The sequence below is a fragment of the Leucoraja erinacea genome, chromosome 1, assembly GCF_028641065.1.
Source record: "Leucoraja erinacea ecotype New England chromosome 1, Leri_hhj_1, whole genome shotgun sequence".
NCBI lineage: Eukaryota > Metazoa > Chordata > Chondrichthyes > Rajiformes > Rajidae > Leucoraja > Leucoraja erinaceus.
The window spans coordinates 10,849,385-10,921,473 of NC_073377.1; the positions used below are offsets into that span (position 1 = coordinate 10,849,385).

The 72,089-nt window shown below is 43.4% G+C and overlaps 2 protein-coding genes across 2 annotated transcripts; both read right to left on the reverse strand.

Annotated features, from left to right (window-relative positions):
• Window positions 1-234: 234 nt before the first annotated feature.
• Window positions 235-28,587, reverse strand: LOC129706877 (transmembrane emp24 domain-containing protein 11-like). Its single transcript, XM_055651528.1, has 5 exons — window positions 28,302-28,587; window positions 23,465-23,565; window positions 17,938-18,063; window positions 13,112-13,258; window positions 235-1,067 (listed from the first exon to the last, which is right to left on the reverse strand). Exons 1-5 carry the CDS (start codon window positions 28,429-28,431, stop codon window positions 918-920), a joined length of 654 nt encoding a protein of 217 aa, XP_055507503.1. The 5' UTR covers window positions 28,432-28,587; the 3' UTR covers window positions 235-917.
• A 6,459-nt stretch (window positions 28,588-35,046) lies between these two features.
• spon2b (spondin 2b, extracellular matrix protein) lies at window positions 35,047-53,478 on the reverse strand. Its single transcript, XM_055651654.1, has 6 exons — window positions 53,301-53,478; window positions 52,705-52,928; window positions 49,497-49,720; window positions 48,531-48,722; window positions 45,541-45,718; window positions 35,047-38,950 (listed from the first exon to the last, which is right to left on the reverse strand). Exons 2-6 carry the CDS (start codon window positions 52,892-52,894, stop codon window positions 38,772-38,774), a joined length of 963 nt encoding a protein of 320 aa, XP_055507629.1. The 5' UTR covers window positions 52,895-52,928; window positions 53,301-53,478; the 3' UTR covers window positions 35,047-38,771.
• Between the last annotated feature and the right edge of the window lie 18,611 nt (window positions 53,479-72,089).

Consider the following 72,089-nt stretch of genomic DNA (forward strand, 5'->3'; position numbering starts at 1 on the left):
CCGAAATCCGAGAAGTGTCTGGTCCCAAGGCTTTCGGATAAAAGGTTGTGCACCTGTACAATTAAAAATGGTAATATTCATCTGTAATAAGCAATAAACTGTTACAAGGGAGTTGTGAAAAGAACAAGAAGTAATATAGAAAGAAATATTGAAGGAAGAGAATGGAAAATAAATCGAAGGCCATTCAAATATAATTAATACTAAAATTCAGTAACATAACCACAGTATTGTATATGTTCTCAGAAAAACCTCAGTGTTTTATTACCTTTTTCAATGCACATATGGAATAACAATTTAAATTTGAGTATGGATCATTTTGGAAATTACATTAACGCAAACTCATAATGCATTCTCTAAACACTCAATCACATAAGAAATTACCTATGACAGATAAAAGTCCTGAATCAAAATGGCAAATCATTATTCAGTAATACTGCAGTGTTGAGCTCAAAGAAAATACTGTGCAGATTGGTGATTTTCTAAGGTTTCGATACCACACTAATCCACTGACCCAGCCTCCCGAACCCAGTGAGATCCTCAAACTGTTTATCCTTGCTTGGTTGACCAGGAAGAAATAGCCTTTGTGCCTTAGGCATGACACATGAATTCAAATTGGTTGGCTTTTGGAGGACAAATATCCATCTTAGTTAATTATTAGGGAATTATGAAATGAATTTGTGATTAAAATGAATTTGTTTTAAATGTGTCATAATTTTAAAAACATACAACTGTTGATTTTCCATAGCAGCCACCCTCTCTGCACAACAACCATTTGTAGATCTAAAGAAATTCTGGTAAATTTTGATAAATTAGTTTTCATGTAATTATTCTGCCTTTTCAAAGCTCTTCTGCAGAAGCATGGAAGATAAATTGGGAAGCCTTCAGTGGAAATTCTACCCTGTAAGGCACAGTTACTTTTACACTAATTTCTTGGCTATAAATAAATTTTTCATGTGCTTCATTTGCCAGACTCCCATTGTGAGAAGGATTGAGGTCTGAATCAAAGCCCACCATAAGATGCTGTTGTTAGTCCATTCACTGACTTGCCGAAATTTTTCTTCACGTTCCTGTAGATCAAAGGAGACTCAAAGTATTAGTTAAATGAACGTACATAATAGGATTTTATTTGAATACCGCATCAAATCATCTTAATATAAGGACATTATTTATATGCACAATTTTGAATTAATGAAATGTAAAGTTTACTACAAAGATGTTGTTGGTAATATTTAAGTAGCTTTCCATGTAAAATGGTATCCTTGATAAATGATTTTTAAAAAAAGGAAAACTTTTTATCAGTTGGATTGATTAAATGTTATATCTTCACAGTCAGGTCGGGGGAGTTCCCCCCTCCATGGGTCCATGTGCTACCTGCTCCATGGTCGGATAGTCGGCGACTAAACTGTCTCCCCCACCTGCTTTGTCAGGTGAGGAGGGGGCTGTGGACCCCCAGCAGGACCAAAAACAAGACCTGTCAAAGGGTGGATGAGCTCCTAGCGAGCCAACGGCCATTCACACTTCAGTAGAAGTTGCGATCACTGTCATACATAGCATTGTAAGGCACCGTGCCCGTTGATGTTTTCAACAATGATGATGATTTAAAGCGGTCAATATAATTGAATAGTAGAAGTAGTATTTTCTTATATATCATCAAATTGCAAAATACAGTTTTGCTTAAGTCCATGGAAAATGTTTTAAAGTTCTATTTTTATTCAAAGTATTATCAAGGGAAACCAAGGTGTCCTGCTTAAATTACTACCGACCGATGATATGTCCATTGTGATGAAGTGCTTTGAAAGGTTTAGTATGAGACGTATAACTTCCTGCCTCATAAATGACCTAGACCAACTTCAATTCCTGTACAGGCATAATAGATCAACAACAGATGCAATTTCATGAACCCTCTACTCTGCACTGAACAACGTGAATAATAGGAACACACACATTAGGCTCTGTAGAAACAAGGAACTGTAGATGCTAGTTTATACCACTGATAGACACAAAATGTTGGAGTAACTCAGCTGGTCAGGGTGATATTTTGGGTCGGGACCCTTCTACAGACTAAGTAGGGGGTGGGAGGTTGGGTTGAAGAGCTGGAGGTGAGAGAAGATCAGCAATAATCAAGGCAAGCTACAATTGACCTCGGGCACAGTGGTGCCCGGTAAGCCCCTGGTTGGCTAGGGAAGGTATGATCTCAAGAGGAAAACAATGTGGAGAACTGTGGAACTGGTAAATAATTCAATGTTCATATTGCTGGATTGTAAGCTACCCAAGTGAAATATGAGGTGCAGTTCTTGCAATTTGCCTGTGGCCTCACTCTGGCATTGAAGGAGATCCAGGACAGAGAGGTGAGTATGGGAAGGGGAATATATCAGGTTGTTGTTTATCGACTACGTTTGGCGTTCAACACAATCATCCCTCCCAAACGCATCATGAAACTCAGAGAACTAGGTCTCTGCTCCTCTCAATCCTCTCTTGAGCTTGCCATCAGCATACCTCAATGAGTTGGAATGGGAGCAGCAGTGCCTCCTCACCAATCACCTCAGTGCTCAGGTCTTGAACTACTCTCCCTTTACCTATGACTGTGTAGTCAGAGCTCCAATGCCATGTTTAAATTAGCCAACCATGCCACTGTAATTGGAGAATAACTGGTAACGATAAGCAGGGCTTGAAATTAACGGTTGCCCGGGTGCCACTGACCACTCAAAGTGCCGCCGGGCAACCTAAACCGCGAGTCATTTTGCCCGGCACAAAAGACACAAAAAACGGGAGTAACTCCGCGGATCCGGCAGTCTGGAGAAAAGGAACATGACGTTTTGTGTCGGCGACGGTTGTGGGAAAGATGCTAAGTGTGGTGTGACGGAGGGTCGAAGCAAATGACGGGCCCCGCACAGCAGCAGCAACGGCGGCTCCATTTCCTCCTCCTCCTGCATCCCACCTGGCCTGATAACGCTATAGGACCTTTGCTGATAGCCGCCGCTGCTGCTACTCCGCCAACGGCGCTTTCAAAACAGACCTTGCAATCGCTGCCGAACTGCCACTGGACCATCCCCGTCCCCACCCCGAGAGCCCCCCCACGCCCGAGAGTGGCCAGAGGCGTTGGGAGTCAGAAGGGGACGGTGCCCCCAGCCAGCGCAGAGAAGCAGCGCTGCTCAACTCTGCCTGTCCCTGTCTGGATTGAGACAGTGCTGTAGGCGAGACAGGCACAGTTGAACTGCATTTAGCGCTGGATTAAGCTGAAATTACCATTCACAGAAGCCTCCGAAAGCCTCGCGTGTGTGTGTGAGTGTGCGCATGTGTGCGCGGCCACCAAGATATTCTGTCTGCGGTCCCCTCCATATTTTGATTGCGATTTCCGTGCCTGACAGGTGTTGTCCGAGGAGTGCTGGTCTTCCTTCCCACATCCTCTGCCCCTTCCTCTCTCTCTCTCTCTCTCTCGTATGCCCCGCCCCACTCCCATTCTCCCCTCCCCCCCTCACCTACCCCCCTACCCATCTATTCATCCTGCACCGATCTCCCTATCCATCTCGCATTGATTCTCCTGCCACTCCCCATCAATCCTACACTGGTCCCCCAAATTCATCCTATACTGACCCCCCTTCCCATCCATCCTGCACTGCTCCCTCCCTTCATCCTGCACTGCTCCCCCCCATCCATCCTTCACAGATCCCCCCATTCAACCCCACTGACATCCCCTGTGCTCTCCCCTTACAATGTTTCCTACTCCAACCAACACGCACTAATTCCCCTGCCTCAATCCATCCAATCCACACCAATTGCCTTCTCAAGCCCCCCACCCACCACCATCTATCCATCTTGCACTGATTCATACAATCCCCCCCCCCCCCCCTCCCAACCCTATTGTGCTGGAAATGTCTTCAGAGCTAACATTGACTATGTTTGATAACGGAATGCAATCAAATATGTTTAAATTCCCAATGTTATTTGTTTTAATCCAAAAAGATGAATTAAATTGTGAACACGTGAAACATTAAAACCGCAGTGTTCGATTGTCACTGACACGTTATTACAGAATTCATTTTAATGGCAAATCAATGCTCTATATATGGAGTATCAGTACTGTAGTTATTTAATGAGCAACATTCACAACTATACGTTGGATATATCCAGGTTTTACTTCTACAGTCAGTCATATACATCACAAATTTGGTCAGCAGATACTTCAGTTGAAATTTTAATGTTAATTCTGAAGAGGGAATGATGGAAAAAGTGTTTTATCACCAATTTTTTTTTTTAATTGTTGCTTACAAACTGGGTATCTTCATTGCCACATACATCTAATCTGAATGTCCGGTAATGTGGCGTCTTGACACCTTTAAATATATTACCAAAACAACATATGCTGCATTTATGTCCTTTGTCATCTCTTGTCAGTTAGTGTAATGTTTAACTTGTCAGATGGGTATAGTCAGTTTTAACAGCTATTATCATAAAATGCCTTTAGAAAATTCCTTTCACCTGTATATTTTGTTGTGGATAAATTATGTGGGAAGCGAGAGTGTTTCTGTACCAATAGCAATAACGACCCATGCTATGGCCATGCCATGATAATTTTCGGTCCTTCACAGAAAACATGCTTGCATCAATCTGTAGTGTGCATGGTTAAGCATATATGTTATCATGGTCCAGGATTTATTGAGACAGGTTGATCATATGCTGAATAAACCAACCACATTTTTGTTTGGAAGTGGAAAGAAATAATAAAAATTGCATTAAGTGCAATGTGTAAAAAGAGTTGAGATACCGTATTATAATTTTGCTGCATGTCATTGTGGTATCAAGAGTCAAGAGTATATTTAATTGTCATTTGAACCCCTGGAGGTCCAAATGAAATGCCGTTTCTGCAGCCATACATTACACACAAATAGACCCCAGACACAACATAATTACATTTTACATAAACATCCATCACATAGCTGTGATGGAAGGCCAAATAAACTTATCTCTCCACTGCACTCTCTCCCCCCCGATGTCAGAGTCAAAGTCAAAGCCCCCGGCACGATTGTCCCGCGGCCAGCAGCCACGCCGGGTGGTGCGAGGTGCACACCGGGTCTTAATGTTGGACCCCTAAACTCCAAAGTCCCATTCAAGGGCGCGGGGCAGTGGTGCTAGCCCCGTCCAGGAGCTCTTCGACCAACCGGGCGGGTACGCCATTGGTGGAGCAGCGGTTCCCCCCAGGGATCCGCGGGCTCCCGGTGCCGCCGTCCACAGACCCGCAGCAGCAGCCTCCGACTCAGCAGCAGCAGCGGTGGCAGCAGCAGCAGCAGCAGCGGCAGCGGCAACGCTCCTCCACCGCTCCACCCGCTCCGGTCTCGGCCAGCTCCGCGACGGTGAGGTGAGTCGGCACCTGAGTCCCCGGCTTCGTCCTGTTGGAGGCCGCTCCTCGTTGCGGCCCCAACGACAGCTGAGACCCGACGAGAAAAGGTCGGGTCTCCAGTGCAGGGAGAGATTCAAAAGTTTCCCCCAACTGTGGCCTGTTGGGGAGAAGGCGCCCGCATAGCGGACAAAAACAGACTGGACAAGCTGATCAGGAAGGCCGGCTCAGTGGTTGGGGCTGAGCAACTAACGGTCCAGCAGGTGGCAGAGGCCAGAACTCTGAACAAACTAGGTTCAATAATGACCAACCCCACTCACCCACTCCACGCCCTGAAGGTGATCAAGTGCAGCATCTTCAGTCAGAGACTGATTGCACCAATGTGCAAAACGGAGAGATATAGGAAGTCTTGTATACCTGCTGCTATAAGGTTTTATAATGCACAAAAATAATTTTGGATTTTTTTTAGTATTCATTCATTGTATTTTAACTTATTAAGTATTGAAGCTATCTGTGGAAATGTGTGGTGTTATGTCTGTCTTGAAGCTGTTGTGGCACTGTAATTTCCTGTAAAGGATTATTAAAGGTTATTCAATTCAATTCAACAAAACCAAGGAACTGATTGCTGACTACAGGAAGGGAAAGCCAATGATCCATGCACTACCTTCATTCACTAAACTGTGCTGGAGAGAGTCATAAGCTTCACGTTTCCGGGCGTATACATCTCTGATCTGTCCTGGCCCAGCGCATTGATGCAATCACAAATCTCCACTTCCTCAGAAGTTTGAGATGATTTGGCATGTAACCGAATACTCTATTGAATTTCTACAAATACATACGGTGAGATTATATTGATTTGTTGCATCACAGCCTAGTTTGGTAACTCCAAGCGTTCAAAAACAAAGGAGGCTGCAGACAGTGGTGGATGTTGCCCAGTCCTTCATGGATGCTGCACATACTACCATCAAAGGGATCTAAAAGAATCACTGCCTCAGGCAATAAAAAATCATCAAACACTTACATCTTGCTGGGGATGCTCTCTACCCGTTGCTACCTTGAGGAAGTAAGTACAGGAGCCCGAAAACCGCGACCTCCAGTTTCAAAAACAGCTTCTTCCCATCAACCATTGGATTTCTTGAACCATCCTGGACAACCCTGACCTCAACCCTACTTCAGCAACTAACCCCTACAGACATGTACTACAACAGTTGCTCTATGTACTATAGATTTGCACTTTGTTGTGGTTTACTCCGATAATTTATCGTATATTTATTGTTGTTGTGTCTAATGTTTGTCAAGCTGCAGCAATTACGAATTTCACTGTCATGGATCATATCTGGTGCAATGACAAATTACCAATCATTAAATAATATTTAGGCCACAGTCTAAGAATAAAGGGAAGACCATTTAAAACTGAGATGAAAACAAAAACTCTTATTCATCCAGAGAGTTGTGAATTTGTGGAATTTTCTGCCACAGAATGCAGTAGGGGCTTCTTCTTCTTGCGTATGGCGTGCACAGCCTAAAGTTGTGGGACCATATAACCATATAACAATTACAGCACGGAAACAGGCCATCTCGGCCCTTCTAGTCCGTGCCAAACACGTATTCTCCCCTAGTCCCATCTACCTGCACTCAGACCATAACCCTCCATTCCTTTCCCGTCCATATACCTATCCAATTTATTTTTAAATTATAAAATCGAACCTGCCTCCACCACTTCCACTGGAAGCTCATTCCACACAGCTACCCTGTACTACAATCTGAGTAAAGAAGTTCCCCCTCATGTTACCCCTAAACTTCTGTCCCTTAATTCTCAAGTCATGTCCTCTTGTTTGAATCTTCCCTACTCGCCGTGGGAAAAGCTTATCCACGTCAACTCTGTCTATCCCTCTCATCATTTTAAAGACCTCTATCAAGTCCCCCCTTAACCTTCTGCGCTCCAAAGAAAAAACACCTAACTTGTTCAACCTTTCTCAGTAACTTAGTTGCTGAAACCCAGGCAACATTCTAGTAAATCTCCTCTGTACTATCTCTATTTTGTTAACATCCTTCCTATAATTAGGCGACCAAAATTGTACACCATACTCCAGAATTGGCCTCACCAATGCCTTGTACAATTTTAACATTACATCCCAACTTCTATACTCATAACTTGTCCTATTTGATCTTATTGGATTGTGTGTGCCAGGTTGATTGCATTCGTTGAAACAGGACAGACCACGTGAAGGTTGCAATCTCCCACCCCAGTCGAGGCCAATTTACTGAATTAATTAAAAAAAGTTAGATGGAGCTCTAGGGCTAGCGGAATCAAGGGATATGAGGAGAAGGCAGGCATGGGTTACTGATTTTGGATGATCAGCCATGATCACAATGAATGGCGGCTGGCTCGAAGGGATAAATGGCCTCCTCCTGCACCTATTTTCTATGTTTCTATGAAGTCTTGGTGAGATAGATATTGCAAACCAAATCATAAATGCTGGATATTGTAAATAAAAATGGTATATATTAACAATCTGCAAATCAATGAACATTTCTGAATAGAGAAACAGAATTAACATTTCAGCTTGAGGACCCTTAATCAGACAGTTGATATACTGGTTTTAATTTTCCAAAATTCCTGAGGTTCATCTGACCCAAGCTGCGTTGCCTTTGGTTTTGAAAGTGCTAAAGCAAGCTGCCTTGCCTTTGGTTTTGAAAGTGCTAAAGCAAGCTGTGTTACCTTTGGTTTTTTAAACAAGCCTACTTGCCTTTGGTTTTGAAAGTGCTAAAATGAGCTGCCTTGCCTTTGGTTTTGAAAGTGCTAAAGCGAGCTGCCTTGTCTTTGGTTTTGAAAGTGCTCAAGCAAGCTGCCTTGCCTAATTAGAGCTGCCTTGCCTAATTAGAGCTGCCTTGCCTTCTATATAATTAAAAGTCTAATCTTGACCACTTCCTGTTTACGCTTTATATTGATTTTAGAAAAAATGCTACCACATAAGGCTGTGATATTTGGCCATCTTACTCGGAGTCCCCCTCCGCTCATCAGGTGCCGAGGATTTTTCCCATTGATGAAAAATAAAAGAGTTATTAGTGTTTAAAAAATGTTGAGATTCTCTCTCCTGTCAATCACGGGAGGGGGCGGCACTATAAAACCCGGAAGTGTGGGCGTGGCTCAGTCTCTGCAAGATGGGGGAGGGAGAGGTTATGACCCGCTGTCTTTAGTGGCCTTGCACCCTGCTTGAAATGGTATGAAACCACTTGAATTTGGTGCCCTTGCACCCTGCTTGAAATGGAATTTCAAGGAATAGCTGTGTCAACTGTGAGCCCACCAGCCATGAGTGAGTGAGCTGCCAGCACAACAGGCTTGAATGACAGAGCCGCCAGCCCAAGAATTCATTCGGCCCACAATGTGCATCCTAGCCCTCTGGAAACCAGTCCCTTCAGCGCACAACACCCATACTAGCAATCCAGAAAGCCCCCCCCCCCCACTGGCCACCAATATTGGAATTGGTGGAGAGGTGGAATATTGCATTGGGGGAACCAGCCCTCCCGTGTGACGCTGGGACCCAACTAGTGATTTTATATGTTTCTATAAGATCCCCACTTATTTCTCTAAATTCTAGTAAATACAAGCCCAGTCTTTCCAATCTTTCTTCATATGACAGTCCCACCATCACGGGGATTAACCTTGTGAATCTATGCTGCATTGCCCCAATAGCAAGGATGAGCTTCCTCAAATTAGGAGACCAAAATTGCAAACGATATTCCACATGTGGTCTCACCTGGGCACTGTACAACTGCAACAAGACCTCTTTACTCCTATACTGAAATCATTATGAAGGCCAACATACCATTAGCTTTCTTCACTGCCCGCTGTACCTGCATGTTTACTTTCAGTGTTTAAGGAGGAACTGCAGGTGCTGGAAAATCGAAGGTAGACAAAAGTGCTGGAGAAACTCAACGGGTGCAGCAGCATCTATGGAGTGAAAGAAATACACAACGTTTTGGGCCGAAGCCCTTCTTCAGACTGACTGGTGTACTTGCTTTCAGTGGCTGGTGTGCAAGGACACCCAGATCTCGTTGCACTTCCCTTTTTTCCTAATCTGACACCATGGTGATAATAATCTGCATACTTGTTCTTGCCGTCACATTTGTTTACATTATACTGCATCTGCCCACTCACTCAACCAGTCCAAGTCACCCTGCAACCTCCTAGCATCCTCTTCACAGTTCACACTGCCACCCAGCTTTGTGTCCTCTGCAAATTTGCCAGTCTTACTTTTAATCCCATCATCTATATCATTAATATATATTGTAAATTGTTGCGGCCCCAGCACTGAGCCTTGCGGCACTCCACTCACCAATGCCTGCCATTCTGACAGGGACCCATTTAATCCTACTTTTGGGTTCTTGTCTGCTAACCAATTCTCTTACATGTCAATATCCTACCCCCATTACCATGTTCTCTAATTTTGCTCACTAATCTCCTGTGGAACCTTATCAAAGGCTTTCTGAAAGTCCAGATAAACTACATCCACTGGCTCTCCCATGTCCATTTTCCTTGTCACATCCTCAAAAATTCCAGAAGATTAGTCAAGCAGGATTTCCCCTTCATAAATCCCTGACTTGGACCAATCCTTTTACTGCTATCCAAATGTGGCAAATCCAATTATCTTTAATAATTGACTCCAGAATCTTCCCAGCCACTGACTTCAGGCTAACTGGTCTATAATTTCCCGTTTTCTCTCTCGCTACTTTCTTGAAAAGTGGGATAACATTAGCTACCCTCCAATCCACAGAACAGATTCTGAATCTATAGAACATTGGAAAAATGATCACCAATGCGTCCATGATTTCGAGAGCCACCTCCTTGAGTACCCTGGGATGGAGATCATCAGGCCCTGGGGATTTATCAGCCTTCAGTCCCATCAGTCTACCCAATACTATTTCTTGCTTAATGCACATTTCTTTCAGTTCCTCTGCCTACCTAGATCATCTGTCCTATCGTACATCTTGGAGATTGTTTGTGTTTTCCTTAGTGAAGACAGAACCAAAGTTCCTGTTCAACTATTCTGCCATTTCCTTGTTCCCCATAATAATTTCACCTGTTTCTCTTTTTCTCTTAATACTTATCATATTATGGCCACTGCCTCCTAGCGGTTCCTTTACCTTGAGTTCCCTCATTAAATCTGGTTCATTATACTAAATACAGAATTGCCGTTTCTGGTAGGCTCCAGTACAAGCTGCTCTAAGAATCCATCTCGGAGGCACTCTACAAACTCCCTTTCTTGGGGTCCAGAACCAACCTGATTTTCCCAGTCTACCTGCATATTGAAATCTCCCATAACCACAGTGGCATAACCTTTGTTGCATGTCAATTTTAACTCGTGCTACAACATGCACCCTATATCCAGGCTACTGTTTGGAGGCCTGTAGGTAACTCCTATTCATGTCTTCTTACATTTACAATTCCTCAGTTCTGTCCACAGCGATTCTACATTGTCAGTCCCTATGTCTTCCCTCGCTAGGGACTGAATTTCAACCCTCACTAACAGAGCTACCCCACCTCCTCTGCCCACCTGCCTGTCCTCTCTATAGGATATATAACCCTGGATATTCAGTTCCCAGTCCCGATACTCCTGCAATTTTAACTCATGCTGCAACTTGCACCCTATATCCAGGCTACCGTCTGGGGGCCTGTAGATAACTTCCATTCGTGTCTTCTTACCTTTACAATTCCTAAATTCTATCCATAGCAACTATACATTGTCAGTCCCTATGTCACCCCTCGCTAGGGCCTACAATTTCATCTCTATCTGTAATCCCCACAATGTCATTTATACCAATCTCTAACTGAGCCTCAAGCTCATCCACTTTACTTCTTATACTTCGTGCATTCATATATACTTTTAATCCCTTACTCACCTCACCTTTCACATCAATTCCTATTTCACTTTGCCATACTCTGCTATCCCTTTGTGAGCTTTTTGTCCTGTTAATTCTGGTGTCTTTCTTAACTTTTCCTATACTTTCTTTCCCTTTAGCTCCATCCTTATATTTACAATTTGTCTCCTTCAACGATTTCTTGCACATGGTTCTTAATGCTATCTACACAACACCCAGCAAGGGAAGTGTTAGGTATAGTTATAGACATATCCACACTAGAAGTTTATACAACACTCAAAACTGAAGGAAGGTTCATAAATGTGATCAGTGTGTTGTGAGTAGTGAGGCTGCAGAGTGCTGTGGAGCTGCCACGTAAAGCTTGCAGTCAGTCTGAAGAAAGAACCCGACCCGAAGCACTGCCTATCCATTCCTTCAACAGATGCTGTTGAACATGTTGAGTTACTTCAGCACTTTGTTTTATTATGCAAGATTCCAGCATCTGCAGTTTCTTGAGTCTCCAGCCTGGTAAAGAATGTAGTTTGAGTATTGGCCTTTTATAAAGCACTATACCAAGTGGGTCCTGTCCCCTCAACGCGCGTTGGGGGGGGGGGGGGGGGGGGGCGGCTGCGGCATCACACACACACACTAACCACCCCCCCCCCCCCACACGCACTAACCCCTCCTGATATATTATTATTAATTTGCTCCTTCCCCCATCCCCCTCCCTGTCCACTCAAGCATATTCCCCAACTGTGCAGGCACGGCTAGAGGGAGGGGGAGTGGGTAAAAAGGGAGAGGGTGAGGGGGGTAGAGGGAGGACGTGGGGGGTAGAGATTGACGGGGGGGGGGGGTGCACAGCATCACAGGGGAGGGCTGGTCCCCGAATGCAATACTCCACCACTCAACCATAGGTCCCAATACTCACCACTCCCTAGAGAGGGAAGGGTGGTAGAGAGAGGGGGGTGGCAGAGATGGGGGGGGGGGGAGGAGCAGAGAAGAGCGTGACATCACGGGGAAGGGCTGGTTCTGTAAGTCAATATGAATTGTTGACACCATTGAGGTTGAAAATCATGCTGGAGGATTTTTTGGGTATCACCTTATTGTTCATGTCATTTTAGGGAACTTTACACCAAACTTTTATGGTATTTAGAAAAGTCCTGCCAGAAAGTCAGGAATCATATTTCCTGCTGGGCTCCAAGAGGTCAGTAAATAAACACAACAGTGGCCAACTCCAGTTTTTCAGTCACACACTTTTTAGACATTGTGAAGGAAACCTCAATTTAAACTTCATGTAAGGGGTCTAACTGGTCTATAAACTTCAGCCGCCAGCCCAAGAGGGCAGAATCAAAATAGGATCTTTGGGCAGAATAGCCTCTGAAAATTCCACGGCTTGAGTACAGTATGGTGTCAAAGAGTCATAGAGTCATACAGCATGCAATCAGGTCCTTCGGCCCAACTTACCCACATAAACCACCATGTCCCAGCTACACTAGCCCAACCTGCTTGCGCTGGGTCCATATCCCTCCAAACCTGTCCTGTCCATGTACCTGTCTAATTGTTTCTTAAATGATGGGATAGTCCCAGCCTCAACTACCTCATTTGAGAGCTTGTTCCATACACCCAGCATCCTTTGTGTGAAAATGTTACCCCTCAGATTCCTATTAAATCTTTTCCCCTTCACCTTGAACCTATGTCCACTGGTCCTCTTTTATGCAACGGTTACCTGCGGAGACCATACAGTCCCATCTCCATTTTAAGAAGTTCAAAGCTAAAATGTCCATTGCATCAGAGGAGCTGTCACCATAATGATTGAAGACCTACACCTTTTGACTTGCAGGCCTATCAGACAAGGAACGGTAACAAGAAAAAACTTGCCAAAACTCCTTTGCATTTAAAAACCTGTTGACATACCCTCTGGTAGTCCTGTTGTTTGTTGATATATTGCATCTGCCCAATCAAATGATGAATTAATTTCTGCACATCATTCATTGTGTCCTTGGCTCCATCAAGAGATGCTTCATTTGTATGTTCACCAACCTGAATGTCCAAATTGATGCGCTGTAAAATAAAAACACTATAACCTGACAGGGAATTACATTTAGATACAATGGCCACGATGAAGAAATTACCTTTTGTTCGTTCAGTATTGAAAATTTTGAATTAAGTTCATGGAACCACAAAATTAGATGGAAAGACAAGTTGTGAAGAGAATATAACCAGTGTTATAAACAGAGATCGGTTAAGTAAAGTCGGCAAGTGGAGTATTATGTGCGGAAAAAAACATGAAGATCATTTAGGAAGGAAGAAATGAGCAAATGTTATTTCAATTGAGATAAACTACAGAAAGCTGCTGCACAATGGGATTTGTGGGTTCTCGCACACTGAACACAGAAAACTAGTACACAATTGTGGCAGTAATAAGGAGGACTAATGGTACGCAGACTGTTATTTCACGGGTGTTGGAGGTTAAAGTATGGAAGTGTTACTGCAGATGCAGAAGTCACTAATGAGACAACATCAAGAGTACTGCAAATAATTTTGGTTCTCCCATTTTAGTAAAAATAGTGTCACATCGAAGGCAGTTCAGAGAGGATTCAATAGGATGATCCTGGAAGGGGGGGGGGGGGGGGGGGGGGGGGGGTTACCTTATGAGGAGAGGCTAAACAAGTTATTGAGAAGTAATCTTATTGAAATCTCACTGAGAGGCAATCTTATTCAAAATTGAAGAGAATGAGAATGAGATGGTAGATTGCTGAGGGACTACTTAATCTCAAAGGAAATACCAGAACCAGAAAACACTCTCCTTATAGAGAGGCACCCATTTAATTTTGACAATAGACAATAGGTGCAGGAGTAGGCCATTTGGCCCTTCGAGCCAGCACCGCCACTCAATGTGATCATGGCTGATCATCCCCAATCAGTACCCCATTCCTGCCTTCTCCCCATATCCCCTGACTCCGCTATTTTTAAGAGCCCTATCTAACTCTCTCTTGAAAGCATCCAGAGAACCGGCCTCCACCGCCCAAGGCAGAGAATTCCACAGACTCACCACTCTCTGTGAGAAAAAGCGTTTCCTCGTCTCCGTTCTAAATGGCTTACTCCTTATTCTTAAACAGTGGCCCCTGGTTCTGGACTCCCCCAACATCGGGAACATGTTTCCTGCCTCGAGCGTGTCTAAGCCCTTAACAATCTTATATGTTTCAATGAGATACCCTCTCATCCTAAACTCCAGAGTGTACAAGCCCAGCTGCTTCATTCTCTCAGCATATGACAGTCCCACAATCCTGGGAATTAACCTTGTAAACCCACGCTGCACTGCCTCAATAGCAAGAATGTCCTTCCTCAAATTAGGGGACCAAAACTGCACACAATACTCCAGGTGTGGTCTCACTAGGGCTCTGTACAACTGCAGAAGGACCTCGTTGCTCCTATATTCGATTCCTCTTGTTAGAAAGACCAACATGCCATTTGTTTTCTTCACTGGCTGCTGTATCTGCATGCTTACTTTCATAGACTGATGCACAAGGACCCGCAGATCCCGTTGTACTCCCCCTTTCCCCAACTTGGCGCCATTTAGTAATCTGCCTTCCTGTTTTTGCTACCAAAGTGGATAACCTCACACTTATCCGCATTAAACTTCATCTGCCATGCATCTGCCCACTCCCCCAACCTGTCCAAGTCACCCTGCATTCTCATAGCATCCTCCTCACAGTTCACACTGCCACCCAGCTTCGTGTCATCTGCAAATTTGCTAATGATACTTTGAATCCCTTCATCCAAATCATTGATGTATATTGTAAATAGCTGCAGTCCCAGCACCGAGCCTTGCAGTACCCCACTAGTCACTGCCTGCCATTCTGAAAGGGACCCGTTAATCCCTACTCTTTGATTCCTATCTGCCAACCACTTCTCTATCCATGTCAGCACTCTACCCCCAATACAGGGTTGTACAGGGTCTTGGTGAGACCACACCTGGAGTATTGCGTACAGTTTTGGTCTCCAAATCTGAGGAAGGACATTATTGCCATAGAGGGAATGCAGAGACGGTTCACCAGACTGATTCCTGGGATGTCAGGACTGTCTTATGAAGAAAGACTGGATAGACTTGGTTTATACTCTCTAGAATTTAGGAGATTGAGAGGGGATCTTATAGAAACTTACAAAATTCTTAAGGGGTTGGACAGGCTAGATGCAGGAAGATTGTTCCCGATGTTAGGGAAGTCCAGGACAAGGGTCACAGCTTAAGGATAAGGGGGAAATCCTTTAAAACCGAGATGAGGTGAACTTTTTTCACACAGAGAGTGGTGAATCTCTGGAACTCTCTGCCACAGAGGATAGTTGAGGCCAGTTCATTGGCTATATTTAAGAGGGAGTTAGATGTGGCCGTTGTGGCTAAGGGGATCAGGGGGTATGGAGAGAAGGCAGGTACGGGATACTGAGTTGGATGATCAGCCATGATCATATTGAATGGCGGTGCAGGCTCGAAGGGCCGAATGGCCTACTCCTGCACTTAATTTCTATGTTTCTATGTTTCTATACCATGTGACCTAAATTTGCCCACTAATCTCTTATGTGGGACCTTATCAAATGCTTTCTGAAAGTCCAGGTACACTACATCCACTGGCTCTCCCATGTCCATTTTCCTAGTTACATCTTCAAAATATTCCAGAAGATTAGTCAAGCATGATTTCCCCTTCATAAATCCATGCTGACTCGGACCGATCCTGTTACTGCTATCCAAATGTCCGGCTATCTCATCTTTTATAATTGACTCCAGCATCATCCCCACCACTGATGTCAGGCTAACTGGTCTATAATTCCCCATTTCTCTCCCTCCTTTCTTAAAAAGAGGAATAACATTAGCCACCCTCCAATCAACAGGAACTGATCCTGAGTCTATAGAAGATTGGAAAATTATCACCAATGCATCCACGATTTCTAGAGCCACCTCCTTAAGTACCCTGAGATGCAGACCATCAGGCCCTGGGGATTTATCAGCCTTCAGTCCCATCTGTCCACTCAACACCATTTCCTGCCTAATGTGGATTTCCTTCAGTTCCTCTGTCACCCCAGATCATCTGGCCACTACTATATCAGGAAGATTGTTTGTGTCCTCCGTAGTGAAGACAGATCCAAAGTACCTGTTCAACTCATCTGCCATTCCTTGTTCCCCATAATAAATTCACCTTTTTCGGTCTTCAAGGGTCCAACTTTGGTCTTAACTATTTTTTTCCTCTTCACATACATAAAGAAGCTTTTACTGTCCTGCTTTATATTCTTGGCTAGCTTACCTTCGTACCTCATCTTTTCTCCCCGTATTGTCCTTTTGGTTATCTTCTGTTGTTATTTAAACATTACCCAATCCTCTTGCTTCCCGCTGATCTTTGCTACGTTGTACTTCTTTGCTTTAATTTTTATACTGTCCCTGACATTCCTTGTCAGCCATGGTCGCCCCTTTCTCCTCTTGGAATCTTTTTTCCTCCTAGGAATGAACTGATCCTGCACCTTCTGTATTATTCCTAGAAACACCTGCCATTTTCTTTCCACTGTCATCCCTGTTAGTGTATCTTTCCAGTCAACTTTAGCTAGCTCCTCCCTCATGGCCCCATAGTCCCCTTTATTCAACTGCAACATTGACACCTCCAATCTACTCTTCTCCCTCTCCAATTGTAGATTAAACCTGACCATGTTATGGTCACTGCCTACTAATGGCTCATTAACCTCGAGGTCCTTTATCAAATCCGGTTCATTACATAACACTAAATCCAGAATTGCCTTCTCCCTGGTAGGCTCCAATACAAGCTGCTCAAAGAATCCATCACAAAGGCACTCTACAAAGTCCCTTTCTTGGGGTCCAGTACCAAACTGATTTTCCCAGTCTACCTGCATGTTGAAATCTCCCATAACAACCACAGCATTACTTTTGCTACATGCCAATTTTAACTCCTGATTCAACTTGCGCCCTATGTCCAGGCTACTGTTTGGGGGGCCTGTCGATTAGTCCCATTAGGGTCTTTTTACCCTTACAATTTCTTAGTTCTATCCATACTGACTCCACATCTCCTGTTTCAATGTCACCCCTTGCAAAGGACAGAATTTCATTCCTCACCAAAAGACGTGAGGAATAATTTCTTCCTTGAGAGGGTTCTGAATCTTTGGAACTCCTTTCCACAGAGTTATTGTGTGCATTTAAAGCTATTTAGATTTCTAATCAGTGAGGGAACAAGGCTTATACAAGAAAGAACAGGAAAAAAGGACGAGGAATGCCGAATCAGCCACAATCCTATTGAAAGGTTAGAAACAGCAAGATATTTTACTTTTGTTATCACATCTTATGGTCTTAAATTGAATTCCCTTCCTAAAGCAAAGAGCAAAACACTTTAGATGTGTTTGCAGGGAAATTGCTGGGAACTATAGGCCAGTGAGCTACAAACTCCATACGCACAGCATTCGTCATCTGGATCGAACCGAGGTCTCTGGAGGTACAAGGCAGCAACTCTACCGCTGCCCCGCTGTGCCGTCCTGGATTAGATCTCAACATTACCACTAATGTCCACATTTCATTAGAAAACAAGGTAAGCAGAAGATTTTATGAATGTAGTTGCTTTTTCTATAGCATTGTGAAGCTTTGTGCTGCATTTATTAAGTATAATTGGCATTAGAGTAATTGTTCTGATAATTTATCATTCGTTCACAGTTTACTAAAATAAAATATGTTGCCAATATGATGCACATACCAATTTCTCTCCAACAAACACTGCTACTTTGGTGGAGTTGGAAGACAGGCAGATGTAGTGCTCCCCTGGAGAGTGCGAATGAAATGTAAAATGACTTTCTGGACCATATAATTTATGTAGCAAAATCTGTTTTAAGAGAGAAACATTCATTATTTAGTCAATGATGAAATCATTTATACTTTTTTCTTGTTCTTCTTGCAGCTTTACAGAGAGCTGATATGACCACACCTGGAACACTGCAAAATTTTGTACTCCATATTTAAGAAATAACTAGACAAAGTGGGACCCGTTGGGTGTCGGTTGCGGGGGATGGCGGGTGGGAAAGGAGGGGGGAGAAGGAGGAGGGGGGGGGGGGGAGGAGAGGAGGGGATAGGACGGAGAGGTGGGGGGGTGAGCGGGCTGCATCTTTTGAATAACGGGGGAGGAGTGGGCATCACTCGCAGCGCACAGATCCAAGACAGCAGCACGCAGAGCCATTGGGACGTCATCAGCCATAGCCAGACTTTTGTTTTTTAATTTTTTTCAGATTTTTGAACATTTTAATTAATAACTCGAGAAATAATGCAATAATTTTTCATGTAAGATGATTTTGGAGTCCACGGGATAAATCTTTACCGGAATATGAAAAAAAATTAGCGTTAGCACGTTGTTTTGTCGAGAAGATGTGATTATATACACACACACACACAAACACAAACACACACACACACACAAATCCACATACAAGATCAGATTTTTAGTAGTTACTAGACCAAGTGCAGACCCGTTGGGTCTGTTATCCCAGGTAACGGGGGGGGGGCGGCATGCGGCATTAACCACATTAGCAATACAATACAAATTTATTATCATTTGAGCCCCAGTGAGACTCAAACGAAATGTTGTTAATACATTAATATTATTAAAGACACTTCTTTTACCCCATACATACGCATATTAAATTCACACATAGCCATCAAGTGAAGGCACTGTGATGGAGGCAGGGTTTTTAGTGAGGGCCCTGTTCTCCGTGTCTCTCCCGATGTCCAAGCCCCAGGGAGCGGGTGATGATAAGGGGGGGGAGAGGGAGGGGGGGTAGGGAGAAGCGGGGAGATTTAGGGAGAAGCTCCCGGGAGAGGGAAAGTCCAAGGTTGGAACCCCCAGGGCGATGGGAGTCCCACGGACATGAAGGGCCGGGGAACGGCCTTGTGGGGGGTCGTTCCAACCCCGATCGGACATGGAGTTGTATGGGGCTGGTCCCGACATCGCGCGGGAGCTCCGGGAATCTTGCACTGTCCCCCCGGACCCCGCGCGTTGTCAACAGCCTGTCCGGACCTGCGGCTGCGTTGAGGGAGCCTCCAGCCCCAGGAGTCGCGTCGCAGCAGCGAGTTGAAGTCGTACGCACGCTCTTGAGGCCGTACACCTAACACGTGGTGAGTAGTCCGGTGACGTCCGCCCGTGTCCCGAGCCCCCGATGACGTTCAGGCTGGAGGCCGCTCCAAATTGCTAGTCGGCGACAGCCGAGACCCGACAGGGAAAAAGTCGGGTCTCCCGGACAGGGAAGAGATTTAAAACACAGCGCAACAATAACTGCCCCCGCCACATTTCAAGGCGATTTAAAAATACGGTGAAAAAACTATGACCTACGGTGACCTCTAGACAAAAAATATTTTGAGACAGGAGGCTGTAGGGGGGGCTGGGATTTGGAGTCGGCGGTGTCAGAGTCCACCCCCTTACTGACACAGGGGACGGGAGGGGAGCGCCCCCCCCCGCACACACGCCAGCTGTGAGTTCATTGTTAACTATATGGAGAAATTAGCGCGCGTGCTTCGCTTTACCCCATAATCTGCCCTATCTATTGACACATATGGGCATTGTGACGTCAGGCGCTGATAAGAGGGAGTTCAGATCATAGAAATTATGAGGGTTTGAGTTTTGTGGGGGGGGGGGGGAGAGGGAGGGGAAGAGGGAGGGGAGTGGATTGAGAGTGGGGGAGGAGAATGAGGGAGGGGAGCGAAATCGTCAAGGGTCGGGAAGGGAGGGGGGGAATGTCGGCCTTTTTACCGATCGTTTATGGGAGTATGAATCAAATGCAAAACGGGCTGGTCACCACACAACGCACAGAGCTCCAAAAAATATACTAGACCAAGTGCGAAAATCGGGTCTGTTCCACCAAAGCGCATTTAAAGGGCGGGGGGGGGGGGACGGGGCATACGCAGCGTCTTGAAGTCGTACGCAGCTTCTTGACTCCGTACACCTAACACGTGGTGTTGCACGGTGACGTCACCACCCGGTGTGCCGTAGCGTGATGACTTTGCCGTGCAACGTCCAAATTCAGTCGGCCCGCCTCCTGCCAGCTGATTGGTGAGTATGATGCTGGTGGGACAGGCCCTTTATGCCCCGCGCAACAATAACTGCCACCGCCATGTTCAAGGCGATGACCTCCGGTGACTGGCTATGACCTCCGGTGACCTCCCGATCTGCTGAGCATTTTGAGAAGGAGGGAGGGGGGGGTGGGATTTGGAGTGGGCTGGTGTCAGAGTCCAGCTGTGGGCTTCTGACTCTGGGGACGGGAGGGGAGCGCAGGCGGGCGGGGCTGAGACCAGCTGTGGTTCAGCGGAACTTATAGAGGAAATTCACACAGAGGGGCGTGACGGAGAGGGTCACTGCCTCACGACACGGAGAGGGGCCTGGATTGGGGGCATATGGGGGACACAGAGACGTCAGAGAGGAGAAGAGCACACAGATCATAAAAATTAGGTTTTGTTTGAGGGGCACACATCAACACACAGAGGGGCTCAAACAGAGGGGGAAACAGAGGGGCACACCATGGAGGGGTCACACAATGGGCAAAATTAAAATCGCTAGCGAAATGGTCAAACGGAGAGAGGCCTTTTTAGAGGCACACGGATGCGGAGAGGCACACGGAGAGAGGCAAATGCAAAGAGGCCGTACACAGAGAGAGGCACACAGTTTTTTAAACCCTGGAGTTCGACCAAGTGCAGATCGTTGGGTCTGTTCACACACAAAGCGCCCCCAGGGGGGATGAGAGGGTCTGCTTGAATGGAGAGCGCGTGGCCCCACACACACACTACAACTACCACCACACTAACTACCCCCTTGATATATTAATATGAATTAGATCGTTTGCCCTATAAAAACTGCGGCGGCGGTTGTGTCAACAACTGGCGTTCTGCTCTGTCTGGGGGGAGAGGGCGAGTGGGGGTGAAGGGAAGAGGAAGGGGAGGATGGGGGAGAGAGGTGAAGTGGGATGAGGGGGTTGGAGCGGGCATGCATGAGTTGAGCTGCGGGAGGCATCGCGAGCATACTTGACATGGTGCAGGCAGCGGGGAGTGTGGGGGGTAGCAGAGCCCTGCTGCCAAATGAAGAGAGAGAGAGAAGCGGATTTTGACTCTGTAAAGCCACAGCCAAAGATAATAGAGCAGAGCTGTTTGGCCACAGCTGGAATGAGCGCGCAAGGCTTCACGAGCTACTGCAACAGTGATGATAAGGTGATGTGTCGAGATACATAGATACGTAGAAAATAGGTGCAGGAGTAGGCCATTCGGCCCTTCGAGCCTGCAGCGCTATTCAATATGATCATGGCTGACCATCCAACTCAGTATCCTGTACCTGCCTTCTCTCCATACCCCTTGATCCCTTTAGCCACAAGGTCCACATCTAACTCCCTCTTAAATATAACCACAAACCTCACAAACACCCTCTGTGGCGGGAGAGTTCCAGAGATTCTCCACTCTCTGTGTGAAAAAAGTTCTTCTCATCTCGGTTTTAAAGGATTTCCCCCTTATCCTTAAGCTGTCACCCCTTGTTCTGGACTTCCCCAACATCGGGAACAATCTTCCTGCATCTAGCCTGTCCAACCCCTTAGAATTTTGTAAGTTTCTATAGGATGATTTCACTGGCACATAGAAAACGGCGAGGTTGTGAGCTGCAATTTACTGTGCCAGTCGGGGTGACCGTGAGGCACAGCTACCTAGATTTACAGGGGGAAAAAAAGATAGGGGGGGGGGGGTAAATTCAGAGCCCTGCTGGTGGAAAAACAGAGAGGAAGAGAAGCAGATTTTTGACTCTGGAAATTTACAGATCAAAGATGATAGAGCAGAGCTGTTTGGCCACAAAAGTAAATGAAATTCGCGAGTAAAGGCGATAATCACGAGCTGCTGGACCTGTGATGATAACGGCAAATGTCGAGATACATTTCCGACGGTTAGAACCTTCAGTTCCAGGAATAGGCCCTTACTTGCTATCTTTTTTCCCCCTGCAAATCCAGGTAGCTGTGCCTCACGATCATCCCGACTCAGCACCCGTAAATTGCCTTCTCACCATACCCCCTGATCCCTTTAGCCACAGGGGGGAAATGCTTTTTCCCATCACTAAATGTAGCCAAAACTGGCCCTCAACTACCCTCTGTGGTCACGTGGGTTCCAGAGATCTCACTCCAGTGACCTTTAGTGAAATCACCCTATTTTCCCACCTCAATCTCCTAAATTCTAGCGAGTATAAGCCCCCTTTATCCTTTTTGCTATGAAAGCTAACATCCCATTTGCTTTTAAACTTCACTGCCTCTGCACCTGCATGTACTTTCAATGACTGGTGTACCATGACACCCAGGTCTCGCAATATCTCCCCTTTTGCTAATTTGGCCACCATGTAGATAATACTCCAGTGTGGTCTCACCAAGACCAGGTACCAAAGTGGTATAACCTCCCTGCTCCTATACTCCAATCCTTTTGCTATGAAAGCTAAAATATTTTCGCTTTCATTCCTATCCAAGCACCTGCTTGCAGTCTCAATGACTGGTGTACCATGACACCAGGTAACGTTGCATCCCAGCTTTTGCAGATCGGCTGCCAACTTAGATAATATTGCCTTCAATTCCCTCATCCAAAGTGGATAACCTCACATTGATCCACATTATACTGCATCTGCCAAACATTTGCCCACTCACCAAGCCTATCCAAGTCACCTTGCAGTCTCCTATCATCCTCCTCACAGCTAACTCTGCCCCCCAGCTTAGTGTCATCCGCAAACTTGGGGGGGGCAGGGCCTCGAGGCAGGTGGGCCTGGATAGGTCGGCATGTTGGCATTGTGACGTCAAGCAGCTCGTGATTATATTATTTTTTTCCAATTTGTGGCTGTGATCTGAAACTACTCCAGAAATGGAGAAACCAATTTATCGATATGTTTTCGATAATCGATATCGATTGAATTTTGACAGCCTGAGAATATAGAGGCTGGTCAAAAGGAAAACAGTCTCACAGTATCATGATGCTGATTACTCAGCAACAGTATTGCAGTAGAGAAGCAAAACCAATCATAAATGCTATTATTTTGCATTAAAAACATAAAGGAGGGCAGGTACTATTAGCATCCGAGTCAGAAGGATATATTCACATTTCAAATTTATCCTTCCAGTTCTAATAAACAATTACATCTGACCCATTATTCATTCAATTGCTTGTTTGCATATTTCAGCAGATACTGCATTGTAATAGTTTATTAAAATCCATAATCTAAAGTGTTATTTTACCTGTTCACCTGGACCCTTGATGTTCACAACCAAACCCAAACCTGGGGCAGAAGGAAGGAAATCATGTGTAGCAAAATTCCAAGATTGCATTTTATATCGTCCTGAAAAGATAAAGGAGATTTATGGTTGGAATATACTAGATTAAATTACTGTTTTTCTTAATTACCATTAACAACTATGGAGAAATAGGTCTGACTATGATACGAACGGCTATAATATGACATGACATCATGGAACTTCGTGCTTCTCCTATCCCTCTTCCCATCCCATGCAACATCTTCTTAGAAGGCAAAACAGCAACTTTAAGCCCCGATTGAGTCTTATCTTACCAATTCATCAATAATGTGTCCATTTTAATAAACAAAATCCATAAGATCACCAATAAATTTGCTATAGGAACTGAGTAAGTATAGTTTTAGAGGAAATGAACAGATAATGTTTCTGGTCTTGTTTTGGGCCCCATATCTGAGGAAGGATGTCATGGCATTGGAGAGGGTCCAGAGGAGGTTTACGAGAATGATCCCAGCAATGATTGGGCAAACATATGATGAGCGTTTGAAGGCATTGGGCCTGTACTCGCTGGAGTTTAGAAGGATGAGGTGGGACCTCATTGAAACTTACCGAATAGTGAAAGGCTTAGATAGAGTGATTGTTGAGAGGATGTTTCCACTAGTGAGAGAGTCTAGGACTAGAAGTCATAGCCTCAGAATAAAAAGATGTACCTTTGGAGATGAGAAGGAATGTATTTAGTCAGAGGGTAGTGAATCTGAAATTCATTGCCACAGACGGCTGTGGAGGCCAAGTCAATGGATATTTGTAAGGCGGAGATTGACAGATTCTTGATAAGTAACGGTGTCGGGAGTTATGGGGCGAAGGCAGGAGAATGGAGTTGAGAGGGAAAGATAGATCAGCCATGATTGAATGACGGAGTAGACTTGATGGACCGAATGACCTAATTCTGCTCCTAGAATTCTATCCCATACTCCCAATTCCTCCGTCTACGCCGCATCTACGCCCAGGATGAGGTGTTCCATACTAGGGCATCGGTGACGTTCTCATTCTTTAGGTGACGGGGGTTCCCCTCTTCCATTATAGATGACGGTCTCACTCGGGTCTCCTCTAGATCCCCCAGCTCCGCTTTTACTTCCCCTCCCTCTATTCATAACAAGGATAGAGTTGCCCATATCCTCATGGTCCACCCCATCTGCCGTCGCTTACAACATATAATCCTCCAACATTTTAGCCACCTCCAATGGGATCCCACTACTGGCCATATCTTCCCATCTCCACCCATTTCTGCTTTCCGCAGAGACCATTCCCTCTGTAACTCCCTCTCCAGGGATGCTGCCTGACCCGCTGAGTTACTCCAGCACTTTGTGTGCTTAATAACATAAATAGATTCCTAAGAGAGTGGAAGGATAAGCAATGTGAATCTCCCCAAGAGACATATAACACAAAATCTGACGCACTTACCCTCAACCAACCTCTAACTATGTACTTTAGAAATGAGACCATCTGTCTACAATAATTTACAGTGCTTATCCCTTGATAAAAGATTTTCAAGACATTGTTGGAACAACATAAGCCAAGAAATTTGATTGCAAAGCTTTGGGTATTTCATCATGATGTAGTACACTAACAATGTAAACCAGAATAAATGACATTAGCATTCACTTATGGATCATATTGTGCTAATCACTAAATTGGATTGGGCATTTTTGGTCAAGTGCCGTATTTATTCAACAATGGGCTTGCCATTAACAACATACTACAAAGCAAAGAAGCTCAATGTGAATTTAATTGCTACTTAACTACCACATGATGTCTCATTCAATTAGGGATGCTCCCTTTGTTCCAAGCACCCCTGCTAATTAAAATGAATAATTAAATTGGAAAGTATACAGAGAAGATTTACGAGGACATCGCCAGGACTCGATGGTCTGAGTTGTAGGGAGAGGTTGGGCAGGCTGGGACTTTATTTATTGGAGTGCAGGAAACTGAGGGTTATCTCGGGTATGTAAAATCATGAGGGGAATAGAGAAAGTAAATACACTGTATCTTACCCAGGGTCAGGGAAATCAAGAACCAGAGGACAGAGGTTTAAAGAGGGGCAACATTTAATAGGAACCTGAGAGGCAACCTTTTCACACAGAGGTGGTGGGTATTTGGAACAAGCTGCCAGAAGAGGTAGTTGAGGCAGGTACTATAGCAGCATTTAAAATAATCTTGGACAGGTACATTGATAGGTAAGGTTTGGAGGGATTTGGGCATAACATGCAAATGGGACGAGCTTAGATGGGGCATCATGGTTGGCATGTACGAGATGGACTGAAGAGCCTGTATCTCTGCTCTATGACTCTAATGTACTTTCTCTCCTTCCCAGTTCTGACGTAGAGTCCCAGACCTGAAACGTTAACAGTTTCTCTTTCCATAGATGCCACCAAACCTGCAGATTTCTTTCTCAGTATTTACTTTTTTCATTACATAATTATTAAATGCTCTCATGTTGCATTCATTTTTTCTTAAAGGTCCCTCTGTAATGATATTAATTAAGCCTTTTCCTGATTGTTTCCCCAATGTACTGATCTAGAAAAGACATTTCATACACATTTTATGAACTTGTCTACTTTATTACTGCTTATTTGACTTGGACAATAGGTGCAGGAGTAGGCCATTTCGCCCTTCAAGCCAGCACCGCCATTCAATTCAATTCAATTCAATTTATTTGTCATTTGGACCCCTTGAGGTCCAAACGAAATGATGTTTCTGCAGCCATACATTACAAACAAATAGACCCAAGACACAAACATAATTTACATAAACATCCATCACATTGCTGTGATGGAAGGCCAAAATTTTTTATCTCTCCACTGCACTCCCCCCTGCCCCTGCCCCCCCCCCCCCCCCCCCCCCCCCCCCCCCCCGATGTCAGAGTCAAAGTCAAAGCCCCCCGGCTGGCGATATGATCATGGCTGATCATCCACAATCAGTACCCCGTTCCTGCCTTCTGACTCCGCTATCATTAAGAACTCTATCCAACTCTCTCTTGAAAGCATCCAGAGAATTGGCCTCCACTGCCTTCTGAGGCAGAGAATATCACAGATTCACAACTCTGGGTGAAAACGTTTTTCCTCGTCTCCATTCTCCAAATAATGTGCAGATTAGACTTTCCCAAGATTATTGAATTACTCTAGTTATTTACATCTCTAATTTTCTGATGTCTGTCATGACCAATGTTACAGTTAATATTTGTGGGGGTGTCTATATAAATGTCAGAAGTGTTTCCTGCCTCTTGCATTTTCCTAGCTCAACTCAAACTGAAGAAGGGTCTCGACCCGAAAAATCACCCATTCCTTCTCTCCAGAGATGCTGCCTGTCCCGCTGAGATACTCCAGCATTTTGTGTCTATCTTCAAACTGATTTTAATTCTATATAAGAATATATTGAGCCAAAATTATTTCTTGTTACTGCACAGATCACAACTGTTTTTAATAGCACTACCCCACCTCCTTTTCCTTTGTGCCTTTCTTCCCAAATGTCGTTACCTTGAACATTCAGTTCCCAACTTTGGAACTCCTGCATCCACCTTTCTCTATTGGAAATGAGATCATTTACTTCTATTTAAGTCAATAGTTTGTCTATCTGGTTATTAATGGTGCGTGCATTTTGATGCAGTACATTTAATTTTCCACTTTTAACATTTCCCGTACTTTGACTCAAAAGTTTTGCATCATTGCAATCTCAAATTCTAGAACAATTAGAATGGACAGTTTAGATTACGTCAAATGTGATTATATGGAACGTATCACATCATGTGTGAAAGGTTATTGTTTTAATTGAAGAGAAGTCTGGAACTTATTATATACATTCCCATTATGAACACATAACCTGCTTTTTTCAAAACAAATGATTGTGTCAGGCAGCCTTTTAGCTCAATCCAGAAATAAGCTCATGCAATCATATTTAGTGTTATTTTCAATTCAAATGATCAAAGAAAATTCAACAACGATTTTCTTGTTAATGTAAAATGTTACCAGACATTTTATGATACTCAATTACATTGTCATGCCCAACCCAGCTCTTTTTATAGGTTGTTTTTTTCCCCCCATATATTCCCATCATGGTGCTGCAATTTTGGAAGGAAAGGTCCTTCCATTGATTTGAAAATGAAGTAAATTAAATGTAATTAATTGGATGGAGTATATAGAGGTCTTCAGTCTTCCTGGTCTCCTTCGTTTGATAACTGGTGAATACTGTGCAATAATCATTGATGGCTTATGTATTTTGGCACAATAACAAAGAAGTATTTGCACAAGAAGCTAATAGTCACAATTCCAAGGACGCTAAATGAATAAACAAGGTGACCTTTGGTGAGAATGTTGCAGGTGACAAACAGCGTTTTTTTTTAACATCTTGTTAAAGTCTATATTAGTTTCATTTTAATAGAGATAGTTTTATATAATATATTATCACTTGTGAATATCAAGGGGTCATGATTATGCAATTAACGATGCCAAACATTTGTATTTAAAATATGTTCAATTGAAAAAAGGAAAAGTGCCCTTGAATCATAAGAAAAATAGCTTAAAAGTAAAATCATAAATAAGTAGTGGTGAATCAATATAAAACAGGGATTTGACAAGATAAATTGAAATATTGCACTGTACTTCACGCCTATAACCCACAATCCCATTGATATTTTATGAATCACATTGTGATATGTAGAAGTTGTTAGAAATGAAAATCTCTTTGTATGGTTGCAAACATTGGTCATTTTGTTTTATTTAAAGAAAAACAAATCCACGCTCACCTGAACAACACATGAACACATGCTCACCTGTAACTAGAGTATCACCTGGGATGTCCTCTATGATGCATTTTTCCTCTTTTTCCCCCTGATGAAAAAAGAAGGCAAAGGAGAGACTGCAGCTCAAAGTGAACAGAATTCCCTTGACTAGAGCCTTCATTTCAATTTCTGATTCAGTAACATAAGCAGAACACAGTTGAAAGACACGTCACACAAAGCCTGTCTACTGATTTAACTGGGGCACTTCAGACCAGCTTTGGGAAGGTTAGGTGAAAATACTCTCACATTGTATAAGAACACCACCCAGTGGCAGTTAGTTATGGTGATCCCTCAATAAAATTCTTACAGGAATTGCTGGAAATTTAGTTTTAGTTAAAGTTAAACATGTTTGCATGCCTGACATTATTTTGCCAGTTTTGCCTAATATCCTAGGTAGACAAAAATGCTGGAGAAACTCAGCGGGTGAGGCAGCATCTATGGAGCGAAGGAAATAGGCAACGTTTCGGGCCGAAACCCTTCTTAGAAACATAGAAACATAGAAAATAGGTGCAGGAGTAGGCCATTCGCCCCTTCGAGCCTGCACCGCCATTCAATATGATCATGGCTGATCATCCAACTCGGTATCCTGTACCTGCCTTCTCTCCATACCCTCTGATCCCTTTAGCCCCAACGGCTTCAGACTGATATGAGGGTGGGGGGTTGGGAAGAAGAAAGGAAGAGGTGGAGCCAGTGGGCTGAGGGAGAGCTGAGAAGGGGAGGAGAAAGTAAGGACTACCTGAAATTAGAGAAGCCAATGTTCATACTGCTGGGGTGCAAACTGCCCAAGCGAAATATGAATGCTGCTCCTCCAATTTACGGTGGTCCTCACTCTGGCGGTGGAGGAGGCCGAGGACAGAGAGTTGGAGGGAAGGGGGAATCACAGAGGGGTGGCAGTGAGGGAGGAGGTTGTTAAACTGTCTTCGGAGGGAGGAGGAGAACTTCAAAGTAGGCACACCTTGAGGTTTTCCTAATATCCTACTCGTTTGTATGTGTGCCATGACAATGATTATTATTATCTATTTAAATGTTTAGTTTAGTTTTGAGATATAGCGCGGAAACAGGCCCTTCGGCCCTCCGGGTCTGCGTCGGCCCGCGATCCCCGCATAATAACACTATCCTGCATACACTAGGGACAATTTACATTTACACCAAGCCAATTTACCCACATACCTGTACGTCTTTGGAGCGTGGGAGGAAACCGAACATTTAGGAGAAAACACATGCGGTCACGGGGAAAGCATACAAACTCCATACAGACAAAACCCGTAGTCGAGATCAAACCCGGATCTTCGGTGCTACAAGCTCTGTAAGGCAGCAACTCTACCACTGCGCCACTGTGCTGCCCTGAGACACCCCATTCCACCATCTGACATCCGTGGTTCCACTGTGTTGCTGGACAGTGATGGGTGGGATTGTCTCTTCGTTTAGTCTCTAGAAATTTCTAGACTCATTTCTATTCCTACTGCCACTCAAATTGAATGAAGTTAACTGAAGATAGACACAAAATGCTGGAGTAACTCAGCAGGACAGGCAGCACCTGTGGGTAGAAGGAATGGGTGACGTTTCGGGTCGAGACCCTTCTTGAGACTCAATGTTTGGACTTGGCACCTCCCTTTTAGGCTGACACAATATCACACCAACTTGATTAGACTGCCAGCAAAAAACAAAAAACATAGCTCCACACTTCAACTAAGCAGAATAACCGACGAGCTTATTGACTAGATAATTTAGAATGCAATGACCTTGTAACAGAGAAAAATCTATAAAAAGGACGGTTTTCAAACTTATTAGCAATATTTTGGATGAACTGTGCAGTCTGAAGATGGATTCTGACCCTAAACATCGCCTGCCTATTTCCTTCGCTGATGCTGCTTGACCTGCTGAGTTCCTTCAGCCTTTTCGCTTAAGATGCTAGTATCTGCAGTTTCTTATGTCTTGTTATGTGATATTGTTGAGTTATATAATTAACCACATAAATAAGACTAATCCAAGGCATGTAACTAATTGGATTTTCAAAAAACAGTCTTTTATTAAGTTGCCATGTGAGTTTATTACACTCAAATTATGAGTTGTATGATGTGAACTAATATAAGTGCATTGTTTTGATCAGCTAATGTACAGAAAGCATAGAGCAATATCTATCTAGTGAGTAATTCAAAGATCAGTACTTCAGTCTTAGTTATTTACAAACCAATAATGTGGATACATTAATCTTAGCGTCTTCTAAGTTTAATGATGGTACAGAGTTAGAAAGATAGAAAATCAAGGTAAGTGCCAAACAGGTTACCATTTCTTAAATAAATACTTCTTATTTATATTCACAGAAGAGGAGGATTAAAAGGAGTAGGACAAATGCCATCAATGGTAGGATAAGTTACAGATATGAGCAGAGAGATCAAATATAGAATTTAATTTGTGCAAATGTGAGGTGTTGCACTTTGGAAGGTCAAATGTAAGGTGAAATTTAATAGTAAGTCCTTAAACAGCATTGATGTGTAGAGGGATATTCGGGTCCAAGTCGATAACTTTCTGAAAGTGGCAACACTTAATGGCAAAGGAGGTGTATGGTATGCTTGTTATTATTGGTTGGGCATTGAGTATAAGTGTCAGGAAGTCATGAATCAGACTTTGGTTTATAGGCAAGGTACAGAATATAGGAACAACAACTTATAAATGTTGGTTTGGCCACAGCTGAAGTACTGCATGTTGTTCTGATCACGACACTAGAGGTAAGACCTGATTGTATTGAAGAGTGTAGAGAGAATTCACCAGAATGTTGCCTGGAATGAAGCATTTCACTTAAAGGCTGGGTTTGTTTCCTCAAGGCAGAGGTGCCTGACGATGACTTGGTAAAGGTGTACAAAATTATGGGGAGCAAGGTAGAAAGTAGGATTTGTTTCTTATAACAAAGGTGTAAAAAAAACAGAAGACCAAGGTATTGAGTAATGTGGAAAAGGTTTAGAGGTGATCTAAGGAATATCTCCAGAGAACCTGGTTCGATCCTGACTCCAGAGTTTGTACATTCTTCCCATGGCCGTGTGGTTTTCTGTGAGATCTTCGGTTTCCTCCCATACTCCAAACTAGGTAAATTGGCTTGGTGTTTATGTGAATTGCCCTTGGTGTGTGTAGGATAGTGTCAATGTGCGGGGATCGCTGGTCGGTGGGACGAAGGGCCTGTTTTTGCACTGTATCTCTAAACAAGGTGAGCATATTCTTTGGTGAGCATGTTGCAGATGACAAGCAGCAGTTTTTCAATATCTTGGTAAAGGAAATATTTGTGTCACTTTTAGAACAGATAAGTTTATATAACATTGGTGCTTAAGTACAAAGGATCACGACCATGCAGTTAAGGATGCCAAACATTTGTGTTAAAATATGTTCAATTGAGAAAAGAAAATGTATGCTTGAATTTTAAGAAATACAAATAACTCAACAGTAATACTAGAGTGCAGAATCAATTTAAACCAGGCATTTGATGAGATAAATAGGTGAAAATATTCACATTGTACAAGAGCACCACCCAGTGGCAATATATTGTGGTAATCCCTCAATAAAAATCTTAAATGAGTCATACAGCACAGGAACAGGCCCTTCAGCCCAAATTGCCTATGCAGCCCAAGCTGCCCCATCTTCATTGGTCCCACTTGCCCGTGTTTAACCTATATCCCTCTAAACCCTTCCTGTCTATGTACCTGTTCAAACGTCTTTTAAATGTTGTTATAGTATCGAATTGATGGGAAAAAAAAAAATTATTGTAACGATTCCTTTGTGTTTGTGTGCCTGAAATTATTTTCCCAGCTTTGCCTGATATCCTACTCTTTCTTGTGTGTGTCACAACAATGATTATTAGTATCTATTTAAAGGCGAGGACATCCCATTCTACCATCCACCATCTGACATCCATGGTTCCACCAGGTGTTGCGGGGGGACAACGATGGGTGGGATTGCCTCTTCTTTCAGCCTCTCAGGATACTCGGGATTAATTTCTATCCCTACTGTCACACAAATTGAAGTAAGGTAACGCTGAAGATAGACACAAAATGCTGGAGTGAGATCAATGCAAGATCAATGGTTGGAACCTTCTGTTTTTTGCAGATGCAACATCCCACCAACTCCTGATTAAACTGCTAGCAACATTTATTTTCACAGGTTTCAGTGGTGGGCACTTATATGAATGTAATGACCTTGATACAGGACACTTAGAAAACCAACATGAATTTAGAACAGAGAGGCAATTGTACATTAGATTAATGATTTTCTATAAACTCAGAGCTATGGGGTCTGCAAGAAGATACAACGGAGACAGATCAGCCATAAACACCTTGAATAGCAGAATAGATCTCAGACTGCTGATTATAGACTACAGATCAGCGTTCAACACAATCATCCCCTCTGAACCAGGGAACTGGGTCTTTGTGCATCCCTTTGTAGATGGATCCTCAACTTTCGCATCAACAGAACATAATTGGTACAAAGTGGCAACAACACTTCCTCCTCGACAATCAACAGGGGCCCTCAAGGCTCAGCCCCCTGCTCTTCTCCCTTTATACCTATGACTGTGTAGGCCGACAAGGTTGCAACTCCATTTTTAATTTGCCGAAGATACCATAATTGTTGGACAAAGTACAGATAATGATAAGTCAGTATAGGAGGGAGATCAATCTTCTGATAGAATGGTGCCAGAACAACAACCTTGATCTCAACAGCAGTAAAACAAACTGATTGTTGACTTTAGAAGAGGAAGGCTGAGAATCCACAAACCTGGAGGTGGAGGAGAAGGTCAACAACTTCAACTTGCTGGGAATGCATATCTCTGAAGATCTGTCCTGGACCCAGCGCATCAATGCAATCATAAGGTAAGCCCATCAATGCCTGTACTTCCTTAGAAGATTGAGGAGATTTGGTATGGTGAATACTCGCTTGATGATCCACGGAAGTACAGTAGAGAGCATACTGACCGCTTGCAACAGTCTGGTCTAGGAAAGAAGGAGAATGCAAGAAGTGGTGAACACTGCCCAGTTCAGCACGGGAACTGAACTCTCCAAAATTGAAGGGATCTACAGGCGGCGGCGTCGCAAAAAGGCAACCGCCATCATGAACGGAGCAGCAAATAATACACCAGTAACACCACTCTGGCCATGCTCTCATTTTACTCCTGCCATTGGGAAGAAGGTAACGGAGTCTGAAAACCGTGACCTCCAGGTTCAGGAACTGCATTTTCCCATCAGGCTATTAAATGCTATGAACTCCAACCAAATACAGAACTACAAACTTTATTGCACTACACACAATTTTGCACTATATTGAGTTTTTTACTTATTGAACTTTTATTTATATATTATGCTATCTATTGTGTTCCGTGTTTACCTGTTGTGCCACTGTAAGTAAGAATTTCATTTTTCCATTCCAGTACATATGACCATGAAACACACTTGATAAAACAGACTCTTAAAAACGTCTACAGATGCACTATAGAAAGTATACTGTCGGGATGCATCACAGCTTGATTTGCGAACAGTTCTGTCCAAGACAGCAAGAAATTGCAGAGTTGTGGGTGTAGCTCAGTCCATTACATAGACTAGTCTTCCCACTATTGACTCCATCTACACTTCACGCTGCCTTGCGATTGAATTCATCTACACTTCACACTGCCATAGAAAAAGCCAACATATTCAAAGACTTGTCCACCCCAATCATTCCTTCTCCCTGCTCCTATCTGGCAGAAGATACAGGAGCTTGAAAGCACGCACCACCAAACTCATGAACAGCTTCTTCGGAAGATAGACACAAAGAGCTGGAGTAATTCAGCGGGACAAGCAGCATCTCTGGAGAGAGGGAATGGGTGACGTTTCGGGTCGAGACACTTCTTCAGACAGCTTTTCCCCTCTGTTAGCAGGCTCTTCCAGAAGCTAGGGTATTGTCTGAATTTCCTCTACCTCATTGAGGATATTGCAATATGATGCACTACAATGTTAAGAACTGTATTCTGCACTATCTTTTCCTTTGTTCCATCTATTGTATTTGAGTTTGACCCGATTGTATTTATATATTGTAGATCTGATCGGTTTGGATAGCATGCAAAACAAAGCTTTTCACTGTACCTTAGTACATGTGACAACAATCTAACAGCAGAACGGAAATAAGGATCTTCTGCTTCTGTTTCTTGTTTTAATGAAATGAAGAAGTCATCCAGCACCATTTTTACAAAGGATCACCAGGAAACACAGCTCCAGACCTAATTTACTTGCATGATTTGCTTGACAATCTATCGTATACCATACGTTACCTTTGGAATTTGGTTCCATTCATGTTAATAGAAGCAAAATGTGGACCTTTCGTTTAGTTTAAAGATATGGTGCGAAAACAGGCTCGTTGGCCCACTGGGTCCACACCAACTAGCGATCCCCGCACACTTACACTATCTTACGCACACTAGGGACAATTTTTACAATTACACCTATAAACCTGTACATCTGTAAACCTGCAGATTGGAGTGTGGGAGGAAGCCTGAGACCCCTGAGAAAACCCACACAGGTCGCGGGGAGAAAGTACAAACTATACAGACAAACACCCGTAGTCGGATCGAACCCTAGTCTCTGGCGCTGTTAGGGACCAACTCTAGCGCTGCGCCACGGTGCTGCACTAGTTAGTTTCACCACTAGGCCTGAAAGTTTCTCAAAGACTGATGGTGCAGGGCTGTAACGCATATGTAAAAGTAATCAAAGAATGATGCAAGTTTAGTTCTGGCTTTTAATTTTTTTTATTATTCAGAACATGTGTTTCTTGCCCCCAACATTTAGAACAAGCAGTCAGAACATTTATTAAACAAGTATAAAAGATGCAGTTTAGGCAACGATAGAATTAAATACAACAATGTACAAGCAATCAAGTATATACAAATACATGTTCATTGGAAATAAAGTGGGAAATTAGATAACAATAAACTTAGCAACTTTTGAAAGCATAGATTGTGGCACAAAAGCAGAGGATATTAGAATTTGTAGCTATGCATGTTCCAGTAGTCCTTTCAGTATAATAATACTGCACATTGCTAGAATTCAAAATTAAGAACCCTCAAGTGCAAGTGCAAATTGATTTTGTGCATCCCATTTCACAAAATACAAATCAGAGCACAATACAGCTCCTTAATGCATTTTAAGAGGAAATCAGCTGAATATGGTCATACAGCACGGAATCAAGCCCTTCAGCCCAACTTGTCCATGCTGCCCAAGATAGCCATCAAATCCAGTCTGTGTGAATCATATCACTATGAACATTCCCTATCCAATGTACCGGTTCAAATGTCCCTTAAACGTTGTTTAGTTTTAGTTTAGTTTAGAGATACAGCGCGGAAACAGGCCTTTCGGCCCACCGAGTCCGCGCCGACCTGCAATCCTTGCAAACTAACGCTATCCTACACACACTTAGGAAAATTTACACTTGTACCAAGCCAATTAACCTACGAACCTGTACGTCTTTGGAGCGTGGGATGAAACTGGAGCTTCCCGGAGGAAACCCACGCAGTCAGACGGAGAACGTACAAACTCTATACACAAAAGCATTCATAGTCAGGATCAAACAATACCATACCATACATTTATAACAGATTGGAGATTATAAAACAATATTTACATATTGTTGAGGTACAATTGTTATTGTACCTCAACCACTTCCTCTGGCAGATCGTTCCATATAGCCACCGGACTATGTAAATATTTGTCCTTTTGGTTCCTATTAAATGTTTCCCCTCCCAGCTTAAACTTATATCCTCTATTTCATGAATACCCTACCCTAGGAAAAACTGCATTTACCTTATCTATGTCTCTCATGATTTTATACACCTTTATAAATTCACCCTTCACTCCAAGAAAGAATGTCACAGCCTGCCCAATCTCTGCCTATAGCTCAAGTTCTCATGTCCTGGCAACATCCTCATTCATTTTATCTGCCCCCATCCAACTTAATGGTATCTCTGCTATAACAGAGCAACCAAAACTGAACACCAATACTCCAAGTGTGTCCTCACTAATGTCTTGTACAACTGTAACACAACATCCCATTTTCTATACTCACCGATGAAAGGCAATGTTAAATGTTTTTCCTTCCACAGATGCTGCCTCATCTGCCGAGTGTTTCTAGCATTCTTTTTGTTTCAGATTTCCAGTATCTGCAGGTTTTTATTTTTTTTCTCTCTGCATGTAATTCACATGTATGCCACTTTAAAAGACCAATGATCTATCCTACCAGTAGTTGCTAGTAAGCAACACGTTCTCTTCTCAACAAATGAAATAAAATTCCCTTATACCTCATTATTTCACAATGCCTAATTTCCTTGGTATACTTTTTTCGAAGTGGGACTTTAATGAATATACCAATTTTCCGTCATGTTCCTGGTAGCAGGAATCACAAGGAATGTGGTAAAAAATTTCAAAAACCTAACTAGTTTACTAATGTCATTTAGAAACAGAAATATGCTGTCCTGTCCCAGATTGCCCAACATTGGGCTCCAGTCACACAATCATGTGGACATCTGATAATCTCCAGAAGTGTCTTCACAAGTCAGCAACATAGGTAATAATTGGGGACCTATCAATTTACTGACAAGAAAAAACAACCTGGGGAAGCCTAGCGATGGTATCCGAACTAATTCTATTCGATGGAGACACAAGAGACTGCAGATGCTGGAATCCTGAGCTAAATGTAAAGTGCTGGATTAACTCTGGTTCAGACATCATCTATGGAAGGATTGGATAGGTGGAGTTTCAGGTCTGGACGTTTGAGTTACTCCAGCACTTTGTTTTCCTTAATTTTATTCTATGATTGTTCAATAAGACTGCATATATTCAGGGTGACTCTTCGACAGATTTTCTTTCCCTTTTAGTGAAAAGCCATCACTGCTACTTTTGATACCAGCCCACAAACAATGCATTATAAACCAATGATTTTAATTCAAGTTTCTTAAGAAATAACCTCAAATCCTATCATTTTGTTGCACTCCACAGTGTCCATTCAACATATCACCCAAATCTATACATTTTAATCATTAGTTAATTGGTAAATTCCAGAGAGCATTTTTGGTTTGAGCGACCGAGTCATTGATTAGGGAAATACTTAAATTGTTCATGTGTCAAGAATAAATGTATATATATCTTGTTATATAGATATTGTTTTTTCTGGCTTCGGATTTTAATTCATTCTCTGAAATGTTCAAAGCGGAAGCAATTGTATTGCCAATGCAATCAATTTCAATTCCATGTTCCAACTTTTGGTTGAAATTTGTAACTTTGGTTAATCTAATGCAAGGTTTGAAATGAATACTAGTACAACGATTCAGGAGGTAAAGTCTCCACAAGCCAAAGAATGAAAAACCAAAAACGTCACATATTCCTTTTCTCCAGGGATGCTGTCTGACCCGCTGAGTGACTCCAGCTTTTTATGTCTATCTTCTAATGAAAAACAGGATTTGTTAAACATTGCATTAAGATACATGAATCTCCTTAACTTGCAACACAGATATTTACAAGAGAAAAGCTGGGTTGAAACAGCCCTTTAATTCAAGCACCATATTGATTTTTGTAACATTTTGGTTGGACATCTAGGCAAAAGATAGAACTGGGTAAAGGGAAACTGCAATTTGTTGAAAATTGCTTGTAGGCAATGCATTCTCAGGGGGAAGTTGTGAATAATGTAATCACTCTTCATGACTAATCAGGGAACTGTTATTTGTTAATGCTCAAGGTCTCCACATAGTATGTTGTTTGCCTAAGAAAAGTGATTGCAATCTCTTTAAGACCCACTCACTCATCCGGTAAATTTATGGAGCAGTGTGACTTAAATAAGAACACATGGGCATAAGGCAAATTAACATTCCTATTTTCAAATCAATTCCTTTGGTTATTATCTTAGAACCGCTAACTAGCTACTGCACACAGTACTGCCAGGTAATTAAATTCAGATTGTAAAATGAGCGTTATTAAACAGTCAGTCTTCAATCACCTTGTATAAATACCATCACAGAGGAAGGCATTTATATATTGCCATCAACACCATAAAGCAGCATAGAACCCAGAAGTTCCTGTAAATTAAAATGGTGCACAGTATAAATAATGCAAGATCTGGTAGTGACTTCCAAGCTGCAGTCTAATCTATGAGTTTGCTCATGAGATGTGTTTACCGCTGTGTATCCATGACTACGGTTTTGAATCACGGCTTACACTAATTACTGATGATAAACAAGGTGGAGAGAAACTTAATTTTTCATTTTGTAGATGACAAAACCTGGCAGAATAAAAATAGGGTTAGTGTGGAAAAACTGTCAATGCAGACGGCATTTAAAACCTGGAATTACTAACAATTATCTGAAATCACTGGTATTGTATGGTGATCCAATCTTTGACAAGATTCAGCCCTTAAAATCCAATAAAGGTTGACGATATACACTATCACCACTTGGTGGTGCTGTTACACACAGTTGTGCAGAACACATTGCTCCTCTTCCTCCAGCACAGGGCATGGGTTACCACTGTTGGCAGGTTTCAACCTGATGTAACGGGTACGGTGCTTAATACCCATCTCTGTGCATTTCCCCATGCACAAGCCCCAGGAGGACCAATTGGAAACTTCACAATCCAGTGGGGTCTCTGTAATGAACACAGAAATCAGTTACAATTATTTTTTCTATGGTTCAATAATCTAAAAGCATGAACAATTAATGCAAGCTTTCTTTGAATCCTAACCATTACACCCTTATATAGTTTAGAGATACAGCATGGAAACAGGCCCTTCGGCCCACCAAAACACACTGACCATCGATCGCCCATAATCTAGTTCTATGTTATCCCACTTTTGCATTCTACACACTAATGGGGCTGTCCCACTGTACGAACTAATTCAAGAGTTCTCCCGAGTTTCCCCTGATTCGTACTCGGAGAATTACGGTAATAACCCCTCGTAGGTACTCTGGGCTCTCGTGGACATTTTTCAACATGTTGAAAAATCTTCACGAGTCTTCACGAGCTTACTGCGTTTCCCAAGTACCTGCCGTTAGTAGGTATGTTACAAAACCTACCTGAATCGTGGCTGAGCATCTGCCCCACCCCTTGTGTGTGATTTTGGAGCTGTTTGGAGGGGGCGGATTTAAAACCCGATTTTTACTAGGCTGTTCCAATCGCAGATGTTCAGCCTAGTAAATCATTAACGGAGGATCGCTGCAAGACCCGGTCCCAAAAGCTATTATTAGTTTTATAGGCCTCGAATAGTAGATATAATAAATTTAAAAGCTCTCGTTCAGTTCGCAAGCTCTGGCAGCCCCAGGGTTTTATAAAGCAAACAATTAAAGGTATGTACCTTATTTTTACATTAAATGGGGCATGTATATAACCCTATAATTATAATTTTCTATAGCGAGTAGCTCATTTTGGGCTTTTTATATCCCGCAGTATTTTTCTCGGCATTTGAGGGCACAAATCCAGCGCGCTGTCAACATTCTAAACCTGCGCGTTCCACATGAACCCACTAGAAAACCGATTTAAATGGGCATTTATTTACAGCAATTGAACACTAAATCCCTTCCATTTGGCCTATAAATTAATGTAAATTAGATATAAAAATCATGTTATATTGTGAATTATTTGTGAATAATCTTTGGACACTTAGGCTATTTAAAAATGTTAATCTTTCCTTAAGAAATGTGCTTTTGACTATCCAAGATCACAGCTTTTTTGTAATGCCCATTGAAAATCAATAGGGAACAAGATGCTAATTTCCGAGTATGAAAATGGTCATAACTTTTTTAATACTTGAGATATGAAAGTGAATTTGGTGTCAAATTAAACTTATTGTTATGCTTTATCTGATGGGATAAATTGCAGACTTGATTTTTTAAATCTCAAAATTTTGTAACATTGCTACCGTTAGCGTTACGAGCCGCGAAGAGACGTCCTGAGCTCCCACGTACCCACTACGTACATTCTACGTGCTCACCACGAATTTGATTTTTTTTTTAAACCCGGGAGAGCTCTTGAATTACCTCGTACAATGGGACAGACCCTTAAGGGTAATTTACGGCGGCTAATTTATCTACAAACCTGCACATCTTTGGAATCTGGGAGGAAATTGGAACACCCGGAGAAAACCGAAAAGGTCACATAGAAAACGTACAAACTCCACACAGACCACCCGTGTTCAGGATCAAACCCGGGTCTCTGGCGTTGTGAGACAGCAGCTCTACTGCTGTGCCACACTACTTCCCAAACATTAGACACAAACAAAAATGATGCCGCATTACGAAATAAAAGTTTGACACATAAAATGCAAAACACAACCATTGCTTATTAATTGATAAAATGACAAGGATCAAATTATATCCTTTCTCAACAATTTACCAAAGTACAAATTGTTTTATGCCAAAAAGCCTTTTAAAACCATCGATTTTCTCACACCAGGATCCTATGAACAAGAAAATAATTGACACAAATAGGGTTTACACAATGATGGTTGTGTAGCTGTTTATCATGATTAGCTTAACATGATTAACTGCCCATACTCCCATAGCTATCTAGACTACACTTCTTTCCACCCTGCTTCCTGTAAAGACTCTATCGCCTACTCCCAATTCCTCCACGCCCAGGATGAGGTGTTCCATACTAGGGCATATATATATATCGTCAAATGCATCAACAATGTATATCGTCAAACCGAAGATCTTTGCTAGATGCAGGAAGATTGTTCTCGATGTTAGGGAAGTCCAGGACAAGGGGTCACAGCTTAAAGATAAGGGGGAAATCCTTTAAAACCGAGATGAGAAGAACTCTTTTCACACAGAGAGTGGTGAATCTCTGGAACTCTGCCACAGAGGGTAGTTGAGGCCAGTTCATTGGCTATATTTAAGAAGGAGTTAGATGTGGCCCTTGTGGCTAAGGGGATCAGCGGGGTATGGAGAGAAGGCAGGTACGGGATACTGAGTTGGATGATCAGCCATGATCATATTGAATGGCGGTGCAGGCTCGAAGGGCCGAATGGCCTACTCCTGCACCTAATTTCTATGTTTCTATCTCGGAGAAAACCCACGCAGGTCACAGGGAGAACGTACAAACTCTCAAGTACCCGCAGTCGGGATCGAACCTGGGTCTCTGGCGCTAAAAGGTAGCAACTCTACCACTGCGCCATCGTGCTGCCCATAGTGTAGATGAAACACGTTGGTTGGTGTGGGCAAGTTGGGCCGAAGGACCTGTTTCCACACTCGATTACTCTAAAAATACCCCTTAGAACTCCTTCCTTTTGCCTTCTACCTAAACCTTCTTAGAAACATAGAAACATAGAAATTAGGTGCAGGAGTAGGCCATTCGGCCCTTCGAGCCTGCACCGCCATTCAATATGATCATGGCTGATCATCCAACTCAGTAACCCGTACCTGCCTTCTCTCCATACCCCCTGATCCCCTTAGCCACAAGGGCCACATCTAACTCCCTCTTAAATATAGCCAATGAAGTGGCCTCAACTACCCTCTGTGGCAGAGAGTTCCAGAGATTCACCACTCTCTGCGTGAAAAAAGTTCTTCTCATCTCGGTTTTAAAGGATTTCCCCTTTATCCTTAAGCTGTGACCCCTTGTCCTGGACTTCCCCAACATCGGGAACAATCTTCCTGCATCTAGCCTGTCCAACCCCTTAAGAATTTTGTAAGTTTCTATAAGATCCCCTCTCAATCTTCTAAATTCTAGAGAGTATAAACCAAGTCTATCCAGTCTTTCTTCATAAGACAGTCCTGACATCCCAGGATCAGTCTGGTGAACCGTCTCTGCACTCCCTCTATGGCAATAATGTCCTTCCTCAGATTTGGAGACCAAAACTGTACGCAATACTCCAGGTGTGGTCTCACCAAGACCCTGTACAACTGCAGTAGAACCTCTCTGCTCCTATACTCAAATCCTTTTGCAATGAAAGCTAACATACCATTCGCTTTCTTTACTGCCTGCTGCACCTGCATGCCTACCTTCAATGACTGGTGTACCATGACACCCAGGTCTCGCTGCATCTCCCCCTTTCCCAATCGGCCACCATTTAGATAATAGTCTGCTTCCTGTTGTTTTTGCCACCAAAATGGATAACCTCACATTTATCCACATTATACTGCATCTGCCAAACATTTGCCCACTCACCCAGCCTATCCAAGTCACCCTGCAGTCTGCTAGCATCCTCCTCACAGCTAACACTGCCCCCCAGCTTAGTGTCATCCGCAAACTTGGAGATATTGCCTTCAATTCCCTCATCCAGATCATTAATATATATTGTAAATAGCTGGGGTCCCAGTACTGAGCCTTGGGGTACCCCACTAGTCACTGCCTGCCATTGTGAAAAGGACCCGTTTACTCCTACTCTTTGCTTCCTGTTTGCCAGCCAGTTCTCTATCCACATCAATACTGAACCCCCAATGCCTTGTGCTTTAAGTTTGTATACTAATTTCTTATGTGGGACCTTGTCGAAAGCCTTCTGGAAGTCCAGATACACCACATCCACTGGTTCTCCCCCTATCCACGCTACTAGTTACATCCTCGAAAAATTCTATAAGATTCGTCAGACATGATTTACCTTTCGTAAATCCATGCTGACTTTGTCCAATGATTTCACCACTTTCCAAATGTGCTGCTATCCCATCTTTAATAACTGACTCTAGCAGTTTCCCCACTACCGATGTTAGACTAACTGGTCTGTAATTCCCCATTTTCTCTCTCCCTCCCTTCTTAAAAAGTGGGGTTACGTTTGCTACCCGCCAATCTTCAGGAACTACTCCAGAATCTAAAGAGTTTTGAAAGATTATTACTAATGCATCCACTATTTCTGGAGCTACTTCCTTAAGTACTCTGGGATGCAGCCTATCTGGCCCTGGGGATTTATCGGCCTTTAATCCATTCAATTTACCCAACACCATTTCCCGGCTAACCTGGATTTCACTCAATTCCTCCAACTCCTTTGACCCGCGGTCCCCTGCTATTTCCGGCAAATTATTTATGTCTTCCTTAGTGAAGACGGAACCAAAGTAGTTATTCAATTGGTCCGCCATATCCTTGTTCCCCATGATCAACTCCCCTGTTTCTGACTGCAAGGGACCTACATTTGTTTTAACTAATCTCTTTCTTTTCACATATCTATAAAAACATTTGCAGTCAGTTTTTATGTTCCCTGCCAGTTTTCTTTCATAATCTATTTTTCCTTTCCTAATTAAGCCCTTTGTCCTCCTCTGCTGGTCTTTGAATTTCTCCCAGTCCTCCGGTATGCTGCTTTTTCTGGCTAATTTGTACGCATCATCCTTCGCTTTGATACTATCCCTAATTTCCCTTGTTATCCATGGATGTACTACCTTCCCTGATTTATTCTTTTGCCAAACTGGGATGAACAATTTTTGTAGTTCATCCATGCAGTCTTTAAATGTCTTCCATTGCATATCCACCGTCAACCCTTTTAGAATTAATTGCCAGTCAATCTTGGCCAATTCACATCTCATACCCTCAAAGTTACCTTTCTTTAAGTTCAGAACCATTGTTTCTGAATTAACAATGTCACTCTCCATCCTAATGAAGAACTCAACCATATTATGGTCACTCTTGCCCAAGGGGGCACGTACAACAAGATTGCTAACTAACCCTTCCTCATTACTCAATACCCAGTCTAAAATAGCCTGCTCTCTCGTTGGTTCCTCTACATGTTGATTTAGATAACTATCCCGCATACATTCCAAGAAATCCTCTTCCTCAGCACCCCTGCCAATTTGATTCACCCAATCTATATGTAGATTGAAGTCACCCATTATAACCGTTTTGCCTTTGTCGCACGCATTTCTAATTTCCTGTTTGATACCATCTCCAACTTCACTACTACTGTTAGGTGGCCTGTACACAACACCCACCAGCGTTTTCTGCCCCTTAGTGTTGTGCAGCTCTACCCATACCGATTCCACATCCTCCAAACTAATGTCCTTCCTTTCCATTGCATTAATCCCCTCTCTAATCAGTAACGCTACCCCACCTCCTTTTCCTTTCTGTCTATCCCTCCTGAATATTGAATATCCCTGGATGTTCAGCTCCCAGCCTCGGTCACCCTGGAGCCATGTCTCCGTGATCCCAACTATATCATAGTCATTAATAGCTATCTGCACATTCAACTCATCCACCTTATTACGAATGCTCCTTGCATTGAGACACAAAGCCTTCAGGCTTGTTTTTACAACACTCTTACCCCTTACACAATTATGTTGAAAAGTGGCCCTTTTTGATTTTTGCCCTGGTTTTGTCTGCCTGCCACTTTTACTTTTCACCTTGCTACCTATTTCTTCTACCCTCATTTTACACCCTTCGGTCTCTACGCTCACACATTTAAGAAACCCTTTCCCTTTAACTCCATCCTCCACTGTCCCATTCAACACCCCACCCCCCTTATTCAGTTTAAATCCACCCGTGTAGCAGTGGTAAATCTGCCTGCCAGAATGCTGGTCCCATACCTGTTAAGATGCAATCCGTCCCTTTTGTTCAGTTCCCCCTTACCCCAAAACAGATCCCAGTGATCTAAGAATCTAAATCCCTGCCCCGTGCACCAGATCCTCAGCCACACGTTCAGGTCCCGTATCTCCCTGTTCCTGCTCTCGCCAGCACGGGGAACTGGAAGCAAACCGGAGATAACAACCCTGGAGGTCCTGCTTTTCAACATTTTTCCGAGCTCTCTAAAGTAATTGTTATTAATGTCCCTACCACAGGAAAAAGAGAGGAGGCACAATTGTCCCTCCTAATTTTGGAAGCCAATGGAAGTAGCTTGACATTGACTAGCAAATTACTGCTATTGAACGTACTGAGATGTTCTAACAGTGATTGGCTTTATAATCACCAAGCACAGTTCTTTGTTGGAACAGCACCCAGCAGGGAGCAATGAGGCTCTAATCTGAAAAAGCATTCCCATTTCTACGTGCAAAGTTGATTCCTTAATGAGTATAGATATAGTCTTCCCAAAAACAAAGAGGAAGTCATCCGGCCCTCTTGGCTTGTGTCAGCCCTTTGAATTAAGCCTCCTAATTATTCACTCTCTGGGTATATAATCTTGCTGGATGTGAATAATATGGATGACGAAAGACATGGAAAAACAAAATTTGCAATGAGTGCTGGAGCCAATCCCGTACACGCAGATAGCAGATCAGTAGATAATTATTTCCTACTTATATTTGCATTAGGAGCAATTTATAACATACCCGAGACAGAATCATCTATTTCATTTCCCATGGGCAAAAGGTTGGACTGAACTGTTGAAATGCCAATTAACTGGCTATCCTTCAGCCTCGTCAGTGTTACTCTTGCAATTGCAGGCAGTTGCTTCAGTCTGGGATAGAAGAAAGAGTTTGCAGGGTGGCTTGGTGAACTCGACGTTATCTAAATGATGGAAACACATTCAACAAGTACGTACAGAGTTATTGGCAATAATACATCTGTCACTAAATCACTAAAATGTTGACACAACTACATCGGGGGCAAGTAATGTACAAAATATTTCTGAAATCATGGAGATGGTAAGTGTAAAACAAATGCAAGACAGAGTCATATAACATGGAAACAGGCATTTCGGCCACCTTGCTCATGCTGACCAAGATGCCCCATCTACTACATGTCCCACCTACCCACATTTGGCCCATATCCCTCTGAATCTTGCCTATCCATGTACCTGTCCAAATGTCCAAAAGAGTGGGGGGCTGTCCCGAGGGATGCGCTCCATCGGTCACTTGGTCACCCTCCAAGCCCTAGCTGTCAAGACTTGCCCTCAATCCGCCGGCACGCTGCTCTTTCGCAAGTCAGTGAGCAGCAGTGATTTTGGCAGTTTTCCCTCACGGTTACCCCCATTTCCACAATTTTTTACAGCATACAAATTGACCATTTCGGCAGTTTTTAACAGGTAAGAACGGACGTGTTTTGTGTGTTACTAGTGAATGCCGGAAGCTGCCTTGTACTCCAGAAGGATTGAGCTATACCGTGCGTCATGCCGTTTGATCTTACTTGCAACCCCCTATAGTACCAGCCTCCACTATCTCTGGCAGTGCGTTCCATATACCCACCATCATCCGTCTGAAAAAAATTACCCTTTAGATTCCTATTGATTCCTCTAATGATCTTATACACCTCTGTAGCATCACCCCTCAACCTCCTGCACTCTAAGGAATAAGTCCTAGCTTGCCCAACCTCTCCCTATAGCTCAGGCCATCAAGTCCTAGTAACATCCTCGTAAATCTTCTCTGCACTCTTTCCAGCTTAACAACATCCTTCCTATAGTAGGGTGACCTACTTAATTGTGGTTGGAAACTCTCCTCTTGTGTCAGAGTATAGACCTGTGGATACACATTGGGTCTTGCTGACTACGGTAGTGACCCTATAGAATGCATTCTGGAGGTATATGAAAACAAAAAAACGAAATGCTAGAAATCCAAAACAAAGCCAGATAATGGTGTAAACAAATCAGGTGAGGTTGGATCAGTAGTTTAGTTAAGAGATGCAGTGTGGAAACAAGCCCTTCGGCCCACCGAGTCCACGCCGATCAGCGATCCCTGTACACTAACACTATCCTACACACTAGGGGCCATCTACAATTTTTACTGAAGCCAAGTAATCTACAAACCTATACGTTTTTGGAGCGTGGGAGGAAACCCAAGTACCCTGAGAAAACCCACGTGGTCACGGGGAGAACGTACAAACTCCATATGGACAGCATCTGTGGTCAGGATCGAACCCAGCTCTCTGGCGCTGTAAGGCTGCAACTCTACCACTGCACACATCGTGCCACCCTTCAAAAAGGGCAGGTGGGACATGAAGATGGGGCATCTTAGTCAGCACGTCAAAAAAAAAGGAGTTAATGCCTCAGATCTGAGGCCCTTAGTTCTGACTTAGTTTCTCTTTCTGCTACCCTGAAGAGTGTTTCCATAATTTTCTGCTTTTATTTCCCTCAGATGTACTCTGACTTTCATCTCCTGGCAGCAAGATACAAGATACAAGATACATTTAATTGTCATTTGGACCCCTTGAGGTCCAAACGAAATGCCGTTTCTGCAGCCATACATTACAAACACATAGACCCAAGACACAACATAATTTACATAAACATCCATCACATCGCTGTGATGGAAGGCCTAATAAACTTATCTCTCCACTGCACTCTCCCCCCCCGATGTCAGAGTCAAAGTCAAAGCCCCCGGCTGGCGATGGCGATTGTCCCACGGCCATTAAAGCCACGCCGGGTGGTGCGAGGTCGCACACCGGGTCTTGCTGTTAGAGCCCCCGGCGTGCGCTCGCAGAGTCCCGCGGCCATTCCAAGCCGCGCGGGGCAGTGATGTTAGGCCCCGCTCCAGAAGCTCTTCAACCCCGCAACTTGGGCGGGGGAAGTCGCCGTTGCGAGAGCCCTGAAAAGCGGTCTCCCTCCAGGGACCCGCAGGCTCCCGGTGCCGCCGTCCACAGACCTGCCGTTGGAGCCTCCGACTCTCCGGTAGCAGCAGCAGCAGCAGCAGCAGCGCTCCACCCGCTCCGGACTCGGCCAGCCCCGCGACGGCGAGTCGTAGCACCAGAGTCCCCGGCTTCTTCCTGTTGGAGGCCGCTCCTCGTTGCGGCCCCAACGACAACGGAAACCCGACAAAAAAAAGTCGAGTCTCCAGTGCAGGGAGAGATTTAAAAAAATTTCCCCCCCCTCCCACCCCCCACACACACACACACCCCCCAACAAAAAATAACAAAAACTACATTTAAACACAGACAGAAAATAATAAAACGCGGACAGACTGCAGAGGCCGCTGCTGACCAGAGTCGCGCCGCCCACCCAGCGAGTACAGTCCCACAATTACCCACTAGCTCAGCTCCTCGAAGCACTGTTCTGCGATGGGGAGCAGTGTCACTCACATCTACTGACTTTCAGAGCCACAATGTTGCCTCAATCAGATATCCTCAACAATGATTTCCATGACTACAGATGCATCGGAGTCAAGCTCAATGCTGTCATCAATACATGTGGCACTCTGACCAAGCTGAACCCTTCAAATACCACAGCAACTAATGTGGACATTGGTAGGTTGAAAACCACATGATTTGTACAATATATCTGCCAAGCCATTAGGAAATACAGGTAGATATTGGGAAATTAACTTTTTACACCATACGGGAAGGTTTCCATGGCTGTACTTTGTAAGGATGCTTTCCATTGTGCTGTTACCTCAGTGATCGTGTCTTGGGGAATAGTGGCAAAATTTGGAGAAGAGAACGTGAAGCCACTGTCTGTTCCAGCATCGTAAGGATACAGATCTACAGAGACTTGCTCCTTCCAAGTGTCTTCTTCACACAGATCAAAACTGTCACTACCCACGAACCAGTCTGGACTTGGCACAATGCGAGCAATGAATGACATCTGCAAATAAGCACAAGTAACTTGGTTAATCCTATTACTATAATGCGTGCCAAAATGTTCTGCGATGATCTCACTCTATGCCAATAGAATGAAGGTACAAGTATTTCTATGGGATTTTTTTTAAGAGGTTCCCTTGCAGTCATTAGGCTGGGTAGTAAAGTGCAGGTGAAACCTGTGTTTAGTTTAGTTTAGAGATTCACCGTGGAAACAGACCCTTCAGCCTTCCGAATCCGTGCCGACCAGCGATTCCCGTACACTAGAACAATCGTTCACACTAGGGACAATTTACAATTTGTATCGACTGCCAATTAGTCTACAAACCTGTACATATTTGGACTGTGGGAAAAAAGCGGAGCACCAGGAGGAAACGCACGTCGTCACAGCGAGACCGTCCAAACTCCATACAGACAGCACCCATAATCAGGATAGAACGCGGGTCTCTGTTGCTACAAGGCAGCAACTCTACCTCTGTGCCACCACTAGTTTGTTTTCAGATTCAGATTCAGATTCAACTTTAATATTGTCATTGTCAGTGTACAGTACAGAGACAACTAAATGCAGTCAGCATCTCCCTGGAAGAGCGACATAGAATATGATTTCAATAAATAAATCTATTTACATGCATACAGTCATAATGTTTTAATATTGGCATGGATATGATCCAAAAGTTCATCCAAATGAATGAGTTGGTTTCTTGGGAAAAGGTTTGTAAATTATCCAGTTTAAATTACAAGAGAAGAGAAGGTTGGTTGACACAGATAAGTAAATACTCACCAGAGAATGTCTGGCGTGCACCTCAAATTCAGTCGAAGTCTGTTCCACACCATTCGGGATAGCTGGAGTTGAGAAAACGCCGTAGACACTTTGGATTTTCTCGCCCGATGCTTCAACCTCTCGCATTAATGTCCAGGCCTCACTTTTCTCCACAAACTCCCGCACTCCGTTACTGGCATATTCTCCCACCCTCCACATGTGGTAGTCACTGCTGTGGCTGACGACTGAATAAAGATCACAAACGTTGCTCAAGAGCATTTATTTTAGGGTTTTTCATGCAAATCAAAAGTAAAACATCTAAAGAAAAATGTGTCCAGAATCCAATTGTACATTAAGGAGAGTCTCCATTACTACACCACTATCAGTACATTACAGGAAGCCATTTGGCTCCATGCAAAAGCAATTCAGTTATTCCTGCTTCTCCCAAAGCTGCTCCTTTCCCATCAAGGAATTCATTATTGCCACAGATGGCTGTGGAGGCCAAGACAAAATGTATATTTTTAAGGCAAGAGATTGACAGATTCTTGATTAGTACGGATGTCAGGAGTTATGGGGAGAAGGCAGAAGAAGGGGATTGTGAGGAAAAGATAGATCAGTCATGGGGAATAGCGGAGTGGACTTGAGGGGTAGAATAGCCCAATTCTACTCCTATAACTTATGAATTATTCATGTGGCCCCATTTATAAGCACTACAATTGAATCGACTATTCCCCCGACATTGCATTCTCGATCCTAACCACCAACTGCATAAGACAATTTTTCTCATCATGTCCGATTCTTTTGCCAATCAGGTTATCCTGTACCCACTATTTCTTGACCTTCCTGCCTATGGAAACGATCATTTTGGATGGGGGTTGAATGACGACAGGGCAACTTACTTTACTCTCCCATATAGTAGCATTGCTTTTTTTTTAGCATCCATCCAAGAGCAGGCAGAAGTTCAAAAGACATAATTTCCGATTATGCAGGTCTCCCTCATTGAATTGTCAACCCAAAATGTGAGCTTGGCTTTGAGATTGGCATGACATGACATGAGTATTATCTTTGTGTCATTACCAATCCCGAAATATCTTTCCAACACATGATAATATCTTGTGCATAAATATTATTTAATTCGAGGGGACAAGATGAGAGGTTTCTTTACACAGAGAGCTGCGAGTCTTGTGAATTATTAATGCCAGACATTGTGAATGTTTAGAAAGTGAACATATTCAAGACAGTAATCTTATTGAATGCCAACATAAGGGCGGCACGGTGACGCAGCGGTAGATTTGCTGCCTTACTGCAAAGAGACCCGGGTCTGAATCCCGACTACGGGTACTGTCTGTACGGAGTTTGTACGTTCTCCCCAGGACATGCATGGGTTTTCTCCGGGAGCTCTGGTTTCCTCTCACACTCCAAAGATGTACAGAATTGTAAGTGAATTGGCTTGGTGAAAATTGTAAATTGTTCTTGGTGTATGTAGGATAGTGTTAATGTGCAGGGATCACTGGTCGCTGTGGGCCGAAGGGCCTGTTTCCTTGCTGTATGACAGTCATGCAAAGCGGATGCCATTATTGAGTCTCCTTCCGAGTTCCCACAAGTTCCCTCAAGTTAATTCATTTTAAGAAAGAACTGCAGATGCTGACAAAATCGAAGTTAGATACAAAATGTTGGAGAAACTCAGCGGGTGAGGCAGCATTTAAGGAGAGAAGGAATTGGCAACGTTTTGGGTTGAGTCTGAAGAAGGGTCTCAACCCAAAACATCTCGACCCGAAAAGTTCCTTCTCTCCGTCGATGCTGCCTCACCTGCTGAGTTTCTCCAGCATTTTGTGCCTACCTTTAATTCATTTTAATCCATGTGTAAGCATTAGACACGGCACAACATCTCGCTCAAGCGCTGAAGACCTGTGTTACAAAATTAGCAATGGCTTGGATTGTCCCTTACGCTTACAGATTTCTAACCAACGATATGAAGGATGATGGAGGATCTCATTGAAACCTACTGAATAACAAAAGGACTGGATAGAATGGACATGGATACAATGTTTCCAATAGTGGTAAAGTCTAGGACCATATGGCACAGCCTCAGAATAAAATGATGTACCTTTAGGAGATGAGGAGGAATTTCATTGGCCAGATGGTGGCGAATCTGTGAAATTAATTGCCACAAATGGCTGTGAAGGCCAAGACATTGGATATTTTTAAGATGTAGATGGATAGTTTCTTGATTAGGAAGGGTGTTAAAGGTTACAGGGAGAATGGGGTTGAGAGAGAAAAAGCGATCGGCTATGATTGAATAGCGGAGTCAACTCGATGGACTGAATTTTAATCCTATGTCTTATGCTCTTATGTGGAAATGTTATTATGTACTCCCTAACCATCAGCACAATGGGAATATCTTTCCTGGGACTACAACGATTCAAGGTGAATAGTAACAATCTTCAGCGTGCAATAGGGTGGAAGAATATTATTGCAATGCCCATATACTGCAAATTAAAAATAGGGAGGGAAATGGTGATGGTAAAAATCCCACCAGGGGGCAGTGCGATCCATAGTTTCAACAGAAGATAGACACAAAAAGCTGGAGTAACTCAGCGGGACAGGCAGCATCTCTGGAGAGAAGGAATGGGTGACGTTTCGGGTCGAGACCCTTCTTAAGACATAGTTTCAACAGTCAACTGAAAACGGCTTGAACTGGGAAGAAACATTCTCCATTGTAACAAAAATAGACGTTATTGTTTTCACTTTGTAACTCATTGTTAGAGGCAGTCAAGCCGATCAGAGTCATTCGGGCATAATTGATCGTATTTTACAACAGACAAACTCGACCCCGATTAACTGAAGTTAGACACAAAAAGCTGGAGTAACTCCGCGGGTCAGACAGCATCTCTGGAGAAAAGGAATAGGTGAAGTTTCGAGTCGAGGCCCTTCAGCCTGAGAGTCAGGGGGAAAGGAACGAGAGATATAGACTGCTACAGAAAGATGTAGAACAAATGAATGAAAGATGTGCTAAAAGTAACGGTATTCAAGGAAAGGCGATGCCCACATGGTCCATTTGTGGCTGTGGGCGAGGTGCTATCAGTTTAGTTCAATTAAACCAAGCCAGTGTGAGATAGAAGATAACTCAGCGGGAGAAGCAGCATCTCTGGAGAGAAGGAATGGGACCAAAACAATGATGGAATAACTCAGTGTGGGAGGAGGGTTTTGCAGGGGCGCGGACACTCACCGATGAGCGGGGACCACTGCGCCGGAGGCCGGTAGAGCGGGTACTGTTTGGGGAAGGCAGTGCGGCTCCACTTGCCCGAGAAGATAAGGCTGTACTTGGCGCGGCCCTTCGCCGCACACAGTGGCTCCCCGTCCACGCAGCCCAGCACCGCGACACACAGCGTACACAAAACTTTCCAAACTTTGCACATCGTGGTATCTGTTTCTGGAGAAGATGTTTAGGTACTGCGGTAAAAAAAAAGAGATCGACGTGAATGTATCTTATTCAAAGAACGTTTCACCCCATTGACTTTTATTTACAATCATTTAAAAATAAACTACATGTTACTATTTAAAAAGTGTTTGCATTTACACATAAAACCCGATGGTTATCTCAATGCAAACTTTGCATTCGCAATTTATTTAGGCTGATGTTAATTAAGTGGTTTAAGCTCGAGGCAAATGCAAAGAAGCAAGTGGGACCTTATCGGCATTTATTGTTCTTTGGTAAATAATGGAAAAGCAGAAACGATGCAAAGCAGAAAATGTGGTAAATGCATGCAGCTCTCTGCAAACCGAGCCTGGTCCCGTTGCTCGCTCGCTGCACCGTATACTCACTGAATGACGAGCTTTAGTGGAGTCTGCTAACTGCCAATGTTTGCAGGTGTTCGGTAGGGCTGCGGCGGGACCTCTGCAAAAATCGACAGTAACTGCCTGGTATTTATGCTTCCACGGAACCCTCGTTACTCAAACAATTATTGTAACCTTTCGACCTCGCATTTAAGGGTGTGCGCGGCGCGCTGACATGAAAATGATTATTTATTTATTTCTCTCTATAATGTCTAAAACACCCTTGCGGGTGATAGGTTTAAAAACGAGCGTGTAAAACATAAATCAACCTACTGCAATAGATCATCTTCCACTCTGGGGCAGTTTGTTACCGCCTTCGATCTGACATGGTTCTGTTGTAACACGATTCTAGCGAACTGTCTCTGCCATGTATGTGGCTCAATGAGTTCCACAGTACTACCAGTTAAATGTGATAGGGAACGATGTGTACTTTTTTGCTAAACAAATCATGTTTATCAGGTACATGTATAGGATAGATTTGAGCGGGAAATGGACCAAACACATGCAAATGGGACTAGATGAGGCATATTTGTTTAAGCAGGAACTGCAGATGCTGGAACAATCGGAATGGGTGTATGGAACGTAGACAAAAATACTGGAGAAATTCAGCGGGTGAGGCATCTTAGTTGGCATGGACGAGTTGGGCCGAAGGGTCTGTTTAATTGATTCATTGGACGACACAGCAAGAAAACAGGCCCTTTTGCCCCACCATGTCCACATTGACCATCGATCATCTAAGGCCATAGAGTATTTCAGCGTGGAAACAGGCTCTTTGATCAAACTTGCCCACACCGACCAACATATCAAATCTACACTAGTCCCACCTGCCTGCGTTTGGCCCATATCCCTCTAAATATGTCCTATCCTCGTACCTGTCTAATTGGTTCTTAAATGTTGCAATAGTACCTGCCTCAACTACCTCCTCTGGCAGTTCGTTCCATACACCCATCATCCTGTGTGTGAAAAAGTTACCCTTCACATGCTTATTAAATTCCTATTATACCAGTTGAACGTTATAGGGAACTATATATATACTTAGTTGTTCAATGTCATGTTCAGGTACGGTTAGAGGCTCAGGTTAGCCATCTTGTTCGGTATGGACGAATTGGGCCGAAGGCCATGTTTCTGTGCTGATGATCCTAAAACTGCAACAACTAAAATAATTCGATTACATAAATTCGGCACAATTGGTTGACTGGGAATAGTTCACACTAGTTTTACGTTATTGCATCCACTCCATGTACACCAGGAACAATTTACAGACGCCTACGAACCCGCACGTCCTTAGGATGTGGGGGGAAAGCGGAGCACTCGGAGGAAACCCACGCGGTCACACATGGAGAACGTGTAAACTCCATACGGACAACCTGGAAAACGTTATTCCATTGGGCTGCTGGATCTGAATTTGTGAACTGTGCCATTGATATTCTTTTCAAATAGATATTCGGTAGCAGGAATGCCATCGCTTGCGGCATCGAATGATTCTACATCATTATTGTAAAGTATTGACATTAATCTGTGGACATGGGGTGAATATGTTGGCGCAGACCAAGTAAATAGATTTACTGGTGTAGGGAGGAATTGCAGATGCTGGTTTACACCAAAGATAGAAACAAAATGCTGGAGTAGCTCACCGGGTCAGGCAGCATCTCTGGGTTGAAGGAATGGATGAAGAGCCTGGCCCGCTGAGTTACTCCAGCATTTTGTGTCAATCTAATAGATTTACTGGTATCTGCGGGATGTATATTTTCAACGTCTCACCCGCCCAGCTCCCATTTATAATGCAGTCATCCCCCATAATGTTGAAAGAGAAAACGGCCGCTTTAGTGACTTTGTCCGCTGGTGACATTGTCTGGAGTGTTGGAATCTGACACCTGGGTCTACAGCAGCTGGAGAACAACTGGCCCGCCGTACTGAGGCCATTCATCCCACAATTGTCCAGGCCGCGGATGTCCGCCAAAGTGGCGATGTGTGTGCTGGACCAAATCACAACGTGCTGGAGGTACTCCACGGGGTCAGGCAGCAGCCGTGGAGGACAGGAACTGACGACGTTTCTGGTCTGGACACTTCTTCAGACAATGTGTTCCTGACACAATTTCACAGCGATGGATTTTAATGGAATGGGATTGGGGGGGGGGGGGGGGGGGGGTGTTTAGTGACAAGGAACTGGGATCCTGGTTAATAAAATGTTAGATAGCATCTGTGGATGAAATGGACCGACGCGTTTCGAAAACACGAGGAACTACATATACAGGAGTCTTCATTAAAACACAAAATGCTGGAGTAACTCAGCGGGTCACACAGCATCTCTGAAGTACATGGGTAGGTGACGTTTCAGGTCGGGACCCTTCCTCAGACTGAAACAATGGATCTGTTTTGTAGTAAATGCCTACTATGTTCTGTGTGCTGAAGCAAAGCAAGAATTTCATTGTCCTATCAGGGACACATGGCAATAAACTCACTTGAACTCTCTCTCTCTCTCACAGATGTCGTATGACCTACTGAATATCACCAGCATTATTTCAAAACTCTGGATTACTCCACCCCCTCCCCTCCACTGACAACACAGAGATCCTGCTGTATAGCAAGGAACTGCAGATGCTGGTTTACACCGAAGATAGTCACAAAACGCTGGAGAAACGTCACCCATTCCTTCTATCCAGAGATGCTGACTGTCGATTCGAAACGTTGCCTATTTCCTTTCGCTCCATAGATGATGCCTCACCCGCTGAGTTTCTCCAGCATTTTTGTGTACCTTCGATTTTCCATCATCTGCAGTTCCTTCTTAAACATGCTGCCTGTCCCGCTGAGTTACTCCAGCATTTTGTGTAACTGTAGAACCTTTACTAAAGAAGGATCCCAAACCCAAAACGGCGCCTGTCCATTGTCCGACCCGCCGACTTCATCCACCACTTCGCGTTGTGTTTGTGGAACCTTTAACACAGACTTATCCGAGACAATTTACTGCGCGGCCAGCGAGAACTAGTCTGGAATTGTGCGGCTATCTGGCGCTCCCGCCGCATGAGGCCGTTCGCCAGCCAAATCCTGGCGGAACTTTTAATTTATTCTGTGTAAACTTTCAGTGTGAGGAGCGCCGCTGGCTGGAAAATCGCTTGGGGTCGCCTGGCCCTTTAACCTGATTGTAAATCTTTGCTTGTTCTCCGATTTCTCATAGCAACCCCAGTAGCCCTGTCAGTGAACTGTAGATGCTGATTTAGACACAAAATACTGGAGTAACTCAGCGGGACAGGCAACATCTATGGAGAGAAGGAATGGGCGACGTTTCGAGTCGAGACGCTTCTTCAGACTGGAGTCTGACTGGTGTCTTCTCAGTCTGAAGAAGGGTCTCGACCCGAAACGTCGCCCATTCCTTATCTCCAGAGATGCTGAGTTACTGCAGCATGTTGTGTCTATCCCCAGTAGTCTGTCTCTGTCGGACGTTATACATTGGATTTACACCAACTCGACCCCAGGAAACTCTTCGGGCGAATTAAACTCTTGGAAAGAAGCCACCGTGACTCCTTCCATAAAATTAGTGTTTATAAACACGGTTTTTGTTTCCCTCAGACGCTACACACGATGCCCTCATGAATCTCACACATAGCCCAAGAAAACAATCCTCAGATTAATGTCCTTCTGAGAATATGTTAGCTGTAATTTCAAACCGATATATTGGAAGGCACATACACATGGCGGAAGGAATTTAAGAAAAGTGTATCGCGTTGCAGACGGCTGATCATCGTTCCAATGGAGAACCAATAAACTGAAGTCACTGAAGTCCCGAGCAAAAATCAAAGTGGAGGAACTCAGCAGACCGGGCAGCACCCGGGGAGGGAAATGGACAGTCGGCGTTTCGGGTTGGGACCCTTGATCTAGACGGGATTATGTCTGGAGGACGGGTGTGGACTCGAAACGTTTCCCTTCACAGTCGCTGCCTGGCCCGCTGAGTTCCTCCAGCGTTTTGTTATGGTTATTCCCAAATCAGTTTCACCTTCTTGGTTGCTTCGAGTTGAGAATGTGCCAGACATGAGCAGGATTCCAAGTCAAGTCAGCAAGTTTTTTGTCACATACACATACGGTTATTGAAAGTGGCAATGCCGCGGAAACAAAACAGTTTATAAACCTCATCTTGGTTGCTTAATAGTAATAGAGAAAAAACGTTCTGTACAGTTAGTCCCTGGTGAGAAAGGCGTTTACAGTCCGAATTGCCTCTGGGAAGAAACTCCTTCTCAACCTCTCCGTTCTCACCCCCTCCATCCAGCCCCCTCAATCACCCCCTCCATCCAGCATAACACATAGAAGGGGCATCATTTGCTTAGGTGCTTCCTAAAGGGCTTTTTAAAACAGTATGTGGTTAGTTCAACAGGAGAAGGGAGCAGACTGGGCGCTGTGTTGGGAAATGAGCCAAGCCAGGTGACTGGCGTTTCGGTGGAAGAGCATTTTGGGGATAATGATCACAACTCTATTTGTTTTTGAATGACAAATAAATTCAATTCAATTAAGATTGCTATAGGCATGCCTGGATCTTGTGAGAAGGTACTAAATTGGAATAAGGCAAATTACAATATTATTCCGGAGGTGTTCGACAGGGCACATTGGTAGCAGTTGTTATTGGGTACGTCCACATCTGACACGTGGGAGTGGTTTAAAAGCCAATTGATCAAACTTCAGATGGCTTGATAGCTAAGTAAGAGGTTGAATGTACATGGAATATATACAGTTAATGGCAAGACCCTCAACAGCATTGATGTACAGAGTGATTCTGGAATCCAAGTCCATAACTCTCTGAAAATGGCAACACAAGTAGATAGATGACATGCTTGCTTTCATTGGTCCACACTGAGTGTAAGAGTCAGGAAGTCATGATCCAGTTTTATAGGACTTTGGTTAGGCCGCATCTGGAGTATTGCATGCGTTTCTTGTTGCCCCATTACAGGAAGGATCTGTAGGCTCCGTAGAGGGTCCAGAGGTTTACTAGAATGATGGATGCCTGGATTAGGGAGTATCAGCTATTGGACAAGATTGTACACATTTGGATTGTTTTCTCTGGAACACCAGAGATTGAGGGAAGATCTGAGTATATTAAATTATGAGAAGCATGCATTCGGTAGACAGTCAGTACCTTTTGCTTAGGATGAACGTATCGAATACTAGAGGGCATAGCGTTAAGGTGAAAGGGGCAAAGTTGAATGAAGAATGTGCAGTACAAGTTTTTTTTTACATAATGGCAGTGTGCCTGGAATGCACAGCCGAGTGTTGGTGGGGGCAGATAAAACAGTGGCATTAAAGAGGCTTTTAGTTAAGCACATGGATATGCAGTGAATAGGACATAGAATATGTCCAAGCAGATGAGATTAGCTTATCTTGGCATTATGTTCGGCAGAGATATTGTGGGTTTAAAATGGCCTGTTCCTGTGCAGTACTGTTCTAACTTTGATTACTGATTTATTATGCTCATTCAACTTCCTCATGTCCCAAGTCCTAAAATCTATTAATCTCAATTCATGATTAGCCAATTTAAAGTGAAAAATACCGCCTGAACTAAAAGTAGAAAATGCTGTGGAAGGAGAAATGATCCTGCTCGATGATCTCCCATCATGAGATGTTTTTGGCCAATAACACCAACCTTTTCCCCTCCCTACTGAGTCGACAAGCATCTATTCATTTCAGTCAGAAATGCACCTACTGACGAAACCTTGGTTCTAGATTCTTCAGACTGAGCAAATAACTCTCAGCATCCTTCCTGCCAATCCATCCTCGAAAGCAGAAGGAAATTGCTATAAATCTGAAATTAAAAGAGAAAATGCTGGAAATACTCAGCAGGTCAGGAAGCATCCATGGAGAGTGAAACATAGTTAATGTTCACTCAATAATCATTGGTCATAATAGTTAAAAACCACAATACAAATGCAGAAGACTCCAAAGTCCTTCGTGCAACTAAAGATGCCTACATGGTTGTAGGCGCGCAAGATGGGCCCGGCACGTGGGAGCGCACTGCGCAGCTGCGACTGCCGCGTTCAAACTTGTGCCGTTGACGGTAGAATGTAAATTCAAGTTTATAAAGCTAATTACTTTGTAAAATAGAACAAAACTAACCTGTGGACCCATCGGGTCCCAATTGTGCGAGGCCAATCAAGTACAGAGTTAAATGAGTATGAGTAAATTTTTATCAAGTATGAGATAAAAATGGCAATCTGAAAATCGGCAAAGGCAACCCTCCCCCAACTGCGCAGGTGTGGTTAAGGACCCGTTGGGTGCTCTTTGTGATGCCAGTCAAGTATTAGATTAAAAATAAAGTTCATTAAAGTTTATAAAGGGAATTACTTTGTCAGATCGAACAAAACTTGCTCCTGCACACCTTAGGCAAATGGCGAGTAAGGCGCCCCTAAAATTGTTTCTATATCATGTACCATTTTAGTTATATTTCGGGAACATACATACATATATACAAGATGAGACTTTTAGTTAGATATAGACATTTTAAATTGAGTAAGGAAGGATGAAGATTGGTATATTTGAACAATTGAATGTTGACCAAATAGCTAGAATTTTGACAAAGTATAATGTAATGAGCAACATGGTTATAGCTGAAAACAGTCAGAGAGTTATACAGCATGGAAACAGACGATTCAGCCCAACCTACTCATGCCGACCAATATCCCCCATTAGATTAGTCCCACTTGCCCGTGTTTGGCCCATATTATCCCTATAAACGGTTCCTATCCTTTGCTGTCACACAATTTAGTTAGCATTAGTAACTGCTCTAGACATCAGATGGTATCTCTAGAAGAGCACTTTCCAACAATGAAAGTGTCTGAATTGATTGTCAATAATTTTCACTTTTGGCGCATGCATAAAACCAGAGCTTGTGGATTCACTGCTCATCCACTCAGGTAATACCACAATTCAACATTCATCCCACAACCAACATCAGTAAAATGGATTATCAGGTGATTTATTTATTGTGGTTTCTGGAACTTCAGTGATCATGAACAAGAACTCTGGTCTCTACTTAAGTACAGTGATCATACAAATGTATGTCACTGGTTTTGAAGTGCTTGAGGATCAAGTTCAAGTGAGTTTATTGTCATGTGTCCCTGATAGGACAATGAAATTCTTGCTTTGCATCAGCACAACAGAACATAGTAGGCATTGACTACAAACACATGAATAAATAAACTGATAAAGTGCAAATAACAGATAATGGGTTATTAATGTTCAGAGTTTTGTCCGAGCCAAGTTTAATAGCTTGATGGCTGTGGAGAAGTAGCTATTCCTGAACCTGGTTGTTGCGGTCTTCAGGCTCCTGTACCTTCTACCTGAAGGTAGCAGGAAGATGAGTGTGTGGCCAGGATGGTGTGGGTCTTTGATGATACTGCCAGCCTTTTTGAGGCAGCGACCGATAAATCCCCTCGATGGATGGAAGGTCAGAGCCAATGATGGACTGGGCAGTGTTTACTACTTTTTGTAGTCTCTTCCTCTCCAGGGCGCTCAAGTTGCCGAACCAAGCCACGATGCAACCGATCAGCATGCTCTCTACTGTGCACCTGTAGAAGTTAGAGAGAGTCCTCCTTGACAAACCGACTCTCCGTAATCTTCTCAGGAAGTGGAGGCGCTGATGTGCTTTCTTGATAATTGCATCAGTGTGCAGGAAAGATCTTCAGAGATGTCTCCGTAATCTTCTCAGGAAGTAGAGGCGCTGATGTGCTTTCTTGATAATTGCATCAGTGTTCTTGGACCAAGGTCAGAAAGCCCTCCTATGATGTAGACTCGATTCCATGTTAGAGTGCTCGATTCCATGTTAGAGTGAGGTGTAGGATCACAAGACATCCATTTATGCAATTTCCTCCATAAAACTATACATAAGATGTTAGTTCCTCGCCATGGGAAATACTGTGGAATCAATTTTGGAATAAAATGATCTGAATTTTCTTCTTCAACTGAAACCACTCATATATGATTATGATGTAAAGGATAACAGTTGAATATTATACATTTGTACCCATTATACCCTGTAATTAGATCTCAACACAAGGTGATATTCAGAAGGTCCAAGCTTTACTGCTATCACGGAGAATGCCAGTGGAACCCTTTGATCTAATTATAACCACACAACTCTCACAAATTATGATCCCAATGCTTCTCTAATTCTGGCCTCTCGTGTGTCCTCATTTCTCATTGCACCACCATTGCTTGTAATGCTTTCCAGCTTTCTCGGCTCTCAGCTGGTGGATTCTCTCCTTGAATCACTCCACCTCACTCTCCTCATTTTCGTCATTCTTAAAAAAATCTTTAGGTTAGGTTTATGTTCACTATTGCCACGTGTACCGAGGAACCATATGAAGCTTCGTTTTGTGTGTTCTCTAGTCAAATCAGACACTACTATACTTAAATACAGTCAAGCCAAACTCAAATACAGTAGGTTGAACAAAGGGGGAGATACAGAGTGCAGAATATAGTTCTCAGCATTGTCGCACACATGATCCATAGACAAAGTCCAATGTCCACAATGGCGTAGAGGCGAATCGGACGGTACCTATGGTTATGGAAGGACCGTTCAGAATCCTGATAAAAGGGGAAGAAGCTGTTCCCGAATCTGATGGTCGCGGTAGCTGAGAGAGGCCATAGATTTATCAGGCAACACTTATCACTTTACCTCCTCTCTCATTACCATCCAGGAACCGAAACAGCCCTTGCAGGTGATCTACGTGCAGGTCCTGTCCATCATGGTCTATATCATTCAATGCTCGTGATGTGGCCTCCTCTACATTGATGAAACCAAGCGTAGACGAGGTACAGAAGTTTGAAAACACACACCTCCAGATTCATGGAAAGTTTCTTCCCAGCTGTTATCAGGTAACTGAACGGTCCTCACATCATAGGTCATTGCAGGTCACCGAAAAATTTCAACGCTGAAAATTCAGCGGCGACCAGAAAGACGCAGCTATTCATTGGGTGACTGAGGAGACTACTCACGATCATACATCAACATCCTGGCGACATGTCGCGGGATGAAGCCTATATGGTCGTGAGTAGTCGCCCAAAGAGTCGTACCTTGTTCTGGTCGCTGCTGGATTTTCAACATGTTAAAAATCTTCGCCGACCTGCAACGACCTATGACGGGTACATGCAGTCGCCGAAATAGTCACGGAAGTGGGACAGGTCCATTCGAGTGTCCTGACTTCCCATCTACCTCATTGGAGACCTTTGAATTATCTTTCATCAGGTTTTATCGGACTTCAATGAAATATCCTGCATCAAATGTCGTATCCTTTATCCTTTATCTGTGCGCTTTGAATGGCTTGATTGTTGTAGACCGGTTTATGCATGATAACCAATCATAATAGAATAGCATCACTAACCCCACCCTACTGTACGATTTATATTAACACCCACTTCCTGCACTGCTCAGTCTTGGAAGCAGTCATGATGTTCTAGCAACTAACAACCTGCTGTACCGCTATAGTTTAAATATTGATTAAAGATGATCTTGGATTTCAGATGGTATTATTCAGTCATTTACAATTGTATTCATATATTGTCTTTTCTTTAGACTTTAGACTGTAGCGATACCGCATGGAAACAGGCCCTTTGGCTCACCGAGTCCGTGCCGACCAACAACTACCAATCACCAAACAATAGTACACTAGCACTATCCTACACTCTAGGGGCAATTTACAATTTTACCAAAGCCAATTATCCTACAAACCTGTACATCTTTGTAGTGTGGGAGGAAACCAGAGCACCCAGAGAAAACCCCACAGGGTCACAGGGAGAACGTGTGAACTCCATGCAGACAGCACCCATCGTCCGAATCAAACCTGGGTGTCTGACAGTGCAAGGAAGCCAATCTACGGCAGCAGCACTGTGCCACCATAACTGGGTAGCAAGCAAACAAAAGCTTTTCACTGTACCTCAGTACAAATTGTGGTACAATAAAAAGCTTTTGTTTGCTTGCTAACATTTTGCAGAACACCTGAGCTCCATAGATTTGCTTCCTTACAGTGTCAGACACCCAGGTTTGATTCGGACGATGGGTGCTGTCTGTATGGAGTTCACACGTTCTCCCTGTGACCCTGTGGGGTTTTCTCTGGGTGCTCTGGTTTCCTCCCACACTACAAAGATGTACAGGTTTGTAGGTTAATTGGCTTTGGTAAAATTGTAAATTGCCCCTAGAGTGTAGGATAGTGCTAGTGTACTATTGTTTGGTGATTTCCTACAGACATACACACAATTTAATTCACACAAACATCCATCACAGTGAACCCACTGTGATGGAAGGCAAAGTCTTTTCTCTCCCCTGTTCTCCATTTCTCTCCCGATATCCAAGCCCCAGGCGGGCGATGCTAAGTCCCACGGCCATTTTAGGCCGTGCCGGGCGATTTACGGCCCCGCTCCCAGTCTAAAGTCACAATGTTGGAGCTCCCGGTGGGCGCTGGAATGTCCCACGGCCATGAAGCCGCGCCGGGCGATGTACGTCCCCGCTCCGGGTACGTACAAAAACAAACTTCCTGTTACAAGTCATTTCTTTCTCCGTTCTCACTCCTACACTTACCTGTCTGTCCTCAGCCCGCTCCACTACCAGGGTGAGGTCAAACGCAATCTAGATGAACAATATCTCATATCTCCCCGGGTAGTCTATGATCTAATGGTATGAAAGTTGAGTTTTCCAAATTTAAGTTACATGCCCCAAGTCTCTGTGTTCCTTTCCCACTCTCACCGGTCCATCCAGATTGGTCCATCATTGTTCATCTCATGGACAATGAGATTCCACGCTGTTTCTCTAAAGAGATTTATCTCTCAAAGACTCATCCCCCTCCCTCATCTGGTTCTATCTGCCCATCACGCACATATCTATCCATCTGCAATTCTTATTTCCTTGGTTCACCTGTCCTACCTCCACTCTCCCCATCCCTATCTGGTTCCCTCTGTCCCTCTTCCTTATCTGGTTCCACCATTCACCCATCGTCATTGTCTCTACCCTCCCCTCATCCCACACAACTGGTTCCATCTGCCGAGGCTCTCCTTTGCTGTTTCCACTTAAAATCTACCTGGTTCTATCTCAGCTCCACCACCTTGATCAATCGGCCCATCATTGTCCCTCCCGACCAAGTCTGGCTCCATGCCTCTGTCTCACTCCTCCTTCTAACCTCTTCCTGGTTATCTCACTTCTTCTCACTGGTTATCTTCTCTCAACACTTTCAGTGCCAATGTAGGGGTTTCGACCCGGAACATCAGTCATTTGCTGCCACCACAGATGTTGTTTGACATATCGAATTCTTCCAGCAGTTTATTTTTTTGTTCCAAAGTATTACGAACAAAGTTATTCCCCTAGAATTCTGTTTTAAGAACTACATTTATCTTCTGATGTGTCTTAATAACTATTTCTAAGTAGAAGGAACAGCACAGAAGAGTACAAAAGAGTGCAAATGTAGCGATGATCACACATCTTCGTTAATTACATTCCACGATAATATGCATTTCAAACGAACAATACATTGTAGTAAATTCAGAAACCCTTTAACAACATTGCAGAAAATATATTACAAAGAAGGGGATCATAATTTTCAATAGAGACTCTCAGTTATTGAAAAACGAAACTAGGCTTTGATATTGAGTTATTGAAATACTCCAATTTTATTTCAAAAGCCACAAAGTATATTTTTAATGGTTATCAAAATTTAGTCTTTTTCTATATAATACGTATTTCAATAACCTGTGTTTCAGATTACAAATGAATGAATTTGCAATGTTCATTGCCTACCATTCAAGTCCTCCCAATCAACTGTTTCCAGAAACAATTAACCTGTTCAGTGCCACCCCCAAATTTACTCAGGTCATGGCCAATAGTGAAAAAGAAAACTCGGCAGTGAACAGGTTAATGTGCAGATAAAATATTTTGTACTGGTAGATCCTATAAGCATTATAAGACATTCTATCCAGGCCTTTCACTATTCGGTAGGTTTCAATGCGGTCCCCCCTCATACTTCTAAACTCCAGTTAGTGCTGATGAACGCTCATAAAGTCAGAACAACTCTTGTCTGGAACACGAAATTAAGCCATTCCCCCTCCCCCCCCCCCCCACCACCACAGATGATGCTGCCTGACCCACTGAGTTCCTCCTGTACTTTGTGTTTTGCTCAAGTTTTCATCATCTGCAGTCTCTTGTGTCTAGAATGAAGTCAAAAATCTGAGTCGATGGTGCAAGGTCGACCATGCCTTTGCCTCCACAGATGCTGCTTGACCCACTGAGTTCTTCCACCTGTTTATGTTTTATACTCCCGATCCCAGCATCTGCAGTTTCTCATGCCTCCAATCATGCATCAGTGCATAAAAAAAAGAGCTGTTATGTAGGAAACACACTGGCCAATTTGTACTCAACATTCTGAGAATGAACTTTACAATTTTCAATTGATGAATAAAGGTTAATCAGATCACCAAGGCAACTTCACATGCTGTTATCCAAATTCTGCCGTGGGATTCCTTCTCTCCAGCTGAGGGAGCACACAAACTTTCAAATCTAATTTATTAGACAGCTCCTCTGACAGCCCAGTGCTCCCTCAAGCTTTTAAGTTCAAATCACTGCTGTTAGATATGCACGATGGCGCAGCAGTAGAGAATTGCTGCATTACAGCCCCAGAGACCTGGGTTCGATCCTGACTACGGGTGCTGTCTCTGCAGAGTTTGTATATTCTCCCTGTGACCGCATGGGTTTTCTCTGGGTGCTGCGGTTTCTTCCCACACTCCAATGACGTACTGGTTTGTAGGTTGATTGGTTTCAGAAAAAAAGATGCAAAATTGTCCCTAGTGTGTAGGATAATGCCAGTGATAGAAACATAGAAAATAGGTGCAGGAGTAGGCCTTTCGGCCCTTCGAGCCTGGACTGCCATTCAATATGATCATGGCTGATCATCCAACTCAGTATCCCGTACCTGCCTTCTCTCCATACCCCTTGATCCCCTTAGCCACAAGGGCCACATCTAACTCCCTCTTAAATATAGCCAATGAACTGGCCTCAACTACTTTCTGTGGCAGAGAATTCCACAGATTCACCACTCTCTGTGTAAAAAATAATTTTCTCATCTCGGTCCTAAAAGACTTCCCTCTTATCCTTAAACTGTGACCCCTTGTTCTGGACTTCCCCAACATCGGGAATAATCTTCCTGCATCAAGCCTGTCCAACCCCTTAAGAATTTTGTAAGTTTCTATAAGGTCCCTTAATCTTCTAAATTCTAGCGAGTACAAGTCGAGTCTATCGAGTCTTTCTTCATATGAAAGTCCTGCCATCCCATGAATCAGTCTGGTAAACCTTCTCTGTACTCCCTCTATGGCAAGAATGTCTTTCCTCAGATTAAGAGACCAAAACTTTACGCAATACTCCAGGTGTGGTCTCACCAAGGCCCTGTACAACTGCAGTAGAACCTCCCTGCTCTTATACTCAAACCCTTTTTCTATGAATGCTAACATACCATTCGCTTTCTTCACTGTCCGCTGCACCTGCATGCCTACTTTCAATGACTGGTGTACCATGCCACCCAGGTCTCGTTGCATCTCCCCTTTTCCTAATCGGCCACTATTCAGATAATAATCGGGGATCGGGGATCGGGGATCGCTGGTCGGCCCGGACTTGTTGGGCTGAAGAGTCTGTTTCTGCACTGTATCTCTAAAACTAAAAATAACTAAAATCTAAAAAAAGAACACAACCCCTGCTTCAGAAGCAAAGTTACAACTAACTTAGCCCCAACTATTAAACAAAATAAAGACCCAAAGCACTGAAAGAGTATTTGCAATTGCTGTTAGTAATATGATTCCGTTTGTGAGGTTGATAATGGAAGAAAAGAGATGAAGGTTACATGGGTCATTTTCAGATTTGGACTCTGTGACCACTTTTGTACCACAAGAATCAGTGCTGGTATAACCAACTGTTTCCAAGCTAGATCATTGATTTAGAGTATAAAATATATATTTTTTAATATATAAAGTGCTGGAGCAACTCAGCGGGTCAGGCAGCATTCCAGGAGACCATGGATAGATGACGTTTTGGCTTGGGACCCATTTGATGATGGTGAGGTTTAAGAGACTCTTAGATAGACATATGGATATACAGAGGAAGGAATATTGATTGTGTGCAGGCAGTTAAGTGTTGGGCTTGGCATAATGTTTGCACAGACATTGTATGCTGTAGTTCACTGTTCTATAGGGGCAAGGCCATGATGATGATTAGCTGCATGAAAGGCACCACTGCGGTAATACAGTATTCTAGCAATCTGGAAAAATGTTCATTGGAGGTTGAAGGCTCTCTCTCTCTCGAGCAAACATTCACGGCTCTTTGCCTCCCTGCAATGCTACCCCTGCATTATTAGATTGAGATTGAGTTTGGTTTATTGAGTTAAGTTTATTATCAGGGATTGGTTACTATCAGGGAGTCCAGCAGTGAACCAGTATCTCGATCCTTAATCAACGGTAAATCTTGATTCTCTCTAGAGGATGGCAAGAGGTTTGGCAACTTCAATGCTGACATTGTACTCAACTCTGATCTAACAATGTCCTATTGACTTCTGTACACATGGTCCAGTTGTTACTGATGGACAAAGCAACATCTAAATGATCTCATATGATGGTTAGCAATGGGAATCATTACTTCCCATTCATGATGGGTGTATGGACGACCTGCTGGAGGAGGATAGTTGAGGCAGGTACTCTTGTAATTCATGGGAAACATTTAGACAGGTACATGGATAGGACAGGTTTAGAAGGATATGGGCCAAACGCAGGCAAGTGGGACTAGTGTAGATGGGACATGTTTGTCGGTGTGGGAAAGCTGGGCAGAAAGAGTGTTTCCACACCGCATGACATCTATGACTATGTTCGATGTTTACACCTCTCAAACATATTTGCAATTAGCTCTCAATTTCTGTGCAAAATTGGGCAAACTTGATATTCGAATATTTCTCCCCGACAGGCTTGTACAAAACTGATATAGGGACCCCAGGCAGTCTAGTGCGTTTCTTTGCTGGAGAATAAATGAGCGCGTCATTTCAACACACAGATCGGAGGTACAACTGGAGCCAGAGATGACCACTCATGTGAATCACATTAATATAATTTACGCCTATTTAGAAACATAGAAACAGAAAATAGGTGCAGGAGTAGGGTATTCGGCCTTTCGAGCCTGCACCGCCATGCAATATGATCATGGCTGATCATCCAACTCAGTATCCTGTACCTGCCTTCTCTCCATACCCTCTGATCCCCTTAGCCACAAGGGCCATATCTAACTCCCTCTTAAATATAGCCAATGAACTGGCCTCGACTACCTTCTGTGGCAGAGAGTTCCAGAGATTCACCACTCTCTGTGTGATTTACAAGTTGAATTTGGTGGTATGGAAGTCAAATACAGGAGGAATAAAGGCGTAAACTATTTTCGAAATGGGGAGAGTATCCAGAAATCGGAGGTGCAAACGGACTTGGGAATACTGGTGCAGGATTCCCTAAAAGTTAAATTTCAAATCGAATCGGTAGTAAGGAAGGGAAATACATTGATAATATTTATTTTGAGAGGACTAGAATACAAAAACAGGAATGTAATGCTGAGGCTCTATAAGGCGCTGGTCAGACCGCATTTGGAGTATTGTGAGCAATTCTAAGCTCCATATCTGAGGAAGGATGTGCTGGCGCTGTAGAGGGTCCAGAGGAGGTTTACGAGAATGGTCGCAGGAATGAGTGGTTTAACATATGATGAGCGTTCGACAGCACTAACTGGAGTTTAGAAGTATGAGGAGGGACCTCATTGAAACCTACCGAATAGTGAAAGGCCTGGATAGAATGGATGTGAAGAGGATGCTTCCACTTGTGGGGGAGTCTGGGACCAGGGGCCATAGCTTAAAAATAAATGGATGTATCCTCAGAAAGACGATGAGGAGGAATTTTTTTATTCAGGAGGTGGTGAATCTGTGGTATTATTTGCCACAAATGGCTGTGGAGGCGTCAATGGATATTTTTAAGACAGAGATTGACATTCTTGCTTAGGACAGGTGTCAGGGGTTATGGGGTGAAGGAAAACGGGGTTGAGAGGGAACGATGGATCAACCATGATTGAATGGTGGCGTAGACTTTGACCGAATAACCTAATGCTGCGCCTATTACTTTATGAACGTGAAAATGTTGCCACATTTATGGTTTTTGTCTTAAATATATAAATGTAGTGATAGTCTAAAGTTAGCTGAAGCAAATCTAGATTAGAGACAGATTCTTGACTGGTACGGGTGTCAGGGGTTATGGGGAGAAGGCAAGAGAATGGGATTGAGAGGGAGAGATAGATCAGACTCAATTGAATGGCGGAGTAGACTTGATGGGCCGAATGGCCAAATTCTGCTCGTATCATTTATAAACATGAAATGGGATAGAGATGATGAGGCACACTAACATTGGCAAAAGTCAATAGGAATGTATGGTCTGTTTCTGTGCTAGACATTCTGAGTTCTTCTCTTTATATCTTCCTGCAGTTTTAACTATCTTCATCATAGTTTACAATATGCACCAAATGATGTCATCAGCAAATTCCACATTATTCTGGCAGTTCCCAAGTCCAGATCACTTATCCATAAATAAAGACAGTCCCCAGGCAGACTTTTATGAAATATCACTCATCATGGCTTACTCATACAAAAGTTACATTTTATCCAGTTCTTTAGACTTTGCACTATTTATTTCTCTCCATAGGGGTGCTGATATTTCAAATGAGCAGCATTTTATTAAATGGTTCTTAAAAGTGCAGATAAACAACTCTCATTTATTTCATTTAGCTCTCCTTTCAGATACGTTTACAAAAGGATCTTAGAATTGATCAAAAATGCCTTCCACAATGCACACTGATTGATCTTAATTAACTCAGGGCTTGGAGGACATTTCTTTTCCAGCGAGTGAGGTAAAAACCTGGCAAGTGATTTCTTGTCTTACTTTTGTCCTCTTTGTACTGGAGCCATATTTGCCACCTTCCAATCCCTGGCACGGATTTTCACTGAATCTTGGAAAACATTTGGTCAAAGAATCCCCTGTTACTTCTCCAGTATCCTCGTGATCGACAAAGGTGATGATGATTCTTCTGTGTTAGGTTTGGCAAACTTTCCGATACTATTCTGTGTAGCTGTTCTTTATCCATTTCAGATACTGTTATGGTTTCAACATCAGCTGTAAAGAAACTAACATTCCATCACCTTCCATTTCGTCATCTCTTGGCAACCCTGCCTCCAACTTCACTGTGCTCTTATTCTTAATCTTTCTATAGAAACATTTATTCCTTTCCATTTTTGTTCATTGTTTTTTGTAGCTGCATAGCTACTGGAAAATATTTTATTTGATTCAACGATTGAATAATTAAATGTCTATGAATGTATCCTTAGTTTCCTTAGCACTGTGGTGCAGTCTACATTATACCACTGGTAATATGGTTAATGACTTGCTGTATTTCATAAGGTCACAAGGAACAGGAGTAGAATTAGGTCATTTGGCCCATCAAATTGGCCCATCCACCATTCAATCATGGCTGATCCATCCTAACGCCATTCTCCTGCCTTCTCCCCATAACCTCTGACACCTGTACTAATCAAAAATCTATCTATCTCTCCCTCAAAAAATCTTGGCCTCCACAGCCTTCCGTAGCAAAGAATTCCACAGATTTATTACCTTCTGACTAAATAAATTTATCCTCACGTCCTTTCTAAAAGAACGTCCTTTAATTCTGAGAGTATGACCTCTAGTCCTTGAGGTCATAGCCTCATTGTCTCCCATTAGTGGAAACATCCTCTCCACATCCAGCTTTTTTTCACCCCTTCATAGATAGACATAGAACATAGAAATTTGGTGCAGGAGTAGGCCATTCGGCCCCTCGAGCCTGCACCGCCATTCAATATGATCATGGCTGATTATCCAACTCAGTATCCTGAACCTGCCTTCTCTCCATACCCCCTTTTGTAAATCCTTAATCATTAGTTCTATGATATTGGTATCAATTTAAAATATATTTTAATTGTAAATCTGCACCGTTGAAAGCATGGATGCATCTCAGCATGGCTTGGGAACAGCTCCATCCAAGGCCGCGAGAAATTGCAGAGAATTGTGGAGGCAGCCCAGACCATCACACAAATCAACCTCCCTTCCATTGACTCCATTTACCCTTCATGAGTGACCTCTTCCCTCTTCTCCCCTCTCCCATCGGGCAAGAGGTATGGAAATGTGTAATGGTATAGCTTGGACCCAATAGCAGCACAGAATCAGGCAGGTATAATTGGTAATGAACCTTATTACGATACTGTAACACAGAGTAGTAACACAGGAATGGGTACACCGTACTCACACAGAGGCTCAGGATTGAGCGAGGGTTCCGAAGAGGGGCAGGCAGGAGACGTGGTCGGGGTAGCGGAAGGTCCGGTAACCAGGAGATCCAACACACGATGCAAACAAACCAGTGAGGGACAGACGAAAGGAGAGTTGAAGCCAGGCAGGAAGTCGAGGAGCCGTTGCAGGGATACACCAAACAGCCCAGGAGAGAGGCAGACAGAAGCCAGGAGGTACGGGACGAAGGCCGTGGTCGGGGACAGAAGGCTGAGGTGATATCCTGGAAGACGACAGGACGGAATGGTCAGGGGCAGGCAGGTTCGAATCCGTGTAGTCAGTCGGGAAATCGCTGTAGAGTCTTGCATGAATGCTGAGAACAATCTGGCACTGTGTGAACGGTGAGGAGAGTCTATATACCGGGTTAATAGGTGATCAGAGGCA

What these genes read in the sequence shown, in the direction of transcription:
- LOC129706877 (XM_055651528.1), bottom strand. Translation starts at nt 28,431, where the DNA reads ATGAAGGCTCTAGTCAAGGGAATTCTGTTCACTTTGAGCTGCAGTCTC. An exon ending in TGTTTGTTGGAGAGAAATTG is followed by an intron (nt 13,259 to 17,937) that starts GTATGTGCATCA and finishes TTTATTTTACAG; the next exon opens with CGCATCAATTTGGACATTCA. An exon ending in AACAACAGGACTACCAGAGG is followed by an intron (nt 1,068 to 13,111) that starts GTATGTCAACAG and finishes TTTGATCTACAG; the next exon opens with GAACGTGAAGAAAAATTTCG.
- spon2b (XM_055651654.1), bottom strand. Translation starts at nt 52,894, where the DNA reads ATGTGCAAAGTTTGGAAAGTTTTGTGTACGCTGTGTGTCGCGGTGCTG. An exon ending in TGCACGCCAGACATTCTCTG is followed by an intron (nt 48,723 to 49,496) that starts GTGAGTATTTAC and finishes GCTTATTTGCAG; the next exon opens with ATGTCATTCATTGCTCGCAT. An exon ending in AATAGATGATTCTGTCTCGG is followed by an intron (nt 38,951 to 45,540) that starts GTATGTTATAAA and finishes TGTTCATTACAG; the next exon opens with AGACCCCACTGGATTGTGAA.